Source organism: Lampetra planeri, chromosome 18, assembly GCF_965212315.1.
Source record: "Lampetra planeri chromosome 18, kcLamPlan1.2.h2, whole genome shotgun sequence".
NCBI classification, from domain to species: domain Eukaryota; kingdom Metazoa; phylum Chordata; class Hyperoartia; order Petromyzontiformes; family Petromyzontidae; genus Lampetra; species Lampetra planeri.
In genome coordinates, this window is record NC_136124.1 from 12,901,657 (window position 1) to 12,973,745 (window position 72,089).

At 52.1% G+C, this 72,089-nt stretch overlaps 1 protein-coding gene and 1 pseudogene across 1 annotated transcript; both read right to left on the reverse strand.

Moving 5' to 3' along the window:
* Positions 1–547, reverse strand: part of LOC144723689 (thyroxine 5-deiodinase-like) — a 2,120-nt pseudogene extending 1,573 nt beyond the window's left edge.
* A 26,641-nt stretch (positions 548–27,188) lies between these two features.
* LOC144723748 (uncharacterized) lies at positions 27,189–56,051 on the reverse strand. Its single transcript, XM_078602680.1, has 7 exons — positions 56,031–56,051; positions 55,260–55,288; positions 49,032–49,286; positions 37,788–37,854; positions 35,340–35,447; positions 33,833–33,916; positions 27,189–33,506 (listed from the first exon to the last, which is right to left on the reverse strand). The coding sequence occupies exons 1-7, from the start codon at positions 56,049–56,051 to the stop codon at positions 32,775–32,777; spliced, it is 1,296 nt and encodes a 431-aa protein (XP_078458806.1). The 3' UTR covers positions 27,189–32,774.
* Between the last annotated feature and the right edge of the window lie 16,038 nt (positions 56,052–72,089).

Here is a 72,089-nt window from a genome sequence, read left to right on the forward strand (position 1 = left end):
AGCAGCAGCAGCAGCATGGCGGTGGCGCCGCTGTGGCCGCTGCCGCCGCGGGGATGGCTGAGGGGCCTGCGCGCCACCAGACCCACGGTGCCCCGTGCCTTCGACGCCTTCGAGCGTCTTGAGGATTACACGGCCAGGCCCGCGACTTGCTGCCTGAAGGAGGAGGAGGAGCGGCGGTCGTCCGCCACAGGTGATCTGCCCACCTTGACCTGCCGCTGTCCTGGACCCACCCCGACGACGGCGATGATGGTGATGACGGCGATGATGCTGATGATGGCGATGATGCTGATGGTGCTCCACGTGGGTGGATGGATGGAGAGTGGACCGCTGGAACTTCGCTCGTGCCATTTATATATGTGTCTGTGTGCGCGTGTGTGTGTGTCTGTGCGTGCGTGCGTGTGCGTCTGTGCGTGTGTGTGGAGGTAGGGACGCACACACGCGCACGCAAGCACCAGCGCAACGTGGTGCGGGCGGGCGGACGGGCGGGTGAGCGGATGCGTCACTTTGTTTTGTTTTTGCCTCGCGGGGCGAGGAGCGAGCGGATTAACGCTGCGGTCGTGGTGGTGGTCCGAGCGTGCGCCGCGGTGAGGACGCGGTGGGGGTTATCTCGGGTTAGTGGTGGGGGGGGGGGTTAGGTGGGGGTGGATAAGGTGTAGGTGGGGAGGGGTTGGATAGTGGACAGAGCTATTGGCGGGCGGGGGGTCAGATATGTTTTGGAGTGGGGGGTATTTAGTGTTAGTCGGGAGGTCAGCTATAGTTAGTAGGGGTGGGGGGTTAGGTCTGGTTAATGTGGGGGGTGGGGGTTAGCTGTGGTTAATAGGAGTGGGAGCGGGCGGGGGGTTGTTAGTTATGGTTAATGTGGGGGTGGAGTTGGCTGTGGTTAGTAGGGGGTGGGGGGTGTGGAGTGGTTAGCGATGGTGAGTCGTGGGGGTGTGGGGTGGTGAGCTTGGGGAGTCGTGGGAGTGTGGGGTGGTGAGCTTGGGGAGTCGTGGGGGTGTGGGGTGGTGAGCTTGGTGAGTCGTGGGGTGTGGGGTGGTGAGCTTGGGGAGTCGTGGGGTGTGTGGGGTAGTGAGCTTGGTGAGTCGTGGGGGTGTGGGGTGGTGAGCTTGGGGAGTCGTGGGGGTGTGGGGTGGTGAGCTTGATGAGTCGTGGGGGTGTGGGGTGGTGAGCTTGGGGAGTCGTGGGGGGTGTGGGGTGGCGAGCTTGGGGAGTCGTGGGGGGTGTGGGGTGGTGAGCTTGGTGAGTCGTGGGGGTGTGGGGTGGTGAGCTTGGGGAGTCGTGGGGGGTGTGAGAGGCGCTCTACTCGCCCCTGGAGGACCGTGAGCGAGCGCCCCCGCGTGGCTCCGCGCGGGACGAGGAACCTGACGGCCGAGAGCGGCGGGCGCAGTGGCCCGTGGTGGTGGTCCCGTAGTGGTGGTCACCGTAGTGGTGGTCCCGTAGTGGTGGTCATCGCTGTGGTCACCGTAGCGGTGGTCACCGTGGTGGTGGTCACCGTGGTGGTTGCCCCGTGGTGCTGGCCCTGTTCGTGGTCACGCGCCCTCCATGGGGTGCGATGCTCTTGGTCAATCATCATCAGCGTCTCGAGACTTTCATACTCACCTAGGACCACTCGTTATCTCGCTTCCTTCGCCACGATGGCTATGAGATGTTAACTTCCTCGCCTGGAATGCAGGAGGTCCTGGCTTCGATCCCGACCCTGACGCCTGTTTTATATTTGGAGTTTACGTGTCTCTCTCCGTGGTCGCGTGGATTTTATTCCGGGTCCTCCGGGTTTTCCCTCCACCTTTAGAAACGTGCGTTTAGAGTATTTGGCTGCAATAAATGTCCACATGATCAGCCACTTCGTTGAGCTATTATTTGTGGCCAGGTAGCTTCTGAAAAAGAGCTACATCGTTCAGTGGGCTTTACCTGGTAAAATAAAATAGTTATTTTTATTATGTATGTTTGTACAAGTCGTGTAACCATAAGTCGTACGACTCTTTTCAAGAAGTTCGTTTTGAGGTTTTATTTTATCAAGATGTGTTCAGCCAATTACTGATGGGTTGTGTTTATTGTACAAGTGGAAGGAAACCGGAACACCCGTAGAAAATCCACTTGCTGCTGTAATCGCCTTCTCCTGGCGAGCCAGGGTACGGGCACTTCCTCGGCGCCCACGGGTAGAAGGGGAGTTTCACAACAACATCAGCGTACGGTAATCCACCAATCCCTCGCTGTCACTGCCTCTCCACAGCGCTGGATTAGCAATCAGCAGCCACCACACGGCTCGGGTGAGGGGGGGACGATGCTGTGACACAGCCGCGTGTGAGCAATAAGCCACGGGGTCTCTACTCATTGCTGTTAACTGCCGCTGACCAGAGCACCCTGACCCCCCCTCCCCCCCCCGTGTTAGCTGGGCTGCGGATCCACATGGGGGTGTTGAGAGTCGGTGTGGGCGGCCAATGAGGGAACAGGGGGCACCTGGAGCGCTCCTCCTCACTCACGCCACCGCCCGGGGACCACGCGAGGGATCGACATCCACCCATTCATTTTCAAAATCATACTTTCATTGGCCAATTTAAAACCACACCTAAAGCCCAAGACTGGGAAGATGTTTTCAGATGTCCGGACGATACTGGTTTTAACTGCCATGCCAGGGTAACGTCCGTGCCCAATTGGGGTAAATGTTGTCCGGACTGCTCTCCAGCAACAACGCCCGATGGTGCTCAAGCAGCAGCGATAGATTGGTAACGTTGGTTCACCACGTGACACCTTCATTAAGTGGCCCTGTCAGGTGGAGGAGAGTTCATGACACATTTTACTCATATAGCGATCTGACCCAAACATCATGAATATTTAAAGCCAATTAAAATGTACACGAACAATTAATGAACATGAACAATAAAACATTGACTATTATAATGATACGTGATTCACGTATCAAGTCCACAAATCAAAAAGGCAATTATTTCTCTTCTGTGCCCTCTGTACCCCTTGCAGTGATAGAAGATCACTGACTGGTGGACAAAGCCGTTGAAGCTGCAGTAACAAGAGACTGAAAGTATTAAACGGAATTCAGGAGCTGTCTGACAGAGGATACTCTCCAAATCCATCCATCAGTGGTGTTAATGGGCAGATGATTGGGAGGGATGAAGAAGCTACATCATAGGACCTCCCTTGCTACTATCGAAATATAAGAATAGGTTTCACCCTTTCTGGCATAAACAGTTTGTGTCAAGATGTTAAAACACCAAACAGGACTCATGTCTGTGTAGTAGAGTTACCCACTCGATATTCACAAACTCGGAGAGCAAATCGTTAACAAGGTTTTCCCGCTCAAACTAACGGTCAGGGTCTCACAAGCTGTGAGAGCTGACCGTAAACAAGGTTTTCCCGCGTGACCAAACGGTCAGGGTCAGATAGGGTGAATTGGGATCGAAAAGCATATTGGGAACGACCAATCACAGGGTTCCACAAGGTGGCCGGGGATTGGACAACCCGGCCACGAGCAGGTATAAAGCCAGAGCGCTCAGAGCTCTCGGGGAGTTGAAACGACACGAAGACCCAAGACGGCGGAAGAAGCCTAGGACCCTGGACCAAGCCCTCCAGCCCTTATCAGGGCTAGGGTTCAGTGTAACCAGTGGTCGGGAGACATCTCCCTAGGTCCCGCCATCGAAAACCCGGAAGAGAATGTCCTTCCCGCCGACGGGTCACGTGGGGGCGGAAGCCAAGCGCATGCTGGGACCTCCGGGGGCCAATCACAACACACCGCGTCATCGCTGAGCGACGCTGCCTCTGCAGGACCCTCCAGCAACACGGCGTCATCACGGCCGCGACGCCGTACAGTACATGTTGTTGACCAAGCCATCGCTGCGTTCGGGACCGAGTCCGAGCTTGACGAATACGACGACACAGCTGCTCTACAGCAGCGACTGCCTGTCTTTCGCGAATTCTCGTCCACAGGGGGCGACTGGGCGGCATTTCAACGTCGCTTCCTCAGCCATCAGGAGATGGTGGGCTGGTCGGATGCACAAGCACTTCGTGCACTGCCAGCCACCTTGGACGATGACTCTCTCGCTGCACTCATCTCCATTCCCAAGCGACAAAGGGCGACACTACAAGCAGCACTTCAGCGGCTGTCTGATGTCTACGGACCTCCTTCCGCCACACGCCACCAGTTCTACGAGAGACGGTGCAAGCCAAGGGAGTCGCCATTGGCGTTCCGCACCGCGCTACTCGCCATGGCAAGAGCGGCCTACCCCCGCATGGACGATGAGGCTATCGACGCACTCGTCCTTCAGAAGCTGCTGGAGATGGCGAGGGGGCTGCGCCTTGTCATCCAGGCCGTGGATGACGAGGACATGTGCTCACTGCGAGCTGCCCGGAGCATTCATGCTCACTTAATGCTGGACCAGGACGAGACCATCACCGCATCGGCTACGACATCGGTGCCTGCCAGCAGGGACAACGCTCGCTCTCCTGATCGAGTCTTCTCGACGTTCAGCGCGACGCCCCAGCGATCACCGGATCGCACCAGTCGCCGCAACGACTGGGAGCGGGGACGGCCCTTCCCCCGCGGCGACGCGACGTGTTTCAACTGTGGCCGCCGAGGCCACTTTTCTTCCGACTGCCGTGCACCTCGCCGCCGCTCCGCCGGATCCCGAGACCGGGACTACAGAGCTTCCAGAGCAGCGCAGCATAACCAGGCAAGTCGCGGCACCCCACACGCTCGGCCCTCATACACACCACAACACACCATTGACTCCGCTCGGAACACGGCGTATGACACGCGGCGTTTGGCCGACTCTTTGCGACCACTGCGACCCGGGCAGTGGTCAGAGCTGGCCCATAGAGTGGTTGCAGCAACGGCGGGTTCCTCGGTGGTTGTTGGTTCGATCGAGGGGGTGGAAGTGCGCGTGCTTGTCGATACCGGTGCATCGGCTACTATCATCTCCGAGTTAATTTACAACATACTGCCCGGCCGATGTCGTTCATTGGAAAAAGTTTCCATTCCGTTTTTCACCGCTAATGGAAGTTCCCTAGGGATTCTCGGGCAAATTCGGGCTCAAATTGCCATTGGCGATATTAAATTGGCCGGACCTGTTTTTGTGTCTTCTTCCCTTGCGGTGCCGTGCCTTCTGGGAACTGATTTTCTTGCCAAAATGCCCATTAAAATCCTTATCGATCAGGGATGTATTGAACTTCCCTCGGGCCGCCGGATGGCATTTTTACCCGCGGCCACGCATTCACGGACGGAAAATGCTTCCGTACAGGCTTTTGCGGCTTGCGCTGTACGCATTCCGCCAGGGGCACAAATGCTCGTACCCTTACGGTTAAAGAAACCGCTCGCTCCTACCGCCTCGGTAAATGGCATTTTATTGGGACCCTCCAACACAGCAGTTAACAGCCTTTCGTTGGTGGCCGCACAGACTCTTGTAGCGGGCGACAGGGAGCAATTTATACAAGTTTTGAATGTCGGTCTGTCAGACACCGTCATTCCACAGGGGACAGTGCTCGCTCATGCGACAGTGGCGCCCCTGGGGACCGGGGTTGTCGGACACATAGCGAACAGTCAGCAGCCTCTCCCTCATAACGTTGACGAGGGATGGATTGACGCTCTCTGCGCGGATGCCGGCGATTTATCCGGGTCACAGCAGAGTAAATTGCGGGCTCTTTTGCGGGAATTTTCGGATGTGTTCAGCAAATCACAATTTGATATTGGCTGCACCAAGCTGCTGCGTCACCACATTGACACTGGTGACGCTGCCCCTATCCGCCAAAACCCGTTTCGGCTCAGCCCTGCGGAGAAACAGCATGTTAAATGGGCAGTTGACGACATGCTGGCGGCTGATATCATTTCTCCTTCCAACAGCCCCTGGAGTGCCCCGATAGTGCTGGTCAAAAAGCACGATGGCAGTCTTCGATTCTGTGTAGATTTTCGGCGCCTAAATAAAATTTCTGTGGCTGACGCATATCCTCTTCCACGTATGGATGAGTCATTGGATGCTCTGGCAGGGGCGCGTTATTTTTCCACTTTGGACCTTCTGTCAGGGTTTTGGCAACTCCCCCTCGACGAAGCATCAAAGCCAAAGACTGCTTTTCGGACACCACAGGGCCTTTTCGAGTTTAATAGATTGCCCATGGGGCTCCACTCGGCTCCAGCGACGTTTCAGAGGCTCATGGAGCTGGTCCTCGCTGGGCTCCAGTGGGACTCATGCCTTATCTATCTTGATGACGTTATCGTCTTTGGCCGCACGTTCAACGAACACATTGAACGGTTGCGCGCTGTTTTCGAAAAGATGCGAGCTGCGGACCTTAAATTCAAACCGCAGAAGTGCCACCTTCTGCGTGAGTCTGTGCGCTATCTAGGCCACATAGTCAGCCGCTCGGGTATTTCCACAGACCCTGAAAAGACTAAATGTGTCAGCCAATGGCCTACCCCCACCTCTGCTGGGGATGTTCGCAGTTTTATCGGGTTCGCGTCGTACTACCGACGTTTTGTGGCTGGTTTCGCTACAATCGCCAAGCCACTACACGCTCTTACAGCGAAAGGGCTGAAATTTCATTGGGGAGACGCGGAACAGGCCGCATTTGACTCCTTACGGAATGCTCTTGTAGCAGCACCGCCCCTGGCTTACCCCGATTTCGCAAAGCCATTTATTCTGGACACCGATGCCAGTAACACCGGGATCGGCGGGGTGCTATCCCAAATCGTTGATGGCGTTGAGAGGGTGGTTGCCTATGGAAGCAGGGTTTTGTCCCCTGCAGAGCAACGTTATTGCGTAACCCGACGCGAGCTGCTGGCCATTGTTTACTTTATACAACAATACAGGCCATACCTGTACGGTCAACGGTTTACCGTGCGCTCCGATCACTCTGCGTTACAATACGCTTTGCGCATTGACCAACCGTCTGGCCAGCTCTCCCGATGGCTTGAAGTCCTCCAGGACTACAATTTTATGGTGATTTACCGTAAGGGTACACAGCACAGTAATGCGGACGCGCTATCTCGCCTCCCGTCAGAACAATGCGCCTGTTTCACGGGTTCTGGCCGGTGCAAACCGCAAATAGTACGCCCGGTTGCACCTCCTGAAACGGTTTCTGCTGCCCTTCCTTCCGATCCTGCGCCGGGTGTGGACCACCAAAATCCGCCAGCAAGTGACGACTTGCTGGGGATAACGTTGGATGAATGGGGTCGGCACCAAATGAACGACGCGTCATTGTTGCCTTTGCGTCGTCGCGCATGTGATTCGTCCTCACATTCAAGTAAATCAAACTCTTTTGCCATGCGCCGCGGTCTGCTCATGCATTGGGATGCTGATTCTTGCCAGTACAAAATTGTAGTGCCATCGGCTTTGCGGTGTTCGGCTGTGTGCGCAGCACACGAGCGATTGTCGCACCTGGGTGTGCACAAAACCATTGGGTTGCTAAAACTACAATTTTACTGGCCGGGCATGCTCCGCGACGTAACTGATATTTTAACGGGCTGCACCCAATGTGCGCAACGTAAACCTCCAGCGAAGCCGGCATGCCCACCGCTGCAGCCCATCACGGTATCCCGTGTGAACGAGCTGGTTGCTCTCGACATTTTGGGGCCTTTCCCTACGACGCCTCGTGGTAACAAGTACCTTCTGGTTGGGGTGGAGTATTTTACACGGTGGCCTATGGCCTGGGCCCTCCCCAACCAGTCGGCAGCAGCCGTGGTGGACGCCTTTGTTCAAGGCTATGTTCTGGACAAGGGCGCTCCAGAACGGTTGCTGACCGACCAGGGAAGAAATTTTTCAAGTACCCTGCTGAGTGAGGTATGCCGCCTGTTGGGCACTAAGAAGGTGCGCACTTCGCCCTATCACCCCCAAACAGATGGCATGGTGGAGCGGTTGCATAGAACCCTCACCTCTATGCTATGCCATCAGGTTGACGAATCCCACGTAGACTGGGACCTGCAGATCCCAGGGGTCCTCGCTGCTTACCGCATGGCGCCACATGCAGCGACAGGGTTCTCCCCATTTTTCCTAATGTATGGCAGGGAGGCCATTCCCCCCGCTGATGTGCGGCTTGGGATAGAGCAGCTCCCACAGTCATCGAAGCTCACTGACCATTTGCGGTTCAACCTGCAAAAGCTGTCTGAGGCTCGTGATGCGGCGATTGAAAATTCTGCTTCCCGCCAGCGGGCAAATTCGAGGTTGCAGGCCCCTCGCACGTCCGTGCATCAGTGGGCTCCAGGTGATATGGCGTGGCTTCATTGCCCCCAGGTGCCGGTGTCCACATCGGCTAAACTCCTAAAACCATGGCGAGGTCCGGTTGAGGTGGTCCAGGTAATGCGCCCACAGTGTGTTAAGATACGTTGGGGACGACGGCGCTGGTTCATGCACCCCTCTCGTCTGAAGCCATTTATTGCTCCGCGCGGCTCTGCGTCACACTCAAAACACGAGGGCCGAGCGTGTGATATGCCCGACGAGCTGGATGTCGCCCCGTTGGTACCTAATCCACAGCGCAGACGTCTCATTCCTCCCACAGATGATGCGGGACTGAGGGAGCCGTGCGAGCCACGAGTCTCTGCACGAAGGCCCCGTGAGCCGCCCAACATGTTTGCCAGGATGCCTGACCCGTCTACAACAAGAGTCTCTGCAAAGAGACCTTCTGACCCACCCAACATGTTTGCCAAAATGCCTGACCCGCCCAACATGTTTACCAGGATGCCTGACCCGCCCAACATGTTTGCCAGGCTGCCCGACCCGTATGCTCCAAGGGTCCACGCAGAGAGGCCTCCTGCCCCTGCTGACAGTTTTGCCAGGATGCCTGGTCAGCCTGCAGCCCGGAAAGGGGCACCCATCCCCTACGACGGGCCCGCGAAATGCACACGGGCTAGATCGCGTCGCTTTTCTTGATTGCCCATCGTTTTTTTTGCGGCAGCTGAATGCTGCATGCGTTGTGCGTCGCGAATGTCGTTATTTGTGATTGGTTCTGACCATGTACATATGTTGCGTTGTTGATGGGGGGGGGGGGTGTTCCTGTTCTTGTTGGATGTTCCTGTTCTTGTTGGTTGTGGCACACACACACTTTGATTCATTGATGGGGATTTTCTGCTTGTAACAGCCGGGACGGCTGAGGCTTCCGAAGGGGAGGGTGATGTAGTAGAGTTACCCACTCGATATTCACAAACTCGGAGAGCAAATCGTTAACAAGGTTTTCCCGCTCAAACTAACGGTCAGGGTCTCACAAGCTGTGAGAGCTGACCGTAAACAAGGTTTTCCCGCGTGACCAAACGGTCAGGGTCAGATAGGGTGAATTGGGATCGAAAACCATATTGGGAACGACCAATCACAGGGTTCCACAAGGTGGCCGGGGATTGGACAACCCGGCCACGAGCAGGTATAAAGCCAGAGCGCTCAGAGCTCTCGGGGAGTTGAAACGACACGAAGACCCAAGACGGCGGAAGAAGCCTAGGACCCTAGACCAAGCCCTCCAGGCCTTATCAGGGCTAGGGTTCAGTGTAACCAGTGGTCGGGAGACATCTCCCTAGGTCCCGCCAGAGGACACTGGAAGAGCGGGATATTAAGTAGCCTGTAGGGTACGGGGGCTTGTACGTTCTGAGTGTAACGGGTGAGGGGACCGTATACCCCTCAGTGCATAGGGACTGTGTTAAATAAACGAATCAAAGTGTGTGCTACAAAAGACGTTGAAGAGTCCGTCTGTACAACACTACATCTGCATTAACCACATATACTTGTGATGAACATGCAAACAGTGCATTGCCTTTGTGCTGCTCGCCTTTTGGCGTCCTCTGGTCTAACACTTTGAAACGAGGCTGTAAAGGAAGCTGTCTCTGGTGTGGACCAATCAGTTTCAAAGACAACGCATCATATACAACCAGAGCATGTTTTTGTTTGCATGTTCCCCACAAGTGTATGTGGTTAATGCAGTAACATGATTCCTTGCAAAAGGTTTCTATTTGGTGTTTTAACATCTTAACAAAACAGTTTTATTGCCAGAAAGGGTAAAACCTATTCTTGTAGAGATTAAGAAGTTGCTAAACGATGAGATGAACATTTTGAATTAATATTGAACTGCCCACTACCAACAACTAGCTCCAGCTTTGGACAAATATCCATGTTCCAGTTATCAATACGAGTACAGGTGATGCAACCAAAGCAGAGGTCACCAAGGATAACTTCACAATGGCAATGCTTGGAGCTGCCGATACGCTCCATGAAGGGTCGCTAAAATCCGGGGAAGTGATCATTGAACAACTCGCGGTCATTTTGCAATCTCGGATAGGAGAGGGAGGGATGAATTTGAAATCCCACAACCGATCTAAGCATGCACTGAGACTGGAGTTAACGTGTTGCCACTGCCCACGTAGGTGACTTTACCGAAAGAACCAAAGAGTATGGATTCCTGCAGTCACGAAAGCTTCCAATCAAGATTGTCACGAATTTTGTTGACCACAATGAAGGGAGACAGTAGATCAGACGTCGAGATCTGAACGGGCAGGACTTCTCTGGGGGAAATCATGCTGCGAATGGATAAACGCGCTGCGACGACTGGCTGAGAAGTATTGTGCGTGCTAGGAGAAGTCTCTTCTGTGCCCTCTGTACCCTAGGAGCCGGTGCTCGTGACCGACATTGACCTCAAGACGTCCACCTTTCGACATCGTGCATCGGGAATCCACGTGGATGGAGCACAGTGAAGAGCGATGGAGTTTCGGAGAAGATGGTGAAGGTTTGCATGCTTTGACACATGTTGCTGGTGAAGAATACATCTAGAAGGCCAATAGAAAACTACAAACTATTATTTATTTTACCAGATAAAGCCCACGGAGCTATATAGCTCTTTTTCATAGGCGACCTGGCTATCACAAATGATAGCTCGACGAAGTGGCTGGTCATGTGGACATTTATTGCAGCCAAATACTCTAAACGCACGTTTCTAAATGTGGAGGGGAAACCCGGAGGACTCGGAGAGAAAATCCACACAAACTCCAAATATACAGCGGATGTCAGGGTCAGGATCGAACCTAGGCCCTCCTGCATCCCAGGCGAGATAGTTAACATCTCGCCACCGTGCTGCCCTACAGATACAGTATATTTTTCGTTGAGAGACAAAACATAGGGTGAGTTATTCGTTGTATTACCCAGGGTGATCTTCCCAATAGCGCATCCTAAGTTTTATAAAAAAATCGGACTTGTAAATTATTTCGTAACGTTTTGCTGTGCCGACAGGGGCCCTCTCAGCACCAAATAACATCTTGAACAACAAACCCGGTAGTATTTATTTATCAAGCCTGGCACTTGAAATTGACTGAACGTTTTTTTTGCGGGAACAAATGCTGGCAGTTACTATAAGTCTAGAAGGCCAATAGGACGAACGACTATATAAATGTGTGTGTTACAATATTTTTATATGGAGCTATGGACTGAAGTTTGTTTTAATCTGTCTGATACGACACGAGTGTGAGCGACTGAGTGGTGTCAATTCAGCAGCTCTGCGGTGCGCCGACGCCCATTGGTTAGCGCCGAGTCAAGTTCAACTCCGGGCTTCTTGGGTCAGCTGGCTTGTGCTAGGCATAGATGTTGCTCATACCGAGGTGATTTCTGGAAAGCAACGATATTTAATTACTTACACGACTTGGATTGGGCCATTAGGTCGAATGCAAATCTAAACCTTCAGAGGCACAGCGATTCAAATTGCTGGATGAAGGCCAATGTTTAGAATCTGACAGCTGGACAATACAATGCAAAACATTCAGGTTTACGCCGTCCAATTTGAGGAGTTTGAAGATTTTGTTAATCTCCGCTCCTCGCAGTATTCCATGGGCATCGCGTCTCTCACCAGGGTGCCATGGAGTTTTTCTCTCACCGCGTCTGTGATGGTTTCACCGAAGAGGCTACGGAGACGTCGTAAGTTACGACCTAGCACAAACATCAGGAACTACTTATAAGAATAACATCTTCGACTTGTAGCACACTGCCCACAGTATCCGCTCACTCTCGCTGAGAGAAAGAAAGAGAGAGGATGACTGAGACAAGCAGGAAGGCAGTCACGCAGTCAGCCAGCACCGACAATTGCCCCGAGTTCCGTGGTCCTCTATATATTAAAGTGTTATCAATGTTTAAGATATGGAAGAAAACCAGAGCAATTAATTAAAGCCGACATGTGCGAGGGGGAAACGCTCTATCCCGTATAGATGAAACAATTGGAGTCCAATCTTTGCTACTGTACCGCATTCTCCTGGGGAGCCAGGTGGCGCGACACATCGACGCCCACGGGAAGAGAGTTTTACAAGAGTGGTTCAATCCACCAACTCTCCATCGCTCCAGAATGCTGCATTGCAGACAATCATAGAGAGCGCCGAACGCCTGGCTATATGTGTGGACCTGAGTCGTGGGGACATTACTGAAGGGTCACTTAAATAGATTGTAGGCATTTTCCATGGGTTGCCAAGAACGTTTGCGTCATGTCAAGTGGTCTGACTGAAGCTCCCCATTGACTTCATAGATCCATGAAGCTCCCCAATGACATCATAGAGCCCTGAAGCTCCCCAATGACATCATAGAGCACTGGAGCTCCCCAATTGACATCATAGAGCCATGAAGCTCCCTAATGACATCATAGAGCCATGAAGCTCCCCAATGACATCATAGTGTAATGAAGCTCTCCAATGACATCATAGTGTCATGAAGCTCCCCAATGACATCATAGTGTCATGAAGCTCCCCAATGACAGGGTGAATATCTCAAAGACTCAGGCTCAGAATGAGCGTTGCGCACGTCGGTCGAAGGGGGACATGCCATGGTCGGTTGGGGATGCTGCGTGGCTTCATTGCCCACAGGTGCCAGTTGATGCCTCTGCTAAACTTCACCGGCCATGGCATGGCCCTGTGATGATTGTGGAGGTTTTGCGCCCTCAGTGTGTTCATGTTCATCACGGTTGCCGGGTTTGGTTTGTTCACCCGTCGCGATTAAAACCGTCCGTTGCTCCTGTGCCGCCATCGTCATTTCCCAATCCTGGAATTCAATTCCGGTGCTTGACATTCCCAACAGACCTGTCATCCCTGTCAAGAGTGATCTTCCGCAGCCTGTTTCTTTGCCGTTCACAGCGCCACTGAAGGTGGCGGCGAGTCCGGAGGATGTCGCTAATTCCCCGTGCCCATCGGCGGGAGTTCTGGTGGGACCGCCTATTGTTGGACCACTACCCCCACCAGTCGGTGTTCCTGTCTCGCCGCTAGCGGACGGACCAGCTATGAGGGCACGCTCTAAATCGTTGCTATTTTTTTAAACCATTATTTTATTCGGATTGTGTGCTTTTTCCACGGCGTTGTTGTTGTGTTGGGGGGAGTCCTACATTTTTTCATAATTTTCTTCTCTCGTTGTGTTGTGTTATGCAGCTGATGGCATTCTGTTGTGTTGCCCTTCCTTAGCCGGGACGGCTAAAAAAATATATACGGGGGGGGGGGGGGGGGTGATGTAATGAGAGCGCCATCGCCTGTATTATTCATGGGGCATGTATTTTATTCTACAGCCATACTTATCCATAGTGGGGTTTATATCTGGGTGAAAGTGAGAGGCGGTTCCACCATGGAGGCTTCAGGAACATTCAGGAAGGTTCCAGAAGGGGCGTGGCCAGAGGCGGGGCTTAGACCTGGGTAGGGGGATATAAGGGGACATGGAGCGATGTGAAGGGGTCGGTGTCGAAGACTGAAGAGGAGCCCCGCCGCTGCTGCCCCGCCACCTACATCAACCACGTGGCGGCTCGTCCTCCAGCCGCCCAGCCGCTCCTTAGAGCACCGTCAGCCGGCGGTGCGTTGGAGAGCGGGTGAGTGGCGCGGGGAAGCGTAGCTACATGAAGAGTGGATGCCGCAAGAAGGAATAGACGGAGACGTGTGGCTGTACCGAGCTTTTATTGAATAAACAACTTAGATTCTTTACCGTGTCGGAGACCACTCATTTCACCTGTACTGTAGACATTTCATAGTGCGTTCGGACCACGCGGCACTTCAATACGCGTTACGAGTTGATCAGCCATCCGGTCAACTATCCCGCTGGCTCGAGGTCCTTCAGGACTACACGTTCACGGTTACCTATAGCAAGGGTGTCCGACATGCCAACGCTGACGCATTGTCGTGATTGCCGACTGCCGGGAGGTGCGCGTGCTTCCTCGGTTCGGGGCGTTGCAGGCTACCAGTTGATGGCTCGCCTCCATCTCTCGCTGCTGCGGCCGATGCTGGGATAAATTCCACTGGGGTGTCCGATGCATCGGTCACGCAAGACACATTGTTGGGCCTGAGTTTGGCTGATTGGGGGCGTCTTCAGGTGGAAGACCTGGAGTACATAAAACACTTGCCATGCTCCAGCTGGACTTCTTCTGGCCAGGTATGGCAAGGGATGTAGCCGACTTACTCCAAGACTGCACCGAGTGCGCACGCCGAAAACCTCCCGCTAGACTGTCCTGCCCACCGTTGCAGTCCATTCGTGTGTCCGGTGTCAATGAACTTGTCGCGCTGGACATTTTGGGGCCATTTCCTGCCACTCCCTGGGGTAACAAGTACCTGTTGGTTGGGGTAGAATACTTCACTCGATGGCCTATGGCCTGGCCACTCCCCAACCAATCGGTTGCACCCATCATGGAGGCCTTTCTTCAGGGCTATGTCCTGGACAAGGGTGCTCCCGAACAGCTGCTGACTGATCAAGGGAAGAATTTCTCGACTACCTTGTTGCGGGACATGTGCAATCTGCTGGGCATGCATAAAATTCGTTCCTCACCATATCACCCACAAATGTCGAGCCACCAGTTGTGCGAGTTGCAGGACGATTGGGACCAGCTTGATTCCCAGGTGCCTGACTGCGTACAGGATGGCACTCTCACGCGGCGACTGGTTTTTTGCCATTTTACCTAATGTATGGCAGGGAGATTAACCCCCTGGTAGAGGTCCAATTGCATGTCAAGCTGCCTGCCTTTAAGTCTAAAATCGCCGACCACATACGTTTCAATGTCCAAAAGTTGGTCGATGTGCAGGAGGCTGCTAAACATAACTCGGAGTCGCGCCAACTGGCCAACGAACGCCTTCGGGGCCTTCGTACGTCTGGTCATCACTGGGTCGAGAGGGACAGGGCTTGGCTCCATTTTCCCCAGGTACCTTTGGCGACGTCGCCAAACTTATCAAACCTTAAAAGAGCCCCGTAGAGATCATTCGGGTCGTCTGGCCGCAATGTGTCCAAATTCAGTATTGTAGGCGCCGCTGGTACGTTCACCCGTCACGTCTTAAACCCTTTGTCGCACTGCACACTTCGTCTGCACTACACGAGGGCCGAGAGAGTTATGGCGAGCATTCGTCCACCCAACCAGAGAGCCACCAGGTTGCTCGGGGCCCTGCAGACCCGCCACCGCAACCCTCCGCCGCTCCAGATGGACCAGCCACGCGGACTCGCTCAAAATCGAAAACATTTTCCTGAACTTACCCACATTCTCACGGCCTCCACACCGCACACTTACCTTGCGTCCGACTGGTCATTTGTTCGGGGTTTATTCTCGCCCTTGTCATGCCGACGGTTAGCCGCGTTGTCATTGGGTGTGTCATGCGGGTGCGGGTGGGCGTGCAACAATATGTGTGTATATAGTGTACATTTTGTACAGGTGGGTTGGGGTATTTATGTGGGACCACTCGGTTTGTTGTTGTTATTGTTTTATTAAAGAGGCACACGTGGTTACATGTGTAATGAGAGAGCACCATCCAGGGGGTGCCAGAGGGTAAAGGGTACAGGCACCATGATGTAATCAGCATCCAAGCCTAAGGGGGGATAAGATCTTGGCCAGAGAGGACGGGCGGGGTTGCTGAGAGAGGTTCGGGAACTATTGGGAAAGTTCCACGAGGGGGCGTGGCCAGAGGCGGAGCTTAGCTCCTCCGAGTAGGATATAAGGGGGATCGGGGAAGGACTCAAGGTCGGTGTGGGGAGCCTGGGTTCCGGACCGCGTCACTGCTTATCTCCTCCTCGCCACGGGCCACGTGGCGGATCCTCCCTCGGAGCTCACCTCCGCTTCCAGCGTGCCGTCAGCCAGCGGCGAGGCCAGGAGAGTGGACGCATCGTCCACGGGATTGGAAAGAGGGAAATACTGGAGGGGGAAGGAGCGATGCCGTGCTGTACTTCCGTTAATAAAAGAAGCACTCGAACAAGCATCGCCTTGGAAGTCTTTTATTACACATGGTTTGTTGATGTTTCATGGGGGTTTGTTGGCAGCCGGGACCCACTACAATTGTCTTGCCGATTGCCTGTTCTCTATAACAATCTTTATTCCAATCCGTACTGCCACTAGGGGTCGCTACATTCACCAAAATAGTTAAAATCTATTTCTTTTTTTAATCACAACCGTGTATTGCAATGATCTATTCGATCTTGAGGGGCATACCATTGCCAAACCTCCGCTGGTTAGCAGTTGGTAGTCTCACCACAGCTCTGCCCTGTCAGACACCCAAATCATTAATTGTTACAATGGATAACGCGTTCACATTGAACTGAAGAGGACATTTGGCGGCACGGGAGCATCGTCTTGATATTCGGACAGGAGTGATAACACTGACGCCTATGTGCAGAGTGGTAGGAGAAAAGGAGGGAGTGAATTCCAGTGATATAGGAGGAGGGAGTGAATTCCAGTGAGGGAGGAGGAGGGAGTGAATTCCAGTGAGAGAAGAGGAGGGAGTGAATTCCAGGCGAGTGGAGCCGCGACGGAGAAAGGACGTGCCACGTGCACGGTTCGAGAGACTTGGCACTTGTCAAGGGGGAGGGGCGGGGGAGGAGACGACTTTTAAGGTGGATTGGAGGTTGCGAGATGAAACTCACGAACGAGACGGCGGAAAATGAAGAGGCCGGTTTGGCCCAGAATAGTGTCGCTGTGTCTGGCACGGCATGGACTCGCGAGGGCTCAGCTCCTCCTGTGCTTCATGGGAGAGTGGGAATAGCGGGCGTTGTGAGATTGAGCTGTGAGATGGCCAAGGAGATGGGGGCCACAACCACGGATTCTTGAAGCCATCTTTGTTACTGACTGCGGCACTTCGGGCTTTCTCCAGTTTCATTCGTTACACTCATTCGTGTGATTGGTGACACACGCCCAACCCGGGGCCATCCTGACGAGAAGTTCAGAGACGCAGCGAGGCTTGCCCGGGTACAGAAAGGGCGTTTGTGTGAGTCAGCTGCTTTGGTAGTTGTACGAATCCCGTGATGTTGTTTCCCGTCTGCTCACGATGAGTGCGGAGGTTCGATGTTCGAGACGATGGGTGTTTAACGAGTCTGTCTGTCCGTGGTGGCGAGATGTTTACTACCTCGCCTGGTTTCCAGGAGGCTGTGAGTTCGATCCCAACCCTGACGCCTGCTGTATCTCTCTCTCTCTCGCCGTGGTCGTGTGGATTTTTCTCCGGGTCCTCTGGTTTGTCCCTCCACATTTCGAATGAACATCACGCGTTTAGAGTATCTGGCTGCTATAAATGTCCACATGGTGATGATAAGCCACTTCGTTGCCCTCTCATTCGTGATGGCCATGTCGCTTCTGAAAAAAGAGCCACACAGCTGGGTTGGGGCCTTACCCGGTAAAATATAAATAGTTTAGTTTTCACTTAATATTCTGTCAGGTCACGTGAGGCGACAAAACAAGGCGACGCTGCAGACAAAACACATCGCAGGGCACTGGAAGCTTCCAGAGCAGGGGTCACCCACCGGACACCGACAAAATCGCCTCGGTGCGGAGGGGGGTCGGGCGGGATCAGGCGAAAGCCGGTTGAGTTGGGTCTCGCCTCGTCTCGCCGCGCCAGACGAGGCGAGGAGACGCGTCGAGGCAAAGACAAAGGAGTCCCGTGTCATTTGCGTGGGGAGCCTCCTGCCACCAGATAACGCGAAACAGCCGAGACGTGTTCATTGAGACCGTGGGTCCTTGGCCAGCAGGCTGCTGCTGCTGGCCACTAACCACAGCAGCGAGGCACGTCATTCATATCCCGAGTGGTCGAAACAATATGGACACATTATGGAGGAAATGTCATTATATTTTGAAGCTTCTACATGTTATCCCACAAGTTTCAATACAACTCATTAAACTCGTTAATTAATTATCTCCTCTGTGTGCGTTATCTCGGAGCCATCGCTGCCACGATATTCAATCAGCTGTTGAGAGGGAAGTCAGAGGGCCGTGAGCAATCTGTGGGGTATCTATAAATGGATCGGGCTGTACTTTACTTTAATGGAAATACCAAATGCATCCAAATCAGGGCACAAAACGTAAACTCGTCACCAGTGTCAGCCGTGAGCTGGAGTCGAACTCAGGTCGCCGGGTTTGTAGCACAGCGCACGAACCGATACACCACTGCTCATCACCACCAGCGTCATTGCCCCCTAACACAGCAATGTGGAATTACAACCACTAGCTTAAGATGACGTGATAATGATACAGTAAGACGATACAGCAGATGAGTGGCCTTTAACCCGCAATAATGAATTCGCATGACTCTACTTATATTCCTCTTAATGAGAAACGATGCCTGATGATGTGAATAAAATAAAAACTACAACTTTGTTCTACGACAGTCAATCGTGATTACGTTCAGGCGAGAGTGGGGCATTGTGGGTCTCCGTCACTCGAGGGAGCGTGTGGCCGGTGGAGAGCGTGGGCCCAAAATCTGGGCCATATGGAGCACGACGCCACAGATCCACGTGTCTCGAACTGTCCACGTTGACGACCTCTCCGAGCCCATAATGAAGGTGAATGGAAGTAATTTCTGATCTCATTCACACAAGAAAGGCCCGGGTCTCAAGACCCCTCCCAGGAGAGTGCTACTGCACTCTCACCTCGCTACTCTCGCCTTGCACTGACGCTCATGGTCTCGAAGTGCTACAGCCTCATGTCACTATACACTACACTACATTGCACTATACTATGCACGACACTACTATATACTACACTATACACTACACTATACTGTTACAGCCTCACGTCACTATACTACTATACATTGCATTACTGTACGCTACACTACTATACACCACACTATACACTACACTACTATACTCTACACTACACTGTTACAACCTCACGTCGGTTCTCTGCTGTCGCCCCTTGGTGTTGAACTCCATATCCCTTGCACATCTACAACATCGAATGCCCTCTGATTTTCAAGACACATCTAAAGGCCTCTATATCTGTGTTGGGTCAGGCTTTCGAGCCCTGAGCTTGGCTCCCCGCCTCTGATTAGTTTACTTGTCTGCAACATCTGGCGCGTTATAAATGCAATGATTATTCTAGAGGTGTTTGGTCGAGTCCAGCGATGAGAGTTGGCTTTAATGTGGAAGGAATCCAGAGATCCCCAAAAACATGAACCTCACACTACACAAGGACCACTGCCATCTCCTGGCCACACCTTCGCAAGGCCCTACGCTGACAACAGCTGCCAAGCCCTGGTTGATGGTCACCAGGCCCTGGTTGATGGTCACCAGGCCCTGGTTGATGGTCACCAGACCCTGGTTGATGGTCACCAGGCCTTGGTTGATGGTCATCAGGCCCTGGTTGATGGTCACCAGGCCCTGGTTGGTGGTCACCAGGCCCTGGTTGGTGATCACCAGGCCCTGGTTGATGGTCACCAGGCCCTGGTTGGTGGTCACCAGGCCCTGGTTGGTGGTCACCAGGTCCTGGTTGATGGTCACCAGGCCCTGGTTGGTGGTCACCAGGCCCTGGTTGGTGGTCACCAGGCCCTGATTGGTGATCACCAAGCCCCGGTTTTGTGGTCACCAGGCCACAATTAATTCGGACTAGGTCCGGATACATTAATGGGCGAAATTGGTTATAGGCGCAAAAAAATACAAAACTATCCTTTCAAATTCACCAAACCATTTTCTACTCTAAGGAACAGCAGCAGCTTAATTGACCATTAGAAATCGAGTGACTTACAGCACGCTGCCATTTGAGTGCTCGGCGTGATTGTGTGCAGTGGGGTTTTGTTGTGTCCGTCATTGCTGCTGCTGGTGGCGTTCCGCGGTGTAGAGAGAGAGAAGGCACTTGCCGGTGACGTCGAGTATAACCAGCAGTGCTTTGCCGAGCACCCCTGACTGCTGATGACCTCCAAAAAAGTAAAAACCGATCCACAGTTCCCTCGTGTATACAAACGCAGACATACGTCTGGCTGGCCAAGAAGCGGTGGATTAAGATACGTTTTATTTTTACTCGGTGACACCCAACAGGACGCGGTTTATTTAATTGATTACGGCAATAGCTCGTGTTATTATGGGCTAAGCCACGCAGGAGTTCAACGGCGCAGGTTTAAATTCGCTCGCCGCGTGCCCGCGGACCGTGCCGAATGAGGCAGCGGCGAGCAACATCTGCACGGAGACGTCGCATCCGTTGGCTTCACTTGGGGCTTGTTTCAAACGGAACGTGTATGTATGTCGAACTTCTTTCGCACCGTACGTGACCACCTGCGCTATTCGGAGGTGCGGGGAAGGACAACAAACTAAACACAAGAAGCAGTTTATCAGGGATGAGCTTTCAATCTAATATTTTTTGTTTCAAATATATGTTTATTCCACATCCTGTCGCATCATACATTGCAACATCCTGACGTTGTGGAAAGGCATTACCAGGGGTATCGACGGTATCAGGCACACCGGACTCATCAGAGCAGGCGGAGGGGGGTGGTTCTTTGTGGGTGGGGGGGGTAAGACTTGTCTACGGTTTAGGAAAGGACCCCATGCACGTACTGTATTCTTCTTCCTTGTTTCTGAGATTATAACTCAGATACTCCAGTGCTGAGATTGGGCCGAATGAATACAGACGTTGAGCATGATTGAGCATGATTCTTCCACGTACTCAATATGGGTTTCCTAGCCGCTGTATTAAAAGTCCTTCGTTTTCAATCTAGATTCAAAAGAAGCATTCGTGGGCCCGGAGCCCTGTGAAAGGAAACTTTTTTTTCTAAATGACAAACTCTCTGAATTGTCCCGTGCGCAGTGGCAGTGAGCTCCAAAGCATCAGCTCCCTGAAAGCACCGCACGCTGGCCAAGGGCAGGCGCTGTGTGGTCGTTGTCTCCACACACCGACGGTAAAACACATTGCGCGTCTTCTGAAAGATAAAAAAAAATGAATGGATTCGCCAGCATTGATTGAAGCGAGCCTCACTCTGCTTATGAGACGCAGTGTGTCAAGACCGGTGCAGTTTTTTTTTATTTGTAGGGTGATACCTCGGTATGCATATATTCGATGAAACAAAGTTTCGGTGTCACGATTTTCAACCGTTATTTTACACAGAAAAATAAACAGCAACAAAGTATAATAATAATAATCATAAATAACTACAATAATAAATACCAAATTAATTTGTCGATCTACTATATTAATAAGAATTATTTTATTAAAGTAGTTTTTTTATGCTGTACAGTATACCGTATAAAATATCTTTCAATATAACGTGTCTTTGTTGACAATACGAATGTTACGTTTTTGGAGTGGTAATAGTATGAAATGGTACGTTACGAAGGCTGGAAACGAATCCTCAAAGTGCTGCCAGACGTTATTCAATGTACGAAGTTTCAATATACGAAGGAAGCTCCAAGGACGCATTTGCTGTTTCTATACCGAGGTATGACTGTACTGAATGAATGCTGCTGAAATGATGCACTCCCAGAAGCCTGTTGTGGCCGATCTTGAGTGAGAAACGCTTCTACGGGCACCGCCCCGACTTACGAACGGGTTCCGTTCCTGGGACCTATTCGTAAGCCGAACGGTTCGTAGGTCGGAACACAACAATATACCGTATTTGAATGCACATAGGTCAGTGTTATAACATGCGTTACGGCTCAACAAAACAAGGAAAGTATTGTTACACTCATAAATAAGAATAAATATTGTACATTTACATGTAATAAATACTGTACAGGAAATAAAACATAAAATAAAGTAACATAAAATAAATAAACTGTTTATTTTCACTTACCTTGAGTCCTGATGCTGGCTTGCTTGTCGGAAGGGGCATAACGAGTCCCCATAGGTGCACGCACGCAGGGCACGGGGTCACGCACACAGACAAAGACAAAGATCTTCGTATAGCCTGTAACAGACTGTTGGGGCAAGTGCTGTTAGCGAGTGGCCAACACCACGCCCGGCCGCCTTTGTCTCCCTCGTGGCGATGTTTACACACCGCACCAAGTGCTCTTGGAGGCTGAGTCGACCTAGGGGAGCCCCAGGACCGGTTCAGATAATCGTCACTGGTGTTGGCCATGAGCGGGAATCGAACCAGGGTCGCCAGCTTCGCAGCGCAGCGAGCAAACCGCTCCCCACGCACACACGCACGTAAAAAAGACAAAGATCACCCGTATAGCCTGTAACATACTTTAGGGGCAAGTGCTGTTAGCGAGCACCTCTGAAGGCCGGCACGGCACACGAGGGGGTGAGTAGCCAACACCACGCCCGGCCGCTTTTGTCTCTCTAGCGGCGATGTTTACACACCGCACCAGGTCAATCTAAGGATGGCCCGGGAATCGAACCTGGGTCGCCGGGTTCGTAGCGCAGCGCGCTGACTGCTACACTACCGCTCCCCACACACACGCACGCGCAAACACTCACTCCCAACGGGATGATGGGACTCGCGGATGATCACTCCACTGAACAATATAGTTCGCAAATCGGATGGTTAAAAATATCTCATGGAAGCTCGTTGACATGTTCGTAAATCGGGCGTTCGTTATTCAGTGACTGAATGTATTCGTTGTTTTGTGTAGAGGCGGTTATGTGAAGGACACTCGCTACCTATTCTCTCAGACGAGTGCTTCTCAGCAGGACTCGTGTATTACAAACTCGACCTTGTAGCAGCCTCCCACCGCAAGTCTTAATACAAAGCCACTGGGTGCCCTCGTGTAAAGGCAAGAAGGAGAAAATGGGGCACAGCAACTGTAATGTGACATCATAATAACAACAATATGAGGAGGAGCAGCGACGCGTGGTTAGCGCACTGCGCCGTGAACCCAGCAAGCCGAGTTCACTTCCCAGTGACAGATAACATCAGCAGCGAGTCATATGCGAACTGGTCCTGGCACTCCACGCTCCTTCACCATCCCACGCTGAGCGGTGTGGCGAAGCATGGTCAAAGAGCCCTCGTGAGCAGCGTGCCAGTGGCTTGACCGTAGACGGCGCTTAAAACGACGTGACTGTGGCGAGAGGCGTCAAACTCAACTCTCGATCAGAAATATACGAGTTCAAATCTCAGTCCGAGGTCGACTCAACCCATCATCCCTCGAGGTCTATGAAATGATTACCACTTTATGTTTAGTTGCATTTGTGCCCGCCCATGGGCAGGGCCCATTGAGCTCAATCGTTCGTTTTGCCAAGGTTGACCCTGGGGTGGGGGACACAGACATGTGCCACTGCAAAACGACAACGGTCAACAATTGGAGAAGAGGAGTCCACATCAGCAGCGGCAGCGCCTTCACGCACATTTAGAAACAGCCGTTCAGACAGCATTGAACCGTGGCTCAAAGTACTCGATGGACCACGTGCAGGCAGCTGTAGATCTGGTTGCGCCTTCACACTGGAATACGGCCGAGAGAAGAGAAACAATTGATTCTGTGTAACATCAGCGGTAGTTTTCCGACTGACAGGCCGGGACCTGCCATCATATTGGGGAATTTCCACCGCCGCCCCGTGTCCGAGGACGTTGCGCTTCACGTGGAGCTGTTTGACACAAAGAGCTTCGCTGAATCTCCGGTGCGGGTGGTCACCTGACTGAATGTTTCAAGTGCAATGTCAGTATCATCACCAGGCGAGCGAGTGCAGGCACGGGGTCCCACTCAGCTATGGACAACTCTCGTGATGGGCGCCGATAAGTGAGATTGTGACGCACGCGAGGCGCTGCCACGCTGGGTGAATTGACGTCACTGGGGCAGCGTTGACGCCGCGATATCGGGTCCACCCCCCCCTCTCCCGTGACTCATTCGTACTCTCTTTCATGCAAAGTACACGAGGTTTTCGTGCCCTCCTTGATATTTGCGGCCGGGCAACGGAGACGAGCCGAGCGACACGTCCGCCACCTGCCTGGGGGCCTGGCCACGGCGGGAAACGCGGCACCTGCGGGGGTGGTGCGGGGGGCACGGCCGTCGGCGGAGGCGCGCGGAATTTGTTTTTTTTATGTTGATATTGTGACGCCAAAAATGCGCGTGGCACTCACTCGCAGCCGGCGTCCGAGGATGGCCCTCCGCCGTGCAGCGTGGCAAGCGTGCGTTTGAAATGTCACGCTGCGACCAGATCGCAGAGCTATAACATGTGCGTGCGTGTTTTACACATGTTTAGAAATACATATCGCTAATCTAGATCTTTCAAGGGAGAATAACACGCAACTCGCCGTCTCAAAACCGAGAAGACTTCAGCGCAGATTTGTCACAAGTCTCATTGCTTACGATCACAATGGAAGTCTCCGGGCAGCGGCGTAAGCGTGGTTGGCGCAGGCCCTCGTGCCAGGAATGGAACGAAGCCCCCTTTAGTGGCTTGGTGGCGCCAGGGCCCCTCCGGCCCCAGGGCCCCTCGGGCTCCACGGCCCCTCTGGCCTCAGGGCCCCGCGGGCCCGTGACCCTTAGTGCAGTTGCACCGCCTGAACACTCAATAGCAACGCCTCTGTCACAATGTAATAGAATTTTGAGACACTTTCCAGATTTTAAGTTTTACATCTTTGTTATTTTGAGTCTTCTTAATTGTACGGCATTTTTGTTATTGCGCATTCCCAGATATAGGTCATTGTTTTCTGTTATCGCGATAAGTCAATATATTAAAGTCTGTGCTCCCCGGTTACCAGCGCTGGGGACGAATTGGATGCCTCCAGACAAACAACGGTGGTGTAGACTCAACACGTGGCGAGTCGCAGCGTCAAGTGGTGCAGCGCCCGGGCATCGGGGGTCAGCCCATCGCGGCCGCCTCCAGCTCCACCCGGCCAGGACCGGACGTCCAGACGTCCCCTGGCGTCCTCACGTCGGTCGGGAGCAGCAACCAGTCTCAGCAGAAATGCTGAGACTGGTTGCTGTAGCAGACATTTTTTAAATTATCGTTTGATTGTAGGTGGGTTTTTTTGTTGTTGAAAACAGACTGTCTGGTCTCTGATGGGGGGGCGGGGGTCTGTGGACAATTGGAGCGTGACGATACGCATCGACACACGCACACGTTTCGAGTTCGCGCTGCTCGCATCGAGTTGTGTAATGACGTCAATTAATACTCGTTCGAATCGGGAAGTATTGTATACAGAGGGTTCACGTTGAACAAATAGACGGACTTTTGCCAGACCAGCGTCTGGTGAGGTCTTTGAGCAAAATGTTAAACAAAGTCGCTGCGGTGCTGCTACTTGGTGGCAGTAGCGCACAATCACAAACAACAGGACTCATTCATCCAATAACACAGTGGCCTTAAACATCAACTGCCTTACACACTATTGTTCTAAGGAACAGTTATTGAGAAATGTGTTGAAATGTGTTTCTTTTTAATACGATATTAAACTGATAGACTGGGGTATTTAGTTAATTCTAGATTTGAAGCTTTCGTGACTGCAAGGAATCATCTTCTTAGGTTTTTTCGGTAAAGTCACGTAGAAAGTAAAATAAAAACAAAAATCACGACGTTTCGGAGGCAACACAAGTCTCCGTCATCAGGTGGGACCGTCACAGCCAGATTAGCTGTATCATACAGCTAATCAGGTGGGACCGTCACAGCCAGATTAGCTGTATCATACAGCTAATCTGGCTGTGACGGTCCCACCTGATGACGGAGACTTGTGTTGCCTCCGAAACGTCGTGATTTTTGTTTTTATTTTACTTTCTACGTGACTTTACCGAAAAAACCTAAGAAGGTATTTAGTTAATTTGCTGATAGACTGGTCTATGATGGGGGCTCGAGTCAATAGATCGATAGACTGGTTTCTGAGGGGGTATTAAGACAATACATTTATAAATTGGTCTCTGATTATGGTATCCAGACAGTAGTTTGATAGCCTGGTCTCTGATGGGGAGAATAATAATTATTATTTAGACTGGAGTCATTCCATGAGCTATGAAGCCTACGAATGTGCCTCAGTGACACACGCCGGCCCCTCACGATTCAAAGCTGCTTACACGGCGACGTGACTCGCGTGCGTCCCACAATGCACTGCACAAACATGTCGGTTTTGCACGCGGGTCGCCACAGCCGCGTTGGAGCTCACGGCGGTCAGGCCGCACTTCGGGCACGACGCCGACTCAGGCGCCGGTTCGACGCACAAACGGACGTGCGGTGGACCTCGCCCACTCGGTCTGGGCGCTCGGGTGCTAAGCCTCTCTGTGAATTCTTCGTGATTTTTAAGTGTTATTAATTTATTTAATTTATTAATTTCATCCTTTAAAAAAAAGGCAAGAACTTTCTAAACACTATTATTGCACTTTATGTATGATTGGTAGTTGGTTTAAATGTTATCTGTGTTTATATCTATAAACAGTTGCATATCGGACCCTTGGTCAGGAACGTAACCACCTATTATATTATTGCTTCTGAGAAAATCAGCCTCGACTTACGTCGTTTTGACTTACGTCACCTTTTCGTGGAACGTAACCCAACGTGGGTCCGAGGGATCACCTGCTTTGTGCATTCTGCTAAGTCAGGAATTTTAATTGAAAAAAAAATTGTTTTAAAACCCACATTTAAATGTTATATGTATGGTGACCACCTGGGAAAGCCTTCATCCAGGAGTCACAGGAATTCTGCATTTAATAGTTGAGAATTATATATATATGCAGGATGGCCGAAAAGTCAAGACACATAGGGTTATTTAATTAAATTTAACACTGACATTAAAACTTTTCAATAGTTTATTCATTACGTTAATATTTTATCCATTATCATTATTAATATACATTTTTCTGCTTCATTTTCAGGTGAAATAAAAAATGGAAAGAAAATTGACGAAAGATGAACGAGTTGAATTCATTTTTACGCATTCTAATGAAGGCAGAGGTAATCGATGAAAACCTCAATTAATCTCAAAAGATAATTAATGTAATAATGTTAGTGGAAGTGAGTTTTAACGTTCGTTAAAATAAATGAAAATAACCCTACGTGATTAGTTAAAAATTGATAATACCCTATGCGTCCTGCCTTTTGGGCCACCCTGTACACGTCGGTGTCGGGTTAATGAATTACTCACAAGAGAGACGTCAAAAGCCACACAACGAGCAGCGTGCTGCCGTTAACGTTCGCGTTTTATTTGACACCAAACATCCACTCATCGACGAAATGTGCTCACACGCTACATCGCAGATGCTACCTCCGAGCCATGAGCAGCCGTCAAACCCGTACCCCTCTATACTCGATGGTGTAGGTTGGTGATCCATTCCAGGATGATGCCGATGTTTCCATTGCGGGCCCAACGCCCCCACGCCCCGCCTGTGGGAGTTGACGTTGCAGGAAGTGTATGGGGTTACAAAACCTCAGATGTGAGTCATGACCCCAAGTGCATCAAAGGTCATCTGTCACAATTTCCCTTGCGTGGGTGCGTCTCTCTCTCTCTATGCCCTTAATGTCTCTTCTTCGAATCTCTTCCACTTGCGTCTCATCTTTCCCCGTGTCTCTCTCTCTCTCGCTCATCTCCCCTCGCGCCTTTCCTCTTGTCCCCTTCTCCTCGTCTGTCTCTCTCGTCGCATTTCCTTATCTCTCGCCTCGTGTCTCTCCCAGTGTCTGTCCTTCTGCCACGGTGGCTAGGAGATGTTAACTACCTCGCTTGGTGTACAGGTGGTCGTGGATTCCATCCTGATCCTGACGATTGCTGTACAGAGTGTTTCAAAAAGGTTGACCCAATTTCAAAGCAGTGTATTTCACGATGGCAACATGTTACAATTACGCAAAAAGTAACAAAGGGTTTAATGAGTTATTAAGTTTTAGTAACCATTTTATAAATGCTCTATGTGCCCTCCACCTGTTGTACGGACAACATCGAGACGATAGTTGAATTCGTCCCAAACGCCTCTCTTCTCACGTTTTCCTCTGAGGTGCGTGGTCGCCCTGTGCTATTCCCCTTACATAAACAGCAGCCTGCTTCCTCAAATTGTCGTCACCAACGACGAATGCCCTTTGACATTGGCGGATCAATGCCAAAACGGCGTTGAAACGCACGCTGCACCGCAATTACGGATTCAGTCTTGATGAACCGCAGAACGCAACACGCCCCTTGTGTTGCGGGGTCACCATCTTGCGAATGACTGAGGCGAGGGGCTGTTTGTGCGCCGGGAGAGGCATCGAGCGGTAATCATTTGAAACTCTATGCCCCGCCCTCTATATGCCCCGTCCTCTCTATGCCCCGCCCTCTCTATGCCCCGCCCTTTCAAGTGGTAAGCGTTTCATTCATGGGCGGTTCGTGGTTGCAGAGATATAGCGATTTCAAATCGGGTCCATCTCTTTTAAACCCCCTGTATATTTTAATTTGCATGTCTCTCTCCCCGTGATCGCGTGGATTTTTACCTGGGTCCTCCGGTTTTTCCCTCCACATTTAAAAAAACACACGTTTAGAGTCTTTGGTTACTTAAAATTTCCACATGATAAGCCACTTCGTTGGGTTATAATTTGTTATAGCCAGGTTGCTTCTGAAAAAGCTAAGTGGGCCTTACCTATTAAAATAAAAACATAAAAACAGTTTAGTTTAGTCTATCGCTCTTCTCGCACTACTCCCTCTGCAACTCTCCCTTTCAAGTGCGTCTGCACCATCTGCTCGCTCGTGTGTGCGTGGGGGGGGGGGGTCATTTCTCTCACTCGATGGTTTTCCTTTTCTCCCGTAACCCCGACCTCGTGCGGAGGTGTCACGTGATTTGACGTCAACGACATTTGCTCGTCCGTTTGAAGACAGTTGTTCATCCTCAGAAGAAAGAAGTTAAATACTTATCACTGTCATCTGGTAACCCCAACCACTCTCCACCATTGGTCCAGGAAAGGTTTCCCTGCTGCTGACCACACACCCACACATACTACAGACAAACGAAGAACAGTTTTACCACTGTGCCCAGCCTCTGTAGACCGTTGCAGAGGCATTTGACTGAGTGGAAAATGGAGCAGCTCTCAAAAACCAGTGCCCCATCTACAACTGAGAAAGCCACGACACAGAGCGAGAAGGAGTCAGGCCAGACCTCTTCATGGCAACGCTCGAAAACGTTTTCTGAAAGAGCCCCCAAAATGGACAAAGATGAGGGCATGGCTCAAGATGAACAGCAGCAAGAGAGGAGGAGCGCCGGGCAGGAAGGGGGAAGAGAAGGAATGACCGACCCAAGATGTCCGGGATGAGAGGGTGATGGTGGGAGGGGAGGGGAAGAGAGAAGGGAGAGAGCAGGCGGAATTGAACAGTGCGGAGGAGCGGCGACTGTTTTCACAGTGGGTGGGGAGAGTCACATGATTTACGGGAGGCTTGAGCTGATTTGGAAAGAGAAATCTGTCGGAGAGACAACTGGGAGACACAGCGGAGCGTGTGAGCCTGGGCCACTTACTGACGGTGTCCCGGGATCAACACAATTTCTATTGTGGCTACAGGGGTCTTGTGAAACAATTATTAACAATATACACACACACATAAAAAAACACTGCAGTGTTTACACGCTCAGCTCAATGTGTATATCATCAGCGCAGGAATACGATATAACCGTTGAATGGATGCGTCCTCTGCATGCAGAATATTTAAAACTGTGACTGAAACCAGGGATGGCTTTGTACAAATTTACCAACACAAGATTTGACAATGACCGGATTCCGTGCTCCATTGGACCGGGAAAAAATCCCTCTACCTACGACCCCCACGTGATTCGGTCATCACTCGTCGAGACGGCGTGCACCTGACGGATCACGTGACGCGCCAACTATGTCCCCTTTCCAAAATAAATCCAATCAATCAAATTTTCTCAACTGGAGGGGCACGAGCTTATTCGTGAACATTTCAGTAACACCCCGATTGACGTATCCCCATTTTACGTCGTATAGGAAATAGGTCCTCACTTTATGAATACCACTACCTGATTTGTGTCGCCTCAACCCCCACACTCATGTCGCTGACAGCATCATCGTCCGTCCTTTCTCGTTATCCATCGCCTCCCAGCCTTCGCCTCCACCACCGACTACCCCGTAAATCGCTTTGGCTGACGTCGTTTGGACATTCTTCGCCGCGGCTTTCAGGAACGCATCCCTGACGTAAACCGGGGTACTGCTGTATCAATAAAAATCTTAGAGACTGCAGGGGCAGCAACGGTGCCACGGGCATGACTGCAAAACGCTGCCAAATCATCACAAACGCTGCCCTGTGACAAATACGCGCATCCTCCATCAGGCCAACAGCCACAGGCCAAAGTGGCGGCCCACGGTTGATGTTTCTGTTCTGAGGCAGCGCGAATTAAGGGCGTGGGTGAGCTCTGATCTGTGACTAAACAAAGCTGGTAGAATCTTGTACGTATGTATGTAGAATTTATTTCGCACCCTACATAACCAACCGTACTAATCGGAGGTGCGGGGGAAGGACAACAAACTAAAAACAAAACGCAGCTATAAAGAAATTAGTTTGCAATCTAAGTTTAAAAGTGCAAAGCTCCAGTGGCATCCTGATAATATTGAAAGAGCGTTCCAGGTGGCCGCAGAAGCACATCTGAAAGCATGATGGTTTGCCAAAAGTCGCTGCGAGGATGACCAGCGTTCGAATTATGGTTTATGCTCCTTGACGAGATCAGCAAGGTATTATGGTTCATTTGTGGCAATAATTTTGTGTGTAATGAGCGCGACCTTATAACGTGTTCGTTCAGCAACTGAAAGCCAATGCAGCTTGGCGAGCACTGGACCGACATGTTCGGATCTCACAGCACCCGTCACGACACGTGCCAGCAGAGAATGTTGTACACGCAGCAGCTTGGTCATGTGTTTGTGCCAGACGTAGTGAGCTGTAATAATCGAGCCTTATCGATATTACGCTACACGCCACTGTGGCGGCTATGTCACGACTCAATAGTGGTCGAATGTGTCGTAGAGCCGTGATATCAAAACTGCAGGACCCGACGACATTTTGCACGTGGTGATCAAACGACATGTTCCGGTCGAGTATGGTGCCAAGGCTCTTTAGATGATCGCAAAACTGCCTCTCTGCAGCCGACGTGCAACAGGGCGTTTAGGCTTCCAGAGCTCATGCAGAGCTCGTCCAAGTGGCATTTTGGAAACGTGAGGACGACCGCAGCAGCAGTCAGCAGCAGTCAGCGAACGACAACATTCCTCTTCTTGGTTCTTTCGGTAAAGTCACGTAGAAGGGAGATAATAAAATAATAAAATAAAACATAATAAAATAATACAATTTTCACTACAACATTCCTATGCTTCTTCATCAGGTCCCGTCTGTCATCAGCGACGACGGGTCGGCAAGCCTCCTCCATCGCTGTCCGCTGTCTAACCAATCTCACGGCTTTGTCCATCGCCACACACCCTCTGCTCTCCACGCCTTCCTTCGCTCACTCTCAATCCTCGTGTTCTGCTGTGCATCACCGCGTTTGGCATCCGTTCTGCCAGGGCCATTCATGAGACGTGTCCCAACCACTGCAGTCTTCTGTCTTGGGTCTTTTGTCAGCTTAATATAATATAAGACATTGCAGTCGCATGGCGCCTGTCACGATGGCGACCTCACAAAGCGCCGCTCCAGCCCATGTGTCGCCAACTGCAGAAGGTTGAGAGTTATTCTCTGTGCAAAAGTCAGCAGTGGTTGAACTCGTCACAGGAATGTATAAATTCCTGCATTGGCTCAGTAAAGCTAAGGGAGGAGAGCGCCGCCCAGTGCTTGTCTCGACGGAGAGACACTTTGTGTTTACCGCGTGGATATTGGTTGGCAACTGCGCCTCTACCGACAATAGAAACTAACGTGAATAGCAATTGTCTATCATTCATAATTGTATTTGTGTATGGATGCAAGTTGACATTTTGCATATTTAGATGTATCCAAACAAACAATCACGCTTGGTGACGTGACCACGTGACCGCGGGCTTTGTGACTAACGAGGGCTGTCTGTGATTGGGCAAAATGGCTACTTCCTGCTAATCCACCATACCCTAAATGCCTTTAGTGGAGCAAACATACGTGTTACGTATGTACGTTACGTATGTGATGCATATGTTACCTACGTACACACATATCCTGGTCGGGAGTGGGACAGTGCAATACATCTACAAGCGCTTGTAGGTATGTATTTTACTTCTTTCACACCGTACGTTGCCAACCGTGCTAATCGGAGGTGGTCGCTGGATTGCTAGCATGGTTGTGAAATGGTTCGGTCACTGGACATGCAATCTATAGGTAGTATTTTGATTCCATCTCCTGGGCAAGTTTCGGAAACTCTCAAGCCTCCGTCCACCCAGCGGTATGAATAGGTAAATCACAGCGAGTTTATTGGCAGTTCGCGTGTGCTAGGATTAAGTGTGGGTACTCCCACCTCTCCAGCGTAGAAGAGCAGGCACAACATACCCTCTGGAGCTCCCTGTCGTGGAGGAGCTGGCTCCACCAACAGTGGCGAGATAGCAGGGCATTGAAGGGCTGCGCCTTCATCATTGTTTATATGTACATTACTCTGCGGGAAGTCAACTGGGAATTTGCAATTACCACAACTGGCTCTGGGTCGTACATGGGAATAAGCTCCGCCCCAAGCAGGCTTTGCAGGGAGTTTCAATCAACATCCATCCACCTTGGCTGTTCTCTCATTCTTTATCACGTGAATTTCACCATCTCTGAGGAACCACGACACTGGAAAATATCCCAGGGTTGTCTTATCGAGTCAGTTGAGGATATTTCCATACTCCTGGGCCTTGCGCAGGCTTTCCTTGCGTCTCCAGGCCCCGACAGCCGGGCCACGCGAGTCTGGGACAGTGCGCCAGCGCGCGGCCGTCGCTCCCGGCAGCTCCCGCACCTCTTCATCCTCCTCGTCGAATATCTCGCCGGGAGAGCTCGCCACGTCGCCGTACTCCTCGAAGAATGGCGCCCCCGCAACCGCTGCCATTGAGAAGGATGAGGACGAGGAGGAGGAGAAACCCTCGGCCTCCCGGCTCGACCGGCGCGCCAGAAAGGGCCTCGCCCGGCCCCGGCACGCCCGCCCGTTCCACCGCTCTCGCTGGGGCTCTGGCGGAGCGGCCCCATCCCACGAGGCGCCCGGGGTGCCATCCTCGGAGGCTTGGCGCAGGACGGCGTCGTGGGGCAGCTCGTGCCGCGAGCACAGCTCGGGCTCAGAGCACGCCTCGGCCCGCGGCGCCAGCCCCCGAAATGGCTCCCCATCGAGACGCTGGCCGGGGCGGAGCAGCACGCCATCCCCGGCGTGTCCGTGCCCCGGGCCAGGCGGCGAGGTGCGAGGGGACAGCAGTGGCGGCGGCAGCGGGGTCCCCATGGGAGTCGGCGTGCGGGGGGGCGACGCGACGGCGGCGGTGGCGATGGAAGAGGCGGCGTGGTGGTAGCCGGACGGAGTTAGCGAGCCCTCGTTCGAGGGGACCGGCCGCTCACTCGTCTCCGGAAACAGCTGGTGTCAGACGGAACAAGCGGAGAAAGAACGAAGTGCAGACAACAAATGGTGAATCCAGCAACGCAAGCGTGGGCATGTGGCGGTGCGGCTCTTGAGCCTTCCTTACCCTTGTTGGATGAATTCGTATTGCTTCCTCTGAGATTACCCTGCACCTCCGTAACCGGCGGAGTGTGAGGGCAATGTGTTCACGCCCGTGGGTGCGGGTGAGAAGCTGGGCAGCAGCGGCAGCTTCCCAGAGTCTGTGGCCGCTGCTGCCCCACCACTGCCTTGAGCAGGGTGACCGTGAGAGAGTCGTGAGTTCGATCGCGACGCGTTTGCTGCACCTGTGAGTCGGCCGCGCAGGCAAAGCGCCCAGAGCTGCACTGTAGCAGCTGCACAGCGAGACGGCAGTCTTCCCGGCAGCGTTTCTACAATGCACACAGAGGACCCATACACCCGGACATCCTGAGTGGGGGGGCAATTGCTGTATAACACACACAAGCAAAGACAAAGATGCCCCGTATAGCCTGAACAGGCAAGTGCAGTTTAGCAAGCACCTTTTAATGTCGTCACAGCGCACGAGGGGGTGGGCGACAAACACCACCGAGTGGCGATGTTTACACACTGCACCAGGTACTCATTTAAGGCTGAGTCGACCTTTGGGAGGCCCAGGACCGGTTCAACCATTCACGACTGTTATTGATCGTGAGCGGGAAGCAAATTTGGGTCGCCGGGTTCGTACTACAGTCCGCGAACTGCTGCACACACACGTAAGGTTAGGTCACTCGGGTCTAGCTTGCTTCGGAGACGTCCTTCACGAGATGCCCCCAAGTCTCTGTGCGAGTCCTGACGTGTGTTTGAAGTTTCGTAAAAAAATGTTGCTTCCGTAAGAAACTGACACTATGAGTGGTCATGATGTTATCCCTGCACCTTGCAATGTAGCCCCAATGCAGCGATATCACACGGCTTAACTAAAAATTCGTTTCCTGGTAAGCAAAACCTCAAAACAGCTCTAGGCACACACCTTAGGCGTGGATCTGTGAGGTAAGGGTTGATTGCTGCCCTGGCGTCTTCCTTATTGGCTTTTACTGCGATGATAAACATCAATGAGAAAACTGAGGCAGCTAGGGAGTAGATTCCACAAACCACGGCCTCAAAAAAAAGCAAAGACCTATTTGCACGATACATGAGATTCATTTGATGAACCAGCAACGGCCCATCGAACATGAAATGGGACGTTGTTGGGCCAACGTCAGTCCAACGGTCACAACCACGTGCTAATGGCGGCCCAACGTTGCATGTTTGCTGGGAGGCCAGCACCCGCGGAACGGACATTACGGCTCGGCTCACAACAAGCGACCACGACAAACGAGAACGAGCAAGTGTCCTCCGGCAGCCGAGGCGATGAACCCTGCCCAGGTGTCAAATGAAATAACGTAAGCGAACAAATACAAAAACAAGGCCTTCTCATGCAGGCTTCATCTGAGTGTGATGCACCGGTCCAAATTTGGCAAATTCGAAAAATGACACCGAACAAAATGACTCAATTGGGATTACACAGCAACATGGCGTCCCCCCTACTGGCAGCAGACAAAGCGCCCGCTCGCAGCTCAGGAGCTGAGCCACCTTGGGCCGCACGGGGACAGCTACCCTGTTCAAAGGTGCCGAGATGAGATGCGATGCAAGTCGCTTATCTCGCGTAGAGTGCTCCAAGATGCCCCGGCCTGAAGGAGGAGGGCACCGTCAGAATCGTAAATCAGTATCGTCGTTATCGCTACGGTGTGAGGCAGGGGGGGGGGACGGCAGGGTGGGGGTCGGGGGGAATGGGGCCCATACAGGCAAGGTGCTCACATTATCCTCGGCCAGTGTTGCAATCATTCGCTCAGCCTCGGCCAGCCGCCCCGTCAGCACCGACACGCGACTCAGAAGGGTGCCCCTCTCCTCGTCAAACTCCTTGACCTGCGGCGGCAGCACGCGGGGCGGCAGGCAGCGCAGCGACCAACAGGCGGGCAGTTGGTGAAACTCGGTTTCGTTCTGGGCATGACCTCCAGGGCATGCGTACAGAGTTTTGACATATTCAAACAGTGATCCGAGCGCTTCTCGGTGACATAGGTGTCAGCCACTCTCCATCTGTCCCTTGCGTATGGGATGTGGTGTTGCCTCCCCTCGCGTGTGTGGGTTTTCTCTGGGCGCTCCAGATTCCCTTCACACCTACAAATACTCATTAAGAGTGACTTAAAGCATCTTAATATAGAGTAAACCCTTGCTAATTCGGCACATATGGGGTTTTGGCCTTGCCGAATTATCCAATATTACAAATGATGTACAATTGGACTCCCCAGTACCACCTGCACCAATAAGAAAATACCCACATTTTTTTCCAGAAATCATTTTCCAAAAAAACTCATACCGGCACTGCAGGCAAATAAGGAGGATGTGGTAGGTTCCGTGAGGTAGGTGACAGAGTTTGTGGAGGGGGCTTAATGCACTTAGTATGCACTTACTGTACTGTATGTTCACTTCATCACTAAATTATAACTTAAACACGAAATTACAGTAGCTGTAATTTCATATTTTCCACTTAACAATTATTGTTTACTTAAAGACAATAGGTCTGCACTAACGCTAACCACGTTGCGCCACCACCAGACTGAGTTGTTGTTTTGATCGTGGCGCGCGGCGTCGCACCACGTGCTATGCCGAAATTGGACCATTCGGCACAGCAATTCGGATTATGGCGAATTACTAATATACAGTATATGCCGAAAGTGCAGCCGTGCTGAATTATTCCCAATTGCGAATTATCAAATACCGAAATAACGAGGTTTTACTGTATAGAGGACTGCAGAGCTTGGCCAATTGCTGGTAGCGCTGGCTCACCGCCTGGACTCTGCTGCCTTCCAGCTCGTGCCTGTGGTTCCTCGGCGATTGTGAGAGATGCAGTGTGCACGGACGCCGATGGAGCGATGCATACAAACGAAACTAGACCCAGTCGAAGCCACAATTCACTTGGTCCACAAAAGCATCTGAGACAGGCATCGAGCGAACACGTGTGTAATGTCACATTTCTGCCCGTGGAACTACGTAACTTCCCGTGATGATTGAGCGCAAGGCTCGCTGGGAAACCATCGTAAAGCAGGATCGTATCGTGGTCGTGTCTGATTGGTCCATCACCTGGGCTGTGCATGTGTTTGGAGGTTGTTGCACATTGAGTTGGCAAGGCCCTCCGGGCCTGCCTCTCCTGACCCTTCCCTTGTGTTCTGGTGGCTTCTGAACCTCGACCAGGCTACTGCATAACCTGCCGACATTTTATAACTTTTTTACCCTTTCCCATTCCGAGACGTCTGTAAGGTAGAGAGGGTGTGGGGTGTGGCTGCCCCGTTCACCTCTGAATCTCAGAAAGCACAAGTGGATCAGCATTAATTTTATTTAGAGGCGTAGTGTCGTTTTTAAGGACATTGTTTCTCACCGCAGCGAACTGCGGTGAGAGTAGTGCCACACACCCTCCTGCATGGCCTCATAGGAGCCTCGGTACACGTACGTGTACAAGTGTACGTGAACAAGTGTACACAGGTACGTCATCGGAATGGGAAAGGGTTAACTTGTATATTATTGTGGCCTATATTTACTCCATCTAAACCAGGGGTCGGCAACATGGAGCTCCGGAGCTGCATTCAGCTTTTTAAGACCGCTTCGTAACATTACTTATTAAGGGCCACAATTCCGTATTCACCACATGCCGGAGTCACGGTCCAAATTTACTAAATTCAAAAATTACACGTTGGCTCAACTATGGCATATGGTTGGGGTTGGAGCCCAAGGGCTGGGGTTGGCAGAATGTTGCATGTTTACTGGATCCTACCCCTTTCCTGATGTTCTCTCTTCCCATCGCTCTTTCATCACTCCTCCTCATCCCACTTCTGCCCCGTGCCATCGCCTCTGGGGTGCCACAGTGCCGAGAAGTTAACTACCTCGCCGGGGATGCAGGTCGTGGGTTTGATCCCAACTCCGACGCCTCTATATTTGGAATTTGCATGTCTCTCTACCCACGGTTGCGTGGATTTTTCTCTGGCTCCTCCGGTTTTTCGCTCCACATTTAATATCAATATCACGCGTTTAGAGTATTTGGCACCGAAAAAAAAAATCCCACGTGGTAAGCCACTTCATTGAGCTAACATTTGTGCTTCTGAAAAAGAGCTACGTAGCTCAGTGTGCCTTGCCTGGTAAAATTAAAGTAAGAGATAATAAATAAATAAGTATCTGTCCCAACATTGCCACGTGTGCACCGCCGCGACTTACCGTGCGGCAGATCTTCTCCTCCAGGTCGCACTTCACTCTGCCGATGGCGTCAAACCCGTTCTGGAGCCTGCAAGATCCAGACAACGTGGCGGCGCGTGTGTCAGTGACCCGAACGCGATAGGCGATGTTCGGCAATGGTGACGCGGTGGCCACTGCCGCTAACACCACTTGCCTTGACAGCCTGCTAAACGCTATACGGAGAATAAATTGTCTTGGTGAGCCCATGCCATCTACGGTCAACAAAAAAGAGGGTTGGCAGCCATTGCTTGCCGGGTTTTGTTCGCAGAGATCACCATCCCACTCACCATGCCAGAATCAACAGCCATGTCGCAAACATGCATTCGAGTGGTTAATTTAACACTTCGTTACTTTCGTGCACGTTTTAATTTTTTTAACAGATATCAAACTTCCCCGCACCTCCGATTAGTACGGTTGGCTATGTACGGTTGCAAAAGAAGTTCAACGTACATACATACAAACGTTGTACCCATGGCTACACCCCCTGGGAAGGGGAGCAGAGTCAAGTATCTAATTCATGGATAAAAAGATAAAGGAACTGGAGATAAAGAATGGGAGATAGAAGGAAAAGGATGGAATAGGAATCGAGAAACGGGAGGTGGTGAGGCGTTACCTCGCCTGGTATACAGGAGGTCATGGGTTCGATCCCGATCGCGATCCTGACGCCTGTATATTTTGGGTTTGCATGTCTCTCTCCCTGTGGTCGTGTGGATTTTTCTCTGGGTCCTCTGGTTTTTCCCTCCTCATTTAGAAACAATATCACGCGTTTAGAGTATTTAGCTGCTATAAACCTCCACATGGTAAGTCACTTCGTTGAACTATCATTTGTGGCCAGGTCACTTCTGAAAAGAGCTATGCAGCTCAGTGGAATTTACCTGGTGAAATAAATTGGTTTTATTTTATTGGAAGGCCAAGGGTTCGAATCCCACGTGGTGATTGACACATATGTACAATCATCCCCCTGGGATCAGTAAAATGGGTTCCCATTGGAGACGAGGGCCGCTGATGCTCATTCAAACACGGGATACATTTCTCAATACATTTGCTCCAAGGTCCATTGCCGTTTTGCAAAGAAGCTGTGCTCAACAGTGCACACAGAGCCAGCAAGAAACAAGCAACCACGTGCCTGTAGATATAAATAATAAATAAAGTTCAAGTTAAAAGTGGACCCTGACCTGCCGTGACCTGGCCATGGGGCATCTTTCAGTGTCAAGCCACTGGCGCCCCCTGCGCTCTTCATAGAAACTCAGTGCGCAGCCAGGCGCGGCGACACGCGCATCCAACTCCATGCCCTGAAGACTTGGGTTGATGGATCGTGCGCGGGTTTGTTAAACTCCGAAACCCACTGGATGCACGGTGGGCATGAGATAGCGGTGTGGCGAGTGGGCCCGCGATGCCTGTATGCTTGGGTTTTCTCCGGTTACCCTAATTTCCTCCCGCTTGCAATGCACCGCCTTACAGAGTGCACTGCATGCGAGGGTCGCCGACAGATATGAGCACCGGTCCTGCACATGCCAATGCAGCAGTGAGGCTTCCCTGGACTATTAAAAACGCTTTGGTATGTCCTCTAAATATAACAACAGCACGCGATGTTTATAACAGCGTTCTGAGTGCACGTATAATGACCCAAATTCCCGCATGACAACGTTCTACACACGTGTGACGACTGCATCCATCTTACACCAATGCCCCATGCCATCTCACCAAGTAATTTAAGGGTGCATTCAAACTACCAGACATCTCGTCCGCACTATGGCAGCTGTGTGGGCTTGGACGGTCGCGTGCTAAGGGGCTGGTTTACATCTCAAAATAGGGCTGGCGACGCCAGATTGTCATCGCCGGAAAACGTCGGTGAAGACGAGCGGTGCAAAGTCGACGAAAGTGTGGAAAAAGGGCAGCAGAGGGAGAGTCACGCAGTGCCCGGCTGAGCTGCAGGAATTTCCACGATCTGCGCTGCTGCTGCTGTCACTGTCACTGCAGTGGCAGCATGTTATGAAACACAGCGGTGCAAAAAGGCATACTTGAAATAGTGCCGTTTCCGTTCCGTGTTGGTTCTCCGCGTGATGTTTACAGCCGGCGTGGCTTTGAGCTTGTCACCTAATTCCTCTGAGGCGCACGGAACGTTCTTTTTTTTACGCTTACGCCGAGGTGAGGCGAGGTTTGCGAAGGCCTCGTGACAGAGGGAAAATGACCCCCGTTCACCCGAATTCACCCCTGCCTTTTTTCACAAGCTCCGCACGGCAGGGAGGGAGTGGACCGAGCGAACGCTACCCTTATGGCGCTTGCGGGGAGGGGGGGGGTCACAGTCAGGGTTAAGGGCCATAAAACAGCACCGGCCTCCTTCATCTGCACCCAACAGGGGGTGTTTGTCGAAGGCAGGGACAGAGGGTCACCTAAGGATATCCCTGACAGGTGTGGCTCAATGTGTGTGGGTGTTGCGGTGAGCAGGGGCAGGTGGCCTCATCGGAGACCGAGGGGAGTCACAAAAACGCCTTGTTCGCTGGTAACCAGAAAGCGAGCGAGGTCACGGACCCAACAGCAAAGAATTTCGTTTGTTGAGCTTAGCGTTTATTCGCCGGCCTTTGGACGACAACCCTCACAGATGAACCCATTCATTAATTGGAGATTTCACTTGAGGGAAGCACCAACAAAAACTCTCGTGAATTTGAAAGGCAGCATGGATTTGGCAATGGGAAAGTTGCCATTCTGCTTGTGAAATAAAGACTATCGCTGATTTGGCGTGTAAACAACGATTCCTGGCTCCCTGGTCGTTCCGGGGGGAGTTGCTCCGTGAGATAACATGCAGCTGGGGTCAAGGGACACATACTTTGGATGTGAGAGGCCTTCAGCCTGGCAGAGGATTAGTATTTATGTGGGTTCACGTTGAGGTTGCGCATCAGTGTAGATGCTGTGGGTCAGCGTTGATGCTGTGAGTCAGTGTTGAGGCTGTGTGTCAGTGTTGAGGTTGCATATCAGTGTTGAGGCTGTGTGTCAGTGTTGAGGCTGTGTGTCAGTGTTGAGGCTGTGGGTCAGTGTTGAGGCTGTGGGTCAGTGTTGAGGTTGCACATCAGTGTTGAGGCTGTGGGTCAGTGTTGAGGCTGTGTGTCAGCGTTGATGCTGTGAGTCAGTGTTGAGGCTGTGTGTCAGTGTTGAGGCTGTGGGTCAGTGTTGAGGCTGTGGGTCAGTGTTGAGGCCGTGGGTCAGTGTTGAGACTGTCAGTGTCTGTGTGTCAGTGTTGAGACTGTGGGTCAGTGTTGAGGCTGTGTGTCAGTGTTGAGGCTGTGTGTCAGTGTTGAGGCTTTGGGTCAGTGTTGAGGTTGTGTGTCAGTGTTGTGTCTGTGGGTTAGTGTTGTGTCTGTGTGTCAGTGTTGAAACTGTGTGTCAGTGATGAGACTGTGTGTCAGTGTTGAGTCTATGGATTTAGTGTTGTGTCTGTGTGTCAGTGTTGAGGCTGTGTGTCAGTGTTGTGTCTGTGTGTCAGTGTTGAGGCAGTCGGTCAGTGTTGAGGCTGTGTGTCAGTGTTGAGGCAGTGGGTCAGTGTTGAGGCAGTGGGTCAGTGTTGAGGCTGTGTGTCAGTGTTGAGGCTATGTGTCAGTGTTCAGGCTGTGTGTCAGTGTTGAGGTTATGTGTCAGTGTTGAGGCTGTGTGTCAGTGTTGAGACTGTGTGTCAGTGTTGAGGCTGTGGGTTAGTGTTGAGGTTGTGTGTCAGTGTTGAGACTGTGGGTCAGTGTTGAGGCTGTGGGTTAGTGTTGAGGCTGTGTGTCAGTGTTCAGGCTGTGGGTCAGTGTTCAGGCTGTGTGTCAGTGTTGAGGGTGTGGGTCAGTGTTGAGGCTGTGGGTCAGTGTTCAGGCTGTGGGTCAGTGTTGAGTCTGTGTGTCAGTGTTGAGACTGTGGGTCAGTGTTGAGGCTGTGGGTCAGTGTAGAGGCTGTGGGTCAGTGTTGAGACTGTGGGTCAGTGTAGAGGCAGTGTGTCAGTGTAGAGGCTGTGTTTCAGTGTAGAGGCTGTGGGTCAGTGTAGAGGCTGTGTGTCAGTGTTGAGGCTGTGGGTCAGTGTTGAGACTGTGGGTCAGTGTTGAGGCTGTGGGTCAGTGTAGAGGCTGTGTGTCAGTGTAGAGGCTGTGGGTCAGTGTAGAGGCTGTGTGTCAGTGTTGAGGCTGTGGGTCAGTGTTGAGACTGTGGGTCAGTGTTGAGGCTGTGGGTCAGTGTAGAGGCTGTGGGTCAGTGTAGAGGCTGTGGGTCAGTGTAGAGGCAGCGGGTCAGTGTTGAGGCTGTGTGTCAGTGTAGAGGCTGTGTGTCAGTGTTGAGGCTGTGGGTCAGTGTTGAGACTGTGGGTCAGTGTAGAGGCTGTGTGTCAGTGTAGAGGCTGTGGGTCAGTGTAGAGGCTGTGGGTCAGTGTAGAGGCAGTGGGTCAGTGTTGAGGCTGTGTGTCAGTGTATAGGTTGTGTGTCAGTGTTGAGGCTGTGTGTTAGTGTTGAGGCTGTCTGTCAGTGTAGAGGCTGTGGGTCAGTGTAGAGGCAGTGGGTCAGTGTTGAGGCTGTGGGTCAGTGTTGAGGCTGTGGGTCAGTGTAGAGGCAGTGTGTCAGTGTTGAGACTGTGTGTCAGTGTTGAGGCTGTGGGTCAGTGTAGAGGCTGTGGGTTAGTGTAGAGGCTGTGGGTCAGTGTAGAGGCAGTGGGTCAGTGTTGAGGCTGTGTGTCAGTGTAGAGGCTGTGTGTCAGTGTTGAGGCTGTGGGTCAGTGTTGAGACTGTGGGTCAGTGTAGAGGCTGTGTGTCAGTGTAGAGGCTGTGGGTCAGTGTAGAGGCTGTGGGTCAGTGTAGAGGCAGTGGGTCAGTGTTGAGGCTGTGTGTCAGTGTAGAGGTTGTGTATCAGTGTTGAGGCTGTGTGTTAGTGTTGAGGCTGTGTGTCAGTGTAGAGGCTGTGGGTCAGTGTAGAGGCAGTGGGTCAGTGTTGAGGCTGTGGGTCAGTGTTGAGGCTGTGGGTCAGTGTAGAGGCTGTGTGTCAGTGTAGAGGCTGTGGGTCAGTGTAGAGGCAGTGGGTCAGTGTTGAGGCTGTGCGTCAGTGTAGAGGTTGTGTATCAGTGTTGAGGCTGTGTGTCAGTGTTGAGGCTGTGTGTCAGTGTTGAGGCTGTGGGTCAGTATAGAGGCAGTGTGTCAGTGTTGAGGCCGTGGGTTAGTGCAAAAGTCGTGGATCAGGGTAGAGCCTGTGGATCAGTATCAAGGTTGTCCAGGTTGCGGGTCAGTGTTGTGGCCATGCAGCTGTGTGGGGCAGTTTTAAAATGCAAACAAGCAATGGTGGTGCCTGGTGACCCTGATGTCCACTCAGATGCTCCCATATCTACAGTTTAACACGCAGTCGGCTTTCGCGAACAATATCATCCATAATAGAGGGTTTTTTTGGGTTATATCGCGTAAATATATAAATGTGTCATTAAAACCCGCCACCACCCTACACAGCCAACTAGTAAGGGTTGTCACGTAAACAGAACAAGCCAATTCGTCACTAGTACAGCACACCGGTGTGTTGGAGAGCCAAGCCACAACATTTACAATCTGAGTACAACATAAGTATCTACACATGACACTTCGAATGTACGAATGTAATGCAATACATGCTCATGGGATATCTACTAATGTAATACATACTTATGGGATTTGAAGCTTTCGTGACTGCAGGAATCAATACTCTTTGGTTCTTTCAGTAAAGTCACGTAGGTATAAAATAAAATTAAAATTAAATATATCACGGCGTTTCGATCGCAACACAAGTGGTCGTCCTCAGGTGGAAAAAATTTCATCCAGCAGTGGGACTGCTGAGCCTTGTTGTAGCTGCTCTCTCGCTGGTGAGAACAACAACAACAACTGCTCTCTCGCTGGTGAGAACAACAACAACAACTGCTCTCTCGCTGGTGAGAACAACAACAACAACTGCTCTCTCGCTGGTGAGAACAACAACAACAACTGCTCTCTCGCTGGTGAGAACAACAACAACTGCTCTCTCGCTGGTGAGAACAACAACAACAACAACTGCTCTCTCGCTGGTTCAGCAGTTCCACTGCTGGATTACATTTTTTCCGCCTGAGGACGACCGCTTGTGTTGCGATCGAAACGTCGTGATTTATTTTATTTTATACCTACGTGACTTTACCGAAAGATCCAAAGAGTATACTAATGGGATATAAACTAATGCAATACATGCTTATGGGATATATAGTAATATAATACATACTTATTGGATCTATACTAATGTAATACATACCACGATAATATATACAAATGTACAAACCTGCTAATGTAATGCAAGCTAATATACTACATGCTAATGTAATACAAGCCCATAGATTGAAAACTAATTTCTGTAGAACTGCCTTCTCTGTTTACTTTCTTGTCATTCCCCCTCACCTCCGATGAGCACAGTTGGCTGTGTAGGGCGCAAAAGAAGGCCAAGGTACAAACAATACATTCTAATGTAACACACACACACACACGTGTTCGTATTTATGTCATACACTCTCGACTTTCGTGCCCCAGTGGCATCACTAGACGGCGCTGCTGCATGAGCCTCCGCGTTCCCTTTTCAGACTGAGCCCGTGGTCGCTGCAGGACGAGCCCTGGGACACAGCCGAGAGGAGGAGGCAGTGGACGCGTCTCCCCTGGACTCAGACAGGAGCCAGAGACGTGACGCGCGTCCCATGGCGAGACAATGCCTCCCGCGATCTTACATTGAGATCACCTCTTGTACATTCGTTGAACTTCTTTCACACCGTACGCAGCATAGCCAACAGTGCTAGTCGAAGAACACCCCTTACACCTCTTATATTAAGAACAGATCGAATGTTTGAGACCTGATCTTAGATTGAGAACACGTCTCGTGTCGAGGTTCCCAGGCATGGAACGCAATTGATAAAATATGTGCCATCATCGACAAAGAGAGCGATGACAAATCGGAATAATTTAGTTTTTTGGTTCGAGGAATCCGGTGAGCTATGAAGCTCTTTTCCAAAGATGTCCACATTTGGAAAACAAAAATGGCCCAATAATTACTTCATTGGGATTCTGCGGTGCGGCAATGACCTCCCCATGACTGCAAAACAACTTGACAGGGCCCTCCTGATAAAGAGTCCTGAGAATCCGTGTGGCTCTTCTGGATAAGCAAGCGGAGTAATACTCTTCTTCTTTCGTATGGCATTGTGAAAAGCAACAGTTGTTTTTTTTCTTAATGATCGTCATAAATGACGATCTTAATGATCATTAATAAATAAATAGTCACTCCTATAGATTCCAGATATTTGCAAGCGTGTAGGGTCTATATTCTCACACCACTATATGCGTTACAGACTCGTATTGCTGTAGACTCAACGCATTTATACCATGATGTCCCTATGTACATTGAAGTAGCTGTAGAATTACACCACTATAGATGACTATACATCAGCCATTGTGGAGATTCATCACACCAGACACACACGCAGACCACCTGTGTAGCCTTTAACGGATTGTTGGGGCACGTACTGCTAATGAGCACCTATTAAGGCCAGCATGTCACGCAAGAGGGTGGGTGGCCAGCACCACACCTGACCGCCTTTGTCTCTCGAGTGCTGATGTTTACACACCGCACCGCGGCGAGGCCCAGGACCAGTGCAGATAATCGTCACTGGTGTTGGCCGTGAGCGGGAATCGAACTCGAGTCGCCGGGTTTGTAGTGCAGTGATTAGCAAGCTGCGCTGCGAACCCGGCTCCCACAGTAACACACTAACCACTCCCACAATAACCCACCCACTCACTCATCCACACACTCTTCACGCTGCTGGTCACAACAACACACTCACCCACCCACCTCCCCATTCTCTACACTGCAGGTCACAACAACACACTCACCCACTCACTGACTCATCCACACACTCTCCACGCTGCAGGTCACAACAACACACTCACCCACTCACCACACTGCAGGTCACAACAACACACTCACCCACCCACTCACCACACTGCAGGTCAACTCACTTATCTTTCTGCCTCTTGCCTCGCACTGCTCCACTTTGGAATTCCCTCCTCCTCCCATCATTATCGTCATCGTCTATTTTCCACAAGCTTTTACAGTAATAATCTTGCTCAATTCGATAAACATGGTAACTCTTATCTACACCAACTCTGATAGTGAGAATAGGTTTGCCCCCTTTTTCTGGCAACAAAACAGGTGTTAAGATGTTAAAACACAAAACCGAAACCTGTTACGAGGAATCATGTCTGCATTAACCACAATACTTGTGACCAGAATGCAAACAAACATCTTAACACCTGTTTTGTTGCCAGAAAAAAAGGGAAAACCCTATTCTCATATTTTTGGTAGTAGTGCTGTTGAACTCTGATAATGCTGTTAGTTGCTGGCCGTGTGATGTTTTGGGCCTTTAGGCCTGTGCTCAGCAACTGTGTAACAAACATACACGAGGCCAGCACCCCTTCTGGGGAATTGCCAAACATCCCCATGCGGGACCCTCCTGAGAAGAGTCTTGAGGCTCAATTTTTTTAATTCCCGGATAAAAAAAAAACGTTTCGGGCAAAGACCCTTCTCATTAGCACATGGAGAAGGGCCCTTGTCCGAAACGTCGCATATAATATCTATATTTTAACTTTTCAGGCCACAGGTGTTATTGACGAATGCGTTAAGTTATTGCTTGGCCTGTTATTCGTGCGTGTGCACCACTGCCAATTGCAGGAGCATGACCAAGTAATAATAATCTGGGTAAACAAAGGGCACGAGGGGCATGAGCCAATGCCATGTTTTTTGTTCCAAGGAGCGTGCGTCCACAAATGCGTCGCAACGTTCGGGGGCTTCTGACGAGTCCGTTGAGTCCGGTGACCGTGTATCTGGACCGCGCGTACACCTCTGGGATCCCACACAGGGCTTGACCCCGGGGTCAAGCCCTAAAGTCAACCAACGCACAAGAAACTTTGCCCCCGTGGGGTGGTTTCTTGAGTTCACATAGAAGTTAACCCCCCCCACCATCCTTGGGCGTAAGTGCCTCACGTTTGCAATGTCACGCGTTTACATCCCGCGGTCACCCCAGGCCATCGTCACCCCCCCCCCCCCCCACAGGGGTTAGCAAAGTGAACGCCGCTCCATGGGAGGCTGCTGGTTGGTCGTCTCATGGCCACATTGGTCTCCCCTGGGATGGCGAATGTGGAATTTCTACCGTTGAGAATCACCATCTCTCCTGCTTTGGAGAGCATTGCAAATCCCCGTGCAATTCAGACCCGTTGTTGCGAGCTTGCGTGTATGAGAGACGGTAACAAAGTTTACTCTTTCCATCATCCCTCCGGGGTCGATAAAATAGGTACAACCTTCTGGGGAAGTCAATAGTGGTTGTCCCACGGACAGACTCGCCCACCACCAAAGGAATGTGGAATGCGCTCACGGCGCAGGCCTCTAAATATGAGATGAGCACTCATGGCGCAATGCTCACGTGAGCAGCAGGACATCACTTTGACGATTTGAACAATGATGAGAACTGTATCCAGGGGAGCCTCGCAGAGTCTCAAGTTGCCTCTTTAAGGGGGCCCCGTAAATGGGACGTTTGACCAACTCGAGTGTAAGTCGTGGTCTTGCGTCGCGTTAGGAAAGCCGGCGTTACCAGGGAAGACCTGCGGCTTTGGAGGGGACAACCCTCAACACAGCCACACAAACTGACCCCAAGGGCCCAGTGGCAGCACTGCCATCTGCCGGGCACATCGAGGCCAAGCGGGGTTTGCGGCAGGCGAATGACGATCACTGTGATCCACCAAACCACCCCCCACCCTCCACGATGCTGGACCACAGGCACGGGCCACCACGCGCACCATGCGTGCGTGACGAGCCCGCCCACGGACAGCGCCACACGAGCCTCTCTGGACAGGGGCCATGGCAATCGTTGGCCCTCAGCTCTGCTCTGGCGAGCAGGCAGCGTCACAATGAAGATGGTGGTGAGGCGATTGGGATCTGCGCTTGTAAATACAAGGACCCCCCCATACAACCTGAACAGACTGTTGGGGACAAGTGTTGTTGGCGAGCACTGCCAAGGCGCAACAGCGGCAACCACGTTGCTGTACTGCCACCTCCTGGTCACGTTGCAGTGCATCAGCAGAGTTGGGCGTCTCAGCGCGGGGCCCGGTCTGCTTGATCGATGGTCCCCACGTGGGGACCGGAATTACCGGAGCTACCAGAATTACAGCAGCTATAGCAGCTACTGCAGCTACCAGAGTTACTGCAACTACTGCAGCTACCAGAGTTACAGCAGCTACCACAGCTACCAGAGTTGCTGCAGCTACGGGAGCGCGCACCGTACAGAGTGCAGGGGAAACGTGGATGGGGTCTTGAGCATGGCTGGGTCCGAGTGGCGCGTTTGGTGAAGGGAAGGGTTAGAGGAAGGGGAAGGGTTAGGGGAAGGGTTAGGGGAAGGGTCATGACACAAAACGTTGGCCCAGAACTATTCCCATTCTGCTGCCGCGAGGCAGCGTTAAAATGTGTCAAGTTTGCCCTTTTCACTTGTGATGATGATGATGATGATGGAAATTGGTGATCATTTTGATGCTTCTAATGCTGCTGGTGGTGATGATGATGGTAACAACGGTGACTGTGGCTTTGGTGATGACGGTGGTGATGGTGGTGACGGTGATGACCGTGGTGACTATGGTGATGGTGGTGATCTTGGTGACCGTGGTGACGGTGGTGACATTGGCGAATCCAACAGAGGAAACACAGAGAATGTTTATTTTCATGAATGCAGGGTGCCCTATTGACCAAAGCTTCAAATATCGGGACCAGCTGCCCCCTTGGCAAGTTTCTAGAAAATCCACCTCTGTGATGATGGTGATGATCCTGCTGCTGCTGAAGCTGCTGCTGATGCTTATGATGATGATGATGATGCTGATTATGTTAATGAAGCTGTTTATGATGCTGATGATGATGCTACTGCTGATGATGACGCTGCTGCTGATGATTCTGCTGCTGATGCTGGTGATGATGCTGCTGATGATGATGCTGCTGCTGATGATGATGATACTATTACTGATGATTATGTTGATGATGCTGATGATACTACTGCTGATCATTATGTTGATGATGCTGATTATGTTGATGATGATGCTGCTGATGATTATGTTGATGATGATGCTGCTGCTGATGCTGCTGCTGATGATTATGATGATGCTGCTGCTGATGATGTTGATGATGTTGCTGCTGCTGCTGCCCCCACCGGCTGTGCCGCTCCCGCGTGTCATGCAGCTCGGCGCGCAGGCGCTGCAGCTCGCACCCGAGGTGGTGGCGCTCGTCCTCGTGGCGGCCCCCGTCGCGGCCCCGCCGCTGCCGCTCGGCGTCCACGGCGCCCGCCAGCTCCACGCAGCGCTGACGCAGGGCCCTGGCGCACGCACCCACGACGACAAACACAAGGATCCCCCCACCCCATGGATCGTAGGCAGGCCAGCCTAAATGTTTACAACCGGCGAAGATGCTCCATTAGGGGGGTCCACGTTTCGCAAGCGTAGAGAAGGGAATAGAATGACTGTGGCCGAGAAGACTTGAAGCTTCGTGCGAAGCGACAGACCAGGTAGCTTCCACACAGCGTTACGCAACCGATGAAAAGATAATGCCGCTCGACTGATTCGGAGTGAGACCTCTGCTGTTAAACTGGAGCCGGTCATAAGCACACTGCCCAGGTATGGGAAACTCTCCACTCTCTCCACTACCGCCCTATCAGCGATTGGGAGTTGTGGGGGTGGAGTGTCCGATGGTACAAAATACCCAGGCAGGTGCTTAGTTTTGGTGGGGCTGATGGTAAGGCCCCACCTCTTAGTGGCACGCTCCAGTCTCAGCAGCAGCGTCTCCAACTCCTCCTCTGAATGAGCAGCTATTACCAAATCATCGGTATACATAACGTGGTTGACCAATAGGGAGCCATCCCTTGATCGCACCCGGGCATCGATCAGCCTCCTATTATATCTGTACCAAATGGAGATTCCCCCGGTACAGCTATTGAAGGCTTCACGAACTACGTGGTCAAAATAGATGTTAAATAATGTGGGAGCCAGAGGACATCCCTGTCGCACCCCAAGGTGTACAGGTAAAGGCTCTGACTCCCGGCCACGTAGTTTAACCCGGGCCCACTCGCCATCATGAAGGTCCTTAATGATCGTGAGCAGAGGGTCAGGGACTCCGAAAGCACGAAGAACAACCCAGAGCCCAGGCCTACTGATTGTATCATAGGCTTTGACCAGGTCAATAAAGCAGAGATGTAGGTCTTGTTGAAATTCCCTACACCTCTGCTGTAGCAGAAGGACAGAACATATGGCATCTGTGCAGGATCGCCCTTTCCTGAAACCGCATTGGGGCTCCGCAAGCCTCTCCTCAGCGTGCCTAGCAAGGCAATGTTGACTAATTCCTTTCCAGGACCTTTCCCGGCACACTGACGAGTGAGATGCCCCTGTAGTTGTTACAGTCTGTGCGGCCCCCCTTCTTAAAAAGGGGGACCACCAGGGCATCCTTCCAATCCTGCGGAACCCGTCCAGCGGTCCAGACTGTTGTTATGATGTCATATAGGGCAGTCTGTGCACAAACGCCACCCTCCCTCAGCTTTTCGCTTGGGAGATCATCTCTGCCCGGTGCCTTTCCTGGTCTCAGACTCCAGATCGCCATCAGTACTTCCTCAACAGATGACACCTCAGCCAGCCACTCACAGGGGGTGACCTCTTCCAATATTTGAGGCACCGCAGCCTCAGCAGGGTTATTACCACGTTGTGCCATGATGTTTTCCTGGCTGAGGGATTTCCCCTCCCCCAGGACATCACAGAAATGCTCAGCAAATCTGCAAACCTGTTCCTGGGGGTCAGAGATTGGATCACCGTTTTTTCCCCACTGCACACACTGCACATACACACACACTGCACATACACAAACACACACACTACACATACACACACACTGCACCACCTACTCATTGCAGAGTGAGTTGACTTAGGGGAGTCCGAAAAACGAGTGGCGGATGATAGTCGTCGATGGTGGCCCTTAGCGGGAATTGAACTCGGGTGGCCACGTTCGTAGTGCAGTGCGCTATTTATGTATGTATGTTGAACTTCTTTCACGCAGTACGTAGCCAACCGTGCTAATCGGAGGTGGTAACCACTGCACCACCGCTCCCAAGTACGCAAACACAGTGGGAGCACAAAGCACTGCACAGAGACACACACACAGTGCTACCACAGAGCCCTGCACAGAGACACACACACAGTGCTAGCTCAGAGCCCTACACAGAGACACACACACAGTGCTACCACAGAGCCCTGCACAGAGACACACACACAGTGCTACCACAGAGCCCTGCACAGAGACATACACACAGTGCTAGCTCAGAGCCCTACACAGAGACACACACACAGTGCTAGCTCAGAGCCCTGCACAGAGACACACACACAGTGCTACCACAGAGCCCTGCACAGAGACACACACACAGTGCTAGCTCAGAGCCCTGCACAGAGACACACACACAGTGCTAGCTCAGAGCCCTGCACAGAGACACACACACAGTGCTACCACAGAGCCCTGCACAGAGACACACACACAGTGCTAGCTCAGAGCCCTGCACAGAGACACACACACAGTGCTAGCTCAGAGCCCTGCACAGAGACACACACACAGTGCTAGCTCAGAGCCCTGCACGAAGACACACACACAGTGCTAGCTCAGAGCCCTGCACAGAGACACACACACAGTGCTACCACAGAGCCCTGCACAGAGACACACACACAGTGCTACCACAGAGCCCTGCACAGAGACACACACACAGTGCTACCACAGAGCCCTGCACAGAGACACACACACAGTGCTACCACAGAGCCCTGCACAGAGACACACACACAGTGCTACCACAGAGCCCTGCACAGAGACACACACACAGTGCTACCACAGAGCCCTGCACAGAGACACACACACAGTGCTACCACAGAGCCCTGCACAGAGACACACACACAGTGCTACCACAGAGCCCTGCACAGAGACACACACACAGTGCTACCACAGAGCCCTGCACAGAGACACACACACAGTGCTACCACAGAGCCCTGCACAGAAACACACACACAGTGCTACCACAGAGCCCTGCACAGAGACACACAACCAGTGCTAGCTCAGAGCCCTGCACAGAGACACACACACAGTGCTAGCTCAGAGCCCTGCACAGAGACACACACACAGTGCTACCACAGAGCCCTGCACAGAGACACACACACAGTGCTAGCTCAGAGCCCTGCACAGAGACACACACACAGTGCTAGCTCAGAGCCCTGCACAGAGACACACACATAGTGCTAGCTCAGAGCCCTGCACAGAGACACACACACTGTGCTAGCTCAGAGGCCTGCACAGAGACACACACACAGTGCTAGCTCAGAGCCCTGCACAGAGACACACACACAGTGCTAGCTCAGAGCCCTGCACAGAGACACACACACAGTGCTACCACAGAGCCCTGCACAGAGACACACACACAGTGCTACCACAGAGCCCTGCACAGAGACACACACACAGTGCTACCACAGAGCCCTGCACAGAGACACACACACAGTGCTACCACAGAGACCTGCACTGAGACACACACACACAGTGCTACCACAGAGCCCTGCACAGAGACACACACAGTGCTACCACAGAACCCTGCACAGAGACACACACACAGTGCTAGCTCAGAGCCCTGCACAGAGACACGCACACAGTGCTACCACAGAGCCCTGCACAGAGACACACACACACAGTGCTAGCACAGAGAGACACGTGCATACACACAGATGCAGTGCTATGGCAGACAAGAGTCGCTTCCTAAACACGACCGTTGTTTGACTTCTCCCTAAGTGTTACTCATTTTACCAATCCTAGAGAAACGTCGACCAGCTCACTTAACCCCTGACCACAACTCGTTGTTTGCGAGCGAAGTGACGTGAATCAGGCCCGAAGAATCTCAATAAGGGTCCGACTTGGTTAACTAAAGGCAACGTGGTCGTTTTCATGAAGGGAAGTGATGGATGGTGTTTATCACCCCTGCGTGGCTTCCACAGATTTTTTTTTGCCCTGATTTTTTTTTTGTCATTAGCAGCTGTCCCGAGGGGCCGAGTGTCTAATCAATTTGTGCAAATTAACTTTTTGCCCGTTAAGGTCATTCATTCTGACCGCAAACAGACGGGCCAGGTCTCGGCGTGAACTGAGATGAGCCCCCCACAATACCACCACGGTCTCCAAAGGGGAATTACCAAGGTTTGCGAAGTGGCTGTTAAAAACCCCCCGCGCCCCCGTTGACGTTACAATTGGCAAGCGCAGACCTCATTTGTGCCAATGTCATTGCCTATCACTATTCCAAGTGTGGATAAATGACCCAGAAACCCATTGACAAGCGATCAACCGGGCACGCACTGTGACGAAATGCTGCGTGTACAGGCCAGCGCTCAATATCCAGCCAGGGGTCAACCCCATGATCATCCCCTGCGGTAACGACGAATGGAATAACACTTTGTGCAAAGTTCTCCAGTAGCTTTGGAGGAATTGGCTCGCCCCTGCTTTAGGAATGTGGAATTTCCCACAAATGGCTCAAGAGCTCTTCCCTATACTCGTTTGAGCCGTAACATGCTGTGGGATTTGTTTTTTTACTGGAAATTAGATTAATTATCGTCAGATGTTGATCAGCTCCTACTCCTACGTTATCATTGGAACAAACATGTACCTCCCTCGTGGCGTAATGAGCTGTTATGAATCAGTGTCACGGTTTAATGTTTTTTAATGTTGCGAATTTTATTCACCTTATTCTATTCGTTTTTTTTTTGTAATGATGACCTGGGTCAACGTGTGACAACAGCGGCCTCTAGCGAGTGGAGGGGTTATGTGAGCACATGACCAACAGTGTCCAATCTAAATTAAGCTCAAAACTAAACTTTTTTTATTTTACCAGGTGAGGCCCACTGAGCTGTATCGCTCTTTTTCAGAAGCAATCTGGCCACAACGAAGTGGGCTGATCATGTGGAAATGTATAGCAGCCAAATACTCTAAACGCATGTTGATTCTAAATGTGGAGAGAAAAATCCACGTGACCACGTGGAGAGCATGCAAACTCCAAATATACAGCAGGCGTTGGAGTCGGGATCGAACCCACGATCTCCTGTATACCAGGCGAGGTAGTTAACATCTCGCCAAAGTCCAATCACGGCAATCCACTGCCGGATGAAGCCCTCCCCGTGCTGTGTTGGCCGTGGGGGTTGTTTGACCATGGCTCTCCGCGCGGGTCAGCGCGAGTCGATAAAAAGGGATGCCCAGTTCCCGGTTCAGAGATCTCTGACCACTGATGTTAGCCGTGAATTTAATTCGGGTCTCTGATTCAAAGCAAGTATCGCGTCATTCACACAAGGTCTCACAGCGCTTGACAACACATTCCCAGTAAGAACCCTTAACATTAAGACTAAGAGAAAAACAACCCTACACGGACGGGTACGCAAGGGAAAATAAACGTGTCTTGACACGAGCCCTAAAAACCTGGACTGACGGAGCGTCCCTAACGAACTAGGGCCAGACATTCCACAAACGAGGCGCCTGACTACTGAACACTCGAGCATCACCCATTGGACGCAGATGTGTCCTTGGTCCACTCAGGTGTCCGGATGTTGGCATTACACGTGTGATTCAATGCATTTACCACGAGCTTAAGAGTCCATGCATCGTTGCACCACTGGACTCGAACCACCAGAGCGGGCTCTGGATGCCACCACAATTCAGATTATCTGCGAGCAGCAAACACCTCTTCTCACCCAAAACCTTTCCTCCTCCGCACCCACCTCTCTCATTTCACTCCCTCCATCCTCCACCCTCTCATCCCCTCCCCTGCTAACGGCACCACCAGCCCAGCCTCAAAAGTCAGAGCTGCTTTGGTAACGTATCCTGGAACCACATAGGCGTTTACATGTCATGCCCAGCTGATGGGAATCCAGTGTTGGCGTTGCCAATGACACTTTCTCTTACACGCTCCATTGTTAGATGAGGCTGCTGCATGGCAGTTAAGGTTAAACCATGGTGGACAGTCGATGTTCACCAAAGTGTTAAAATGGCAGCTCAAAGGCTGATATACCCACCACTCTAATATCTCAATATAAAATAACTTGGTCCAATTATGGAAGGGAACATATAGTTGAGACTGTTTAGCACAAGTCTTAAAGTAACTCAGAACGATTTAGGCTATGAGTGAAGCCAATAATTCCGTGGGCCAAATTTTGTTTAAAAAAAAGATTTGTTTCAAAGTTATAATCAAATACTCAAAATAATTGTGAAAAATTGTAGTTTGTTTTACCCTTCTGCAGCATCATCAGAATTTAATTCAATCACTCAGTTGCTAAAACCTAGCTACAGTTGCGTACCAAACTAATCGTTGGTGAAATTACAAATGTAACAATATACTCACCTGACGATCTCAGAATCCTCTACAGTCTCCTGTGAAGAGTGCAGCGGGAGGACAGAGAGAGAAACTTAAATCAGCGGCTGCTTATCCCACGGTGGGGGGAGATGTGCGTGGGATTCAGCCTGAAACTCACACACGTCTCTGTGACTCCTCATACCGAGTAGCAGCATCCTGAGCGTGCACTGCAGCGGCTCTCAACCAGCGGTGTTAGGGGGTGGGGGGGTGCAGGCTGGGACACACACAAAGATCCCCTTCCCGGCAAGTGCTGTGAGCAAGCACCTATGAAAGCCGGCATGGCACACGAGGGGATGGGTGGCCAGCACCGTGCTGGGCCAACTTTGTATCCCTTGTGGCAATGTTTACTATACACCACACCAGGTACTCAATTAAGGCTGAGTCGATCTAGGGGAGGATCAGGACCGGGTTTTCATATTCGCTATCACTATAATTGGTTGTGAGCAGGAATCGAACTCGGGTCACCGGGTTTGTAGCGCAGCGTGCTAGACACCGTGCCACCGTGCCACCACTCCCCACACACAGACACGGATGTGCGTCGACTCTGCTTCAAATGAGTACCTGGTGTGGTGTGTAAAAACATCGCCACTGGGCAGACAAAGGCAGTCGGGCGTGGTGCTGGCCATCCACCCCCTCGTGTGCCGTGCTGGCCTTCATAGGTACCTGCTAACAGCACTTGCCCCTACAGTCTGTTAAGGCTGTACGAGGGATCTGTATCTTTGCGTACACACGCGCGCACACACGCGCACGCGCGCACACCTTGTGCTGGTTGCGGGGCATGGACGACGCACGCTGCTTCGTTGTGCGCCGGGGCCCGTGCCCCCCCACGTGCCCCCCCGCGTACCCCCCCACGTGACCCCCCACGTGCCCCCCCGTGTGCCCCCCCTTGTGCTCTCCTCCCGGCGGCTCCGGCCCCGGCGGAGCACAGCAGGCGTCGCGGCTCTCCCACCTCCTCCGCTGCCGGCCGCAGCCACCCTCGCCAGTGGCGTCCGCGCTGCTGCCTCTGTCCGCTGCCTCCTTGCGGATGCCCGGCTCCGCGCCCCTGTACTTCATGGGCGACGCGGCACTGCTGCTGCCACCGCTGGCGGCTTCCGGCCGTCTGCGGGGGAGAATTTGATACGAGCGATGGGCTGTTTGCAGAGGCCCTTGCCGGAGAAGGCAGTCGCCCGACCTCGCTCCGGTAATAATCGCTAGCCGAACTTTGGCGACTCTCCCAAGGAGATCGAGGTACCGCTTATCTCGCGTGCATATCTGGCGTGGAGGGCGCGGCACAGCGGTTACCACGCTACGCTATGAACCCTGCGACCCGAGTGCGATTCCTGGCCACAGTAACGCATCAGTAGCGAATGATGTCTACACTGGTCCTGGGCCACCCGATTCAGCAACCGTGCACTCACCGGCATGGCGAAATGTGACCAACAACGTCCATTCATCATCCAACATGGTGTGGATACGTTTTTGGCGTTGCACCAGTGTCCAGCCGTGCAGTTGTAAGGTGCAATCTTCGTGGGTGGTTCAAGTTCGGGGTGCCACGGTGGTGAGATGTTAACTTCCTCGCCTGGTATATAGGTCCTGGGTTCGATCCCGACAGAGCTGGCCCAGCCACTAAGCGACCCTTGCAATTGCAAAGGGCCCCGTGGCCAGCAGAGGGCCCCCTAGAGTCACTGCTAGCTAGTGGGTGAAAAAAATCATACATCAAAGGGGCCTCCAACCAAATTTTGCTTAGGGCCCCCAAAGGTCTAGGGCCGGTTCTGGATCCCGACCCTGATTTATTTATATTTGAAGTTGCATGTTCTCCCCGTAGTCGTGCGCATTTTTCTCCAGGTCTTCCAGTTTTTCCCTCCACATTCATAAACACGCACTTACGAGTTATTTGGCTAGCGCTATAAATGTCCACGTGATGATAAGCCACTTCATTGAGCTATCACTTGAGGCCAGGTCGCTTCTGAAAAAAGAACTACGTAGCTCAGTGGGGCCTTACGTGGTAAAGGAAAAAACTAGTTTAGTTTCGCAAAAACGTAATGGGGAGCGCGATTGCAATGTCCACGTGGGACGCTCAACTTTAGCAGGGCAAAGCAGCGGCACTTTGAGAATGCGTACCGTATCAACCCATACGGTTTGCCCCGTATTCTTGTATAGAGAAATTCAGTTTTCAGGTCCATATGGCGTACAACCGTTTCAATACGGGCCAAAAAAATATCATAGAGCCAAATAAATAAAGTCGTGGGACAGTCTTTTTTTACTCTGGATAGTATTGTTGTACATTTACAACATAAGTGTGTGTGCATCCACATACAGTGAGGGGAAAAAGTATTTGATCCCCTGCTGATTTTGTACGCTTGCCCACTGACAAATAAATGGTCAGTCTATAATTGTAATGGTAGGTTTATTTGAACAGTGAGAGACAGAATAACAACAACAAAATCCAGAAAAAACGCATGTAAAAATGTTATAAATTGATTTGCATTTAATAAGGGAAATAAGTATTTGACCCCCTCTCAATCAGAAAGATTTCTGGCTCCCAGGTGTCTTTTATACAAGTAACGAGCTGAGATTAGGAGCACACTCTTAAAGGGAGTGCTCCTAATCTCAGCATGTTACCTGTATAAGAAACACCTATTCACAGAAGCAATCAATCGATCAGATTCCAAACTCTCCACCATGGCCAAGACCAAAGAGCTCTCCAAGGATGTCAAGGACAAGATTGTAGACCTACACAAGGCTGGAATGGGCTACAAGACCATCGCCAAGCAACTTGATGAGAAGGTGACAACAGTTGGTGCGATTATTCGCAAATGGAAGAAACACAAAAGAACTGTCAATCTCCCTAGGCCTGGGACTCCATGCAAGATCTCACCTCGTGGAGTTGCAATGATCATGAGAACGGTGAGGAATCCGCCCAGAACTACACGGGAGGATCTTGTCAATGTTCTCAAGGCAGCTGGGACCATAGTCACCAAGAAAACAGTTGGTAACACACTACGCCGTGAAGGACTGAAATCCTGCAGCGCCCGCAAGGTCCCCCTGCTCAAGAAAGCACATATACATGCCCGTCTGAAGTTTGCCAATGAACATCTGAATGATTCGGAGGACAACTGGGTGAAAGTGTTGTGGTCAGATGAGACCAAAATGGAGCTCTTTGGCATTAACTCAACTCGCCGTGTTTGGAGGATGAGAAATGCTGCCTATGACCCCAAGAACACCATCCCCACCGTCAAACATGGAGGTGGAAACATTATGCTTTGGGGGTGTTTTTCTGCTAAGGGGACAGGACAATTTCACCGCATCAAAGGGACGATGGACTGGGCCATGTACTGTCACATCTTAGGTGAGAACCTCCTTCCCTCAGCCAGGGCATTGAAAATGGGTTGTGGATGGGTATTCCAGCATGGCAATGACCCAAAACACACGGCCAAGGCAACAAAAGAGTGGCTCAAGAAGAAGCACATTAAGGTCCTGGAGTGGCCGAGCCAGTCTCCAGACCTTAATCCCATAGAAAATCTGTGGAGGGAGCTGAAGGTTCGAGTTGCCAAACGTCAGCCTCAAAACCTTAATGACTTAGAGAAGATCTGCAAAGAGGAGTGGGACAAAATCCCTCCTGAGATGTGTGCAAACCTGGTGGCCAACTACAAGAAACGTCTGACCTCTGTGATTGCCAACAAGGGTTTGCCACCAAGTACTAAGTCATGTTTTGCAGAGGGTTCAAATACGTATTTCCCTCATTAAAATGCAAATCAATTCATAACATTTTTGACATGCGTTTTTCTGGATTTTGTTGTTGTTATTATGGCTCTCACTGTTCAATTAAACCTACCATTAAAATTATAGACTGATCATTTCTTTGTCCGTGGGCAAACGTACAAAATCAGCAGGGAATCAAATACGTTTTCCCTCACTGTATCAAGCCAGCATCAGCATTCAGGATCACAGACAGTAAGCATAATGAGTAGCATCATTGACACCAATGACCAGAATTAATACGTAAAATAGTTAATGTTTAGTAACATAATTTCCGTCTATTTGTTTGTGTTTCTCCCTTATGATGGGACTTTGTAGAATGAACGTTGAGATTTATAAGGGCACGGGGTGACCAATGAGGTCTGAATTGGTCTGTAATAAGGTCGGGCACTGATAAGGGGGTTGCCAGGTATGAGAATGCCGCCAGACTCTACGATTGAATTACACACTGGAACAAGGTGCCCGCCTCCCAGATGTTGAAACGCCAACCTCTCGTCAGACAGCCTCGAAATATCGCCTAGGCCAGGGGTCGGCAACCTGCAGCTCCAGAGCCCCATGCGGCTCTTTAGGGACTGCTTCGTGACGTCATGTACGTACAGTATGTACTCACACTGGCATGAGTACCTGAAATGTTCAGTTTCGTACCGAGTCCGAACAAAAAATAATAACGGCTTTATTTTGGATGCCGACCCCCCCCCCCCGGCCTTGGTAAACCAATGAAATCCCATTCCAGTGGCTCTGCGGAGAGATGTGAAGGAGGCAGACGGGTCTCAAGAGGATCAGGGCGATGGGTCGACAGGTTGACGAGACGCGCTCACCTGTGGGGTATCGTCCCATCCGCGCGCCGCATGCTGCCCACTCCCGTGCCGGTCTTCGGATCCAGCTGCGCCCAGCCGCTCCACGTCACCACCACCTGGGGCGACGACGACCTCCCGAAGCAGCAGCGACGGCTGCTGCTGCTGGTGGTTTTGCAACACGAGCAGCCGCAGCAGCAACTGCTGCTGCTGGTGACGTGCGAGTGCAATCGCTCTTGGTCCCCACAGACACTCTGCTCGTGGGGGTCGACAGCAGCTGAGCCGCGGTCGGTGAACCCGCGGCCGTGGCTTTGGTCTGAAAGACATCGATACAGATGTAGTGGTGATACGCGCTGGGGTAGGGATCGTGTGTCAGCGCGTAGTGATTGGCTGTGTGTGTTGGTGACGCGCGCTGACGGTGGGGGATCAGGGGTCAGCGCGGGGTCATGGGTTGTGTGGTGGTGATTGGCTGTGTGCCGGTGACGCGCTTCAGAGGGAGTGATCGTGTGGCAGCGCGGCCTGATTGGTTGTGTAGTGGTAACACGCGCTGGGGAAAACGGATCGTAGGAACAGCGCGGCGTGATTGGTCAACTAAGGAGCGATGCTCACGTCGAGGTCCGCATACACTCCGTCTCCCGTGAGCGGGGACTATATAAGGGGATGCGCACAGGCGCACGGGGAGAGAGTACCAGCGAAGACGGAAGACGGAGGAAGAGGCGGAACCCTGGGACCCGGAGCCGAACGTCCGTGAGAGAGCCGGCTCGTGGGACCCGGAGCCGAACGTCCGTGAGAGATCCGGCTCGTGGGACTCGGAGGTTGTGGCCCACGCCCAAGCCGGGGTGGGCCTGTAGGCTTCACGGACGTTACGGAGTCAAGAGCAGTGTGTGTAGCCGGAGGGATAGAAGCTACACGAGTCAGGTGCAGTGTGTGTAGCCGGAGGGATAGAAGCTACACGAATCAGGTGCAGTGTGTGTAGCCGGAGGAATAGAAGCTACACGAGTCAAGTGCAGTGTGTGTAGCCGGAGGAATAGATGCTACACGAGTCAAGTGAAGTGTGTGTAGCCGGAGGAATAGATGCTACACGAGTCAAGTGAAGTGTGTGTAGTCTGAGGAATAGAGACCACTCGTTGTATAGTGACAAGTCAAGATTTAATAAAAAGTGTGTTACCCGTCAAGGAGTTTCCTGCCGTCATTCAATACTTCACAGGCAACAGAGTCCCCTGGGAGCGACCGGTATTTTTCTGCAAGTGGCAGCAGCAGCAGGCTCCTGTTGCTGCGTCCCGACGGCGTTGTCTACGCAAAACCACAGCCTCCCAGTAAACGTGAGACGTTGGGCCAACGTTGGGCCACATGTTAATGTGCCAACGTTGGGCCAACGTTGGATGTTTACTGGGCTGCTCCCGTACCAGAGCTCCGGTGTGATCACTGCCACCATCTTCGAGATCCTCCGTGGACTCTCCCAGATGCATTCCTCCACTTTCATCTCAATCTACTCCGCTTCACATGGTCCCCACTGAAGCAACTGACGGCTTCAGTCTTTCGCCACTCAATGGGAGGTCACTCCTCCGCTGCTCTAAACTCCCCACCACTGGCTATACTGTTGAGAATTCCCTTCCCTTGTTTCCGTTGACTGATTTTCTCCTCTGCCTCTCTCCACGAGGAGGCTTTGTTTTCACCTTTACCCTCATGCTTTCAAATCCTTGCCATGTAGCCTACTTTTGACTCACATTGTGAAAATAAATCCTTATAAAACATTCCTAGGCAATCATCTTCTTCGTATGTTGTAGTAGAGCAACCACTTTAATTGTACCTTGAAGTGGTTGAGCCTGATAATTACGTCAGTAGTGGAGGGTATCGCTGTGAAGTTGCCTCCTTTGCGTATATCTCTGTGTGAGTATATGGGTCTCTATGTTGGTCTATGGGTGAGTTTATGGTTTTATATCTGAATCTATATATCTGTCTAAGTCTATGGGTCTCTATGTGAGTATATGGGTCGCAGTGAGAATCGATAGATCTCTGCAAGTCTATGGGTCTCTATGTGAGTATATGGGTCGCAGTGAGAATCGATAGATCTCTGCAAGTCTATGGGTCTCTATGTGAGTCTATGGGTCTCAGAAGAAGTATCTCGGCCTCGCCGTGCGCTGCGTTGCACCGCTAGTCGAGTAGATAACCACGTGTTCAATAAACCCTCGGAGCCAGGATGACCGTCCAACTCCGATCGTCATTTATTGATTGTAACAGATAAAACTGGTGAGAAAACACAGATACAGCATCTGTTATAATTCGGAAACACCCACACAATGAACACCACAGCATCAGAACATTGTCTCAGATAACAATAGATCCTGGAAGGACCAGGCCCCCACATTACCCCTGAACAACTAGACAAAGGCACAAGCTGGTGCGTTGCATACAGGCACATAGTGTATTCATCCCACTGCACCCCAAATGTACAGCATTACACTTAACACTAAACTGTGGATGAGATACTTCGTCATCACTCTCAGGATCGCAACATAGGCACAAGTCTGACTCGACCTTCTAAATCCAAGTAACATCCACAATAAGGAAAGTCACAGGCTTCGTTACTAACTAGGCCTCGTATTTACTACAACGACTTAACGGCACCATAAAGGCATTTACATTGCTATAACGGTCATTCCAACATTACAACAGCATTTCCAATATTATAGGAATATAAACAACTTACAGATAATGCTTCTTAAGCTCCCACAATGGACAAGTGCGGCTGTGTTCTCACTGAGATGCGATGCGTGCCGCCATCTTGACTTATCTGTGTAATGGCTGACGCCCGCGTGGTACAGTGGAAATCTAACATCGTCACTTCCTGGTCACGTGACCAACATTAGCATCAAAAAACAGGAACTTCCTGTGAACGTACGCTCCCCATCTGCCGTGAGGCAAGACAAGAAGAAAGAGATCTATGGAGTCACACTGAGTATGGCTGATGTTGAGGGAGAGCAACAGTTGTCATTTGACATTGAGGTGGTCGATGAGCCTGATGATTGAGTCCGGGAGAAGGGGAGTGGTGTATGATGGCTGTGATGGTGTCTCCTCCTTCGTGTTTGTGAATCGGGCACCGAGTTGCCGTTATCGTGGTTCTGTTCTGGGTGACCACAGTCGCACGCGGCAGAGTAATTTATTTTGAATTGTCTCTGTTCGCTTGACCAGTTGTTGGCCAGCGCGTATCGTGGAAGATCAGAATGATCCTGATGCGCATGCCCTCTCCAGACATGCACTGCATCTTTTGACGCGGTCATACACTGTCCATACACATCCACATTGCACCTCAACAGTAAACAACGTATTTGGTAATGCTGCGTTGGCATGCCAACGCTGGTTGACGTTGGCATGTCAACGTTGGCCCAACGTCAAGCAACCCAAAGTCAGCCAAAGTTGGCATGCCACCATTAAACCAACGTTGAACCAACGTTATGTGGAGTTGGCATGCCAACTTTGGCCCGACCTCAACCAACCTAACGTCAGCCAACGTTGACGTTGCTATGCCAACGTTAGCCCAACGTCAACCAACGTTGAGTCAACGTTCCACATGAACTGGGGGTGCAAAGGCACATATAACGAGAAACGCAACGGCGTCATTGATGAATGAGTAGAGTGATGTTGTTCTGTACCTCGTGTTGTACTGTACGTTGTTGTACTGTACCTCGTGCTGTACTGTACATTGCTGTACTGTACCTCGAGCTGTACTGTACATTGTTGTACTGAACCTCGTGTTGTACTGTTTATGGTGCTTGTGGCTTCCCGAGAGGAGCAGCCTCCAAAGAACCCCAACCCCCTATATATTGGGCGACGTTTCGGGCAATGGCCCTTATTCATATTGTGATATGAAGGGCCGTTTAAAAATAGAAATATATATTTTAAGGCCCGTGGTGTAAATTATTGGCAAATGTTTTTGGACAATCACGTTGGTTTATAAACACTGCCACAGCTACACAACACACACGGAATGGCATATTATGACAAAATAATAGGTTTTACTCTTTCTGGCAATAAAACAGGTGGAATGGCCTCGAGGGTGTCACCATGGTGTAGCGACAGTGCCGAGTGAGGAGTGCTACTGCAAGGGCGGAGCCCGGGTATTACAGAGAGAAAGGTCACGTGAGGGCGTGACAGCCAGGTGATCCCGAGAGGGCACGTGACCGGACGAGAGGGGCAGGGGGGCCCCCAGATGGGGGTGAGAGGATCACGTGATGGGGACCCAGAGTCCCACGAGGGTTCTGGAAGGGGGCGTGGCCAAGGGAGGAGCCCGGCCACACCGGACCAGTTATAAGCGGGGTCCCAAGAGGGATCTCGGCGGTTAAACTCTGGGAGTGAAGTCGCCATCCTCGAACCTCGATCCTCAGTCTCCGGTCTTCACGCGTGGACCATGCAGCCTGTCAGCTGTCCTGGTCCGACTCTACAGTTATCCCTCCGAGTGTTAGTTAAGTTAGCCGTGGTGGTCACCACCCTATGTTGTTATCCTGTTAGAGTTACCTGTTGTGTTAAATAAACGTGTTGCCTCCACGTATTGCGGCTCATTGGGAATTGTGGGTCAAATTTCAGTGACGGTGGGCATTGGGGACATCCAGTTGACAGGGCCGGTTCTCGTTTCAGAATCCCTGGCCGTACCCTGTCTACTGGGTATGGATTTTTTGGTTAAAATGCCCCTGAAAATTCTCGTCGACCAAGGTTGCATTGAATTTCCTTCTGGCCGTCGTATGGCAATTTTTTCTTCCCCCACCCGGTTGCGCACGGCTCACACCACGGTCAAAGTGCTGTAATTCCACCTGGTATGCAAATGTTGGTACCCCTGAGACTGCGCAAGCTGCTCGACAGGGCCGACACTGCCGGGGGGATCCTGTTCGGTCCCTCAAATACAGCAACTAGGGGTCTGACTTTGGTGGTTGCGCAAACACTCGCGTCTGACGACCTTTTATCTAGGTCCTCAACGCAGGGTTAGAAGCGTCCGTAATATGGGCGGGGCACTGTCCTGGCCCACGCGTCGGCCATGGGTTGCGACGGGCTCATTGTCGGGGGTGTGGGGGTCGGGTTGAGAAGGGATACAAAGATGGGGGGAAGTGGATTGAGGATCTCTGCTCCGAGAATCCTGAATTGTCCGACGTGCAGAGGGCTGAGTTGCATTCGTTTTTGCTGGAGTTTTTTGACATTTTCAGTAAAAGCAAATACGACATTGGTCATACTACCATTTTGAGCCACCACATGAATACGGGAAACGCTGCCTTAAATTTGTCATAACCCTTACAGATTAAACCCCAAGGAAAAGGACCATGTGCGTCAGGCGGTCGACGAGATGTTGGCTGCTGACATCATTGGTCCTTCTAACAGTCCGTGGGGAGCTCCCATTGTTCTTGTTAAAAAACACGACGGGAGTTTGCGTTTCTGCATTGACTTTCACGTACCCTCTACCACGTATGGATGACTCGTTGGATGCTCTGTCAGGGGTGCGATTATTTTCCACGCTTGATTTGCTGTCAGGATTTTGGCAGCTGACCCTAGATGACAACTTGTGGCCCAAAACTGCGTTCCGTATGCCACAAGGGCTTTTAGAGTTTAACCGGCTCCCGATGGGTCCTCACTTGGCTCCAGCCACATTCCAGAGGCTCATGTAGCTGGTGTTGGCGGGACTCCTGTCTAATATACTTGGAAGATGTGATTGTTTTTGGTCGCGCATTTGAGGAACATCTGCAACGGTTGCGGGCGGTCTTTCTTAAATTTAAACCCCAGAAGTGCCACCTGCTCTAGAAGTCAGTGTGGTACCTGGGCCACGTAAGTGAGGCGGGGATAGCGACTGATCTCGAAAAAACCGTGTGCGTGCATAAATAGCCGACCCCAAAGTCTGTAGGGGAGGTGCGGAGTTTTCTTGGATTCGCCTCCTACTACTGTCAGTTTGTACCCGGATTCGCTGCCATCACGAAACCCCTCCACGCTCTCATGGCCAAGAGGCAGAAATTTCACTGGGGGGAGGAGGAGGAGGAGGCAGTGTTTGTTGGGCTCCGAGATATTTTGGTTAACGCCCCCCTGCTTAGATACCCCGATTTTTCGCTGCCCTTTCTTCTTCACATGGACGCCAGTAACACCGGCATCGGCGCCATGTGGTCGCAGGTAGTGGACGGAGTGGAGAGCATAGTGGCGTATGGCAGCAGAGTCCTGTCACCGGCCGAGCAGCACTATTGTATCACGCGACGGGAGCTGCTGGCCATGTTTTTTTTTTATCCAACAGTACCGTCCATACCTCTGTAGGGGTCTTACGGAGGAGATATGTGTAGAGGTGATATGTATGGGATCGTATGAGAAACTAGCACAGTGGGCGGGGCTTCGTGAGCACACGGGAGGGTGCTCGCAACGACGTCCGCACAGGGCCCACCCCAGCGGGGAGGGGTTCAAGATATAAGGGGATGAGCCGGAGGGCTCGGGGCAGAATGTGTTGGTAACTCTTGAAGATTGAAGACTGCCTAGTGAGAGCCCTGGTCTCCCCTGAGACGCCGCCCTTGTAAGGGCCGCGCAGGACCGAGCCAGTGGCGGGGCCCCGTGAATCAGAGCAAGGACTCTGGGACTCCGGGTGCCGTAGCCCGACTCACCAGTGTCGGGCCAGACAGCCTCCCCTATCCCAGAGATTGGAGGATTAAGAGGCAGGTCAGGGTAGATAGCCGTGTGTTCCCAGCTATCCGGGTGAGGGGGCCGTTACCCCCTCCAGTATTACGTGTCCCCTGTGCTTATTGTAAATAAACGTCAGTGTGCCTCAACCCCGGGTGTCGATCTGTATTCGACGGTACTACATCTGGCGTCAGAAGTAAAAACAACAACGAACATGGACACGCGCCGAACAGCTCGGGCCGGGGTGCAGGAGGCGGAGGACACCGCGGGAAGTGCGGTACCAGAGACGGCTGATGGGGGCAACGAGCAGCCGGGACCGAATGCACCATTACCGGGGCATCGGGAGGAAGGGGAGTCGCTGTCCGACGGACTTCGGCTGGTGCACGCGAGATTGGCGGAGCTGCTGTACGCTGCTGCCGCCACACTCGAGACCATCACTCGGCTGGGGGCTGCTGGACCACCGCGGGGCGAGGACGGCCGACGGCCGTTGCGCCTTCCCGCCATTTTTACCGACGGCACTTTTGAAAGTCCCGCCATCGCCGCTGCAGCTGCCGAGGGCGTGGCCAACCTCAGCCTGGGGTCCGACATCGGCTCCGCTGGGGCTGCCGCGTCACCACCTTCGGACGGAGCGTCACTACCTGCGCGACAGGCGATTACATCTGTCGTTCGGGCTGACGCTCAGCCGAGTTGCGGCGACAGCAAAGTGCGGGCCTCCACGGCGGTCGCTGCGCTACACCAAAGGCTGCCCCCGCTGAAGGAGTTTGTGGCTGAGGACGGCGACTGGGGGGGATTCCAGCGGCGCTTCCTCGCGCATCAAGAGATGGCGGGGTGGTCAGACGCCGAAGCCCTCTGCGCGCTACCGGCGCTCCTTGACGGCGATGCCCTCGCCGCTCTTACGTCCGCACCGAGGGACAAGCGCTCTACTCTTCAGATGGCGCTGCAATTGCTGGCTGGGGTCTACGGACCTTCGGCGGAGTGTAGGCAGCGATTCTACGATCGCCAGCGGGGTGCGAAGGAGTCGCCCCTCGCCTACCGTACGAGCCTTCTGGCGCTCGCAAAGACGGCCTTCCCTCGTATGGATGACCAAGGCGTCGACGCCATGGTCACCGAGAAGATCCTTCTGCTGGCGGACGACCTGGACGTCGCTATCGTCGCGCAGGAGGACGCAGAGATGGGTTCCCTCCAAGCGGCGCGGCTCCTCCACGCCAACCTCCTGTCGCAGCGAAGGAAGGCCAGCAGGGCAGCGGCCGGGCGTACGATGGCTGCCATCACCCCACCGACGGAGGAGGTCTACGCCGCTGACTTCCGACAGCAGCAGCGGATGGGAGTACGGGCGGACCGGGATGGGTCGGCCCGCTCCGACCGCACGTCTTCACCACCTGCGCTCCCGCGCTGCTATAACTGCGGCATCCGGGGCCACGTCGCTTCGGGGTGCCGCTCCCCTCGACAGCGCGGGACGACGCCTCGCCGGGACGCCGGTCCTCCTCCTCCTCCCAAGCTCTACCGACATGACCCGGCGAGTCGCGGCACCCCACATGTTTGGCCGAAGCACACACCCGTTACACATGTACACACCGCAACGAACGGGGGGCCAACATTGCACACCGTGGGGCCAACACGAACCACTATGGGGACCCAAATCGAACCCGCCCAGTGGTCCGTGTTGGCCCATCGCGTTCTGGCTGCGCCGTCGGGGTCGTCGGCCGTAGTAGGGTATATTGACGGGGTCGAAGTGCGTATCCTTGTCGATACAGGAGCATCGGCGACCATCATTTCGGAACTAATATACAACATTCTCCCTGTCCAAAGTCGTCCCTTGCTACCGGTTCATGTCCCATTCTACGCTGCTAACGGGGGCTCATTGGGTATCATGGGTCAGATTCGCGCGCAAATTTCCATCGGTGATATTAAATTGTCCGGCCCTATTTTCGTTTCCTCCTCGCTGGCGGTTCCGTGCCTGCTGGGAACGGATTTCTTGGGCAAAATGCCGATTCGGATTATGATTGATCAGGGTTGCATTGAGCTCCCGTCGGGACGACAGATGGCGTTTTTGCCCTCCCCTACTATGGATCGGTCGGCGTTCGCGACGGTACCCGCGTTTGTAGTTCAAACGGTTCGCGTGCCGCCGGGGGCACAAATGTTGGTGCCCCTAAAGCTTCGTAGACCATTCACTAAGGGTGTTGGGGACCAGGGTATCCTGCTGGGGCCGTCTAGGGCTGGGGTTAGCGGGCCGCATTTGATTCCCGCTCAGACCATCGTAAGGGGGGACGGGGACCCCTTCATCGCGGTCCTCAATGTGGGGTCGCAGGCCGTGGTAATTCCCCAAGGGACCGTGCTTGCTCACGCAACGCCGGTGCCCTGTGGGGAGTCTGTCGCAAATCACGTGCGCGCTGCCACTCTGCTGACTCCACATTCGGACACCGATGAAGGGTGGCTTGAGGCGCTTTGTGCGGGTTCGACGGACCTGTCGGATGCAGAGCGTCAAAAACTTCGGACACTATTGCGCGAATTTGCCGATGTGTTTAGTCAAAACAAATTCGATCTGGGCTGCACCCATTTGCTGCGTCACCATATTGATACTGGTGACAGCGCGCCCATATGCCAAAATCCCTTCCGGCTGAGTCCCGCCGAGAAGGACCATGTCAAATCGGCTGTTGATGACATGTTAGCCGCCGATATCATTTCCCCCTCTACCAGCCCGTGGGGAGCACCGATCGTTCTGGTAAAGAAACAGGATGGATCGTTGCGGTTTTGCGTCGATTTTCGCCGCCTCAACAAAATTTCCGTTGCTGACGCATACCCGCTTCCCCGTATTGATGAATCGCTCGATGCCTTGGCGGGGGCGCGATTCTTCTCCACATTGGATTTGCTTTCGGGATTCTGGCAGCTTCCTCTGGACGATGAATCTAAGCCAAAAACTGCATTCCGTACACCACATGGTCTCTTCCAATTTAACCGGTTGCCGATGGGATTACACTCGGCGCCGGCGACTTTCCAGCGATTGATGGAATTGGTCTTGGCTGGATTGCAGTGGGATTCGTGTTTAATCTATTTGGACGACGTTATCGTCTTTAGCAGAACATTTGACGAGCATCTCCAGAGGTTGCGGGCCGTTTTCCTCAAAATGCGGGCTGCTAATTTGAAATTTAAACCTCAAAAGTGTCATTTGTTGCGCGAATCGGTACGTTATTTGGGGCACATCGTAGGACGCTCGGGTATTGCTACCGATCCCGCCAAAACGCAGTGCGTCAGCTCCTGGCCGACTCCCACCTCGGTGGGAGAGGTCAGGAGCTTTGTTGGTTTTGCGTCATACTACCGACGCTTTGTCGCGGACTTTGCCACCATTGCTAAGCCCTTGCACGCTTTGACGTCAAAGGGGGTCCGCTTCCATTGGGGACAGGAGGAGGAGGCTGCGTTCCGCTCACTTCGGGACGCTCTGGTTAATGCCCCTCCCCTGGTTTATCCCGATTTTTCGAAACCCTTTGTGCTCGATACCGACGCGAGCAACACAGGTATTGGGGGCGTACGGTAGCCGAGTGTTGTCTCCAGCGGAGCAACGATATTGTGTCACGCGTCGGGAACTGCTGGCAATTGTCTACTTCATCCAGCAGTACCGGCCATATCTGTATGGACAGTGTTTCACCGTCCGTACAGACCATGCGGCGCTACAGTACGCCCTGCGAGTCCAACAACCATCGGGACAATTGTCTCGATGGCTGGAGGTTCTCCAGGATTTTGATTTTGAGACCACGTACCGTAAGGGCGTTCGCCACACCAACGCGGACGCCCTGTCACGCATGCCGACCATCCCCGAATGCGCATGCCTCCTGGGGTCTGGTCGGTGCAGGCACCCTGCTGAATTGCCTGTTCCGGTCTTGGCGGCTGCTGACGATGCAGCATCAGTGACAAATTCCATCGCACACCAGGGTTCTGATTCCCTGTTGGGGTTGCCTGCTACGGAATGGGGTCGGTTGCAAATGGAAGATACTTCCCTCCTTGCGTTGCGCCGCCGCGTCAGGGGCCGGGGGCGGGGGAGGGGTGATGCCGACGCATGGGAAATGCTCGGTGGCTTATTAATGCATTGGGACGGCAAATCCCATCGACACCGGCTGGTGGTCCTTTCGGGGTTACGGGGTAGGGTGGTGTGGGCCGCTCATGAGCGCCTCCTCCACCTGGGCACCCAAAAGACCTTGGCCTTGCTCCAACTTGATTTCTTTTGGCCGGGCATGACAAGGGATGTTGGGGATCTATTAGGATCGTGCCCTAGGTGTGCGCAGCGCAAACCACCAGCGAAGGAGTCGAACCTATCAGGGTTTCCCGGGTGAACGAACTCGTCGCGCTGGACATTCTAGGACCGTTCCCCGCCACCCCCAGGGGAAATAGGTACTTGCTAACCGGTGTTGAATATTTCACGCGCTGGCCTATGGCCTGGCCCCTGGCCAACCAGTCGGCAGCAGCCATCGTGGAGGCCTTTGTCCAGGGATATGTCCTTGACAAAGGTGCTCCCGAGCGGCTGCTGACCGACCAGGGTAGAAATTTTTCAGGCAAATTGCTCAAACAGGTCTGTGAGATCCTTGGCACTAAAAAGATTCGCACCTCTCCATATCACCCACAAACCGACGGGATGGTCGAGCGGTTGCATCGTACCATCACGTCGATGTTGTCGCAGCACGTTTTTGACTCACAGACAGATTGGGATTTGAAAATTTAGGGGGTCCTGTCAGCATACCGGTTGGCCCCCCATGCTGCGACAGGATTTTCCCCCTTTTTCCTTATGTATGGCCGCGAACCGGAGCCACCTGTTCAGGCCCAACTGCAGATCCCGGCGCCGCAGGGAAAAACTCAATTGGCCGAACATGTTAAATTCAACCTGCAAAAATTAACGGAGGCACGGGATGCTGCCATGCAGAATTCTGCCAGGCGGCAGAGGGCTAATGAGCGCCTCAGAATGGGTCACGCGCATGTGATACAGTGGAAGCCGGGGGACAGGGCATGGTTGCACTGTCCCCAGGTACCGCTCGCGTCCTCCTCTAAACTGCTGCGACCGTGGCGAGGTCCCGTCGAGGTGGTTGAGGTCCTGAGACCTCAGTGCGTGCGCATTCAATGGGGGAGGCGCCGGTGGTTTGTACACCCCTCCAGGCTAAAACCCTTCGTTGCGGTGCGAGATCCCACTACACACGCGCGTGGCCAAACATGTGGGGGGGCGTCCGACTCAGAGGGGTCTTCTCCGTTGCTCTCGCCTAACGTGCGGCCGGCTGTCCCACCCCCAGGTGCACCGGGAGTGACGGGCTCACGCCCGACGACCCCCGCAGGTGATGCTGAGGGTCTTGCGACGTCAGCAACAGACTCGCTCGGTGATGAACACCTGCCGGCCGACGACCTGCCGGCCGGGCCTGTCCCGTGTGACGGGCCTGCGGCGAGGACGCGCGCAAAAATGCGCAAACTCTTGTGAAAAAAAAAAAGAAGAAGAAAAACATTTTTTTTTTGCATCTTTTGTGGGTTCTCTTTCCGGTGTACATTCGCATGTTGTGCTCACGGTGTGGGGCGTCCGTGCTGTGTTCCCGGCACGTGCCACGTTGCGTTGTACGATTGTTGGGCGTGCTGTGTGTGTGTTGTGTGTGTTCTGTGTGTTCTGTGTGTTCTGTGGGTG

Excerpts from the sequence above, each read along its gene's own strand:
- LOC144723748 (XM_078602680.1), bottom strand. The coding sequence starts at position 56,051 with ATGCCCCGCAACCAGCACAAG. Across the intron at positions 49,287-55,259 it reads GAGGATTCTGAGATCGTCAG|CATCTTCGCCGGTTGTAAAC; the intron begins GTGAGTATATTG and ends CCCCTAATGGAG. Across the intron at positions 37,855-49,031 it reads ACGCGGGAGCGGCACAGCCG|GCTCCAGAACGGGTTTGACG; the intron begins GTGGGGGCAGCA and ends TGGATCTTGCAG.